The sequence below is a fragment of the Paramormyrops kingsleyae genome, chromosome 25, assembly GCF_048594095.1.
Source record: "Paramormyrops kingsleyae isolate MSU_618 chromosome 25, PKINGS_0.4, whole genome shotgun sequence".
In the NCBI taxonomy this organism is placed as follows: domain Eukaryota; kingdom Metazoa; phylum Chordata; class Actinopteri; order Osteoglossiformes; family Mormyridae; genus Paramormyrops; species Paramormyrops kingsleyae.
In genome coordinates, this window is record NC_132821.1 from 25,812,095 (window position 1) to 25,873,042 (window position 60,948).

The window sequence follows — 60,948 nt, forward strand, 5'->3', positions numbered from 1 at the left end:
AACTTACACGAGAACTTATCCCGTCCACATATCTCGCGGACTGAGTGAGGTTTGGAAACTTGCTGATGAGATGTCTGTCTTCTCGACTGAGGAGAACTCAGGGTTGAAAGGTCATGTTTTGTTTGCTGCTCCACCCTGAAAGGAATTGGGCTGTCAGGAGGGGGACACTGGACCCAGGTACATGGCTGAATAATTCTGCTGCTCTTAAACATTATTTAGATGTGCCAGATACCATGTAAGCGGAAATATATGCACATATGACTGATGCATGTCAAGAAACTCTCTGATTATACAGGGTGTATTCGCAAGGTAAGGGAAAGTAATAGAACTGACTCTCTACTGGTAAGTAACTCATTTCCTGTATGGGTAGCACTGTAGCCCTCCTGGGTTGCTGGTTCAATTCCTGCACCAGAAGGTTGTGTGTGCGTGTCCCACAGTGTCTGTGCTGACATTAAGGAAAGTCATTCACATTTTATTCATTCAGCAGACGCTTTTATCCAAAGTGATGTGTGTCTTTGTGAAGGAAGGATCAGCCAGTCTCTGGAGCAACTGGAGGTTAAGCTGCTCTGGGACCAGAGGTGGAAAGTTCAGGTTCAGAAAGTGCAAATCCAGATCTTGAAAGATTTTGCTTCAACCAACCAGTTGAGTACCCTGTGACTGTGACTCTTTATGCTCAACTGGTTGGTTGAAACAAAATCTTGGACTGGATTTGTGCTTGAACCTGAACTTCCGCCCTCTTCACCCTTACCCCGCCCCCCTCCAAGATTAATTACAATCATAATGGTTGACGACAAGAAAAAGAAATATATCTTAACCACGGAGAGGAGGCCTAGAGTGAGTTCGCTCAGAGCTCAGGGTTTTGGGAATGTAGGAATATCTGCGGCGACTCAAATCTGACATCCTCTCATAAACGGAGACTTTCTATGCGTGAATAATGATGGCCATGATCTATTGGCCAATGGGGACTTGCCTTTTTGGGGCATCCATGTGTGGTGCCTTCATTTTACAGTGGATGGCTTCTGTTACACAGCAGCTGATGAGCAGGCCTCTCGCTGGCGCTGAATGGTTTAAAAGAATCCAATAACAAGGCTCATTTCGCGGATAAATGAAACATTGGATAATTAAGGTCACATGAGTCGTCTGGAGTCTCTTTTTATTGAAAAAGTTCATCAAAATGATGAAGACTATTTGAATATGTCAAAACGTATAAAGGGAAGAAGAATGTGTATATTACTTTGTATTTTAAAAAGTATTATATTGAAAGACTAATTAGTTAGTATTCATTCATTTTAAAGGGTAAAACATTCTTAAAGAGTAAATCTTTATCTTGGCATTTTCCCATTATGTAATAATATGCACGACAGTTACAATTTAATTGTTTCAAAAGCAATTTAAAATTACAAGACAATTTTTACTTATAAAACTGTTGCCATGGAAATGCCTGTATTGCAAGATTGGTTGTTTAAATGTAACCAAAAACTCAATCATAAGTTGGCGAAGTGTGCGAACAGGCTTTTAGCTTATCTAGCATCTTTTAGGACTGGGAGATAAACGCAGGAATTAATTTTACTAAAACAATACAATAATGCTAAAATATTAATAGAAAATGAGGGCAGGTTTACCCTTTATTTTTTAAATAATAAATCAAATGAAAATAGAATGGACAAAATTATCAGGACCCCTAACCTAATATTTTGTGGCATGACATTCTGAGGCAATAACAATAATCAAGCACTTCCTGTGGCTCTGAATGGGACCTCCACACGCATGGGCGTAATTTCAAGGGGGTTAGGGGGGTCATGACCCCCCCAATAATCAGATCCAGCCAAAGTTACGCCCTTGTCCACACGTCTCCACTGGCAGTTTGCTTGACTCTTCATGAGCAACCCATTCCATTTCTCTTAGGTTTGATGGGCTCCTTCTACCAACCAAGGATGTTTAACTGGATTCAGATTCCATCCGGAAGCCACTTGTTTAAAAAGGGGAAGGGAATGTCGTTTGTTCCATCGAAATGTCTGTGAAATGATGTGAAATTCATCAGGACTATTCAGCAGCTCTTGGTCGATGTGAAACCGGCTGGGTAAATCGCTGCAAATCTTCATGCGGCTCCCGGACTTTGACGTGTGAGATATTTACAGCCCACACAGGCCATTTGACTCTCTGCTTGATGCGTGGGTGTGGGATTAATGGCTCACTTGCACAAAACAGTAGTAGATATGTCCACAGACGCTCTCAAGTTAGACAGAATCTGCGGCATTTCTTGGAATTAAGTTTGCTTCTTTGCAGTTGGCCAGATATACAGTAGTTGAATTATGTCTCTATCAGGCTTGAGTATAGAACAAGGGCATCCTGTTTTTGTGCCTCAGGGTTTACAAACAAAGGATGCTGAAAAGACCCATTTTAGTTTCACACAGGATGTTAGACAGAGGATTCAAGCTGTGCTTAGTCACAAGAGATGTATCAGTAAGGTAATCTGAAGTGTCAAGGTGAGCTGTCTCAGGTGAGCTGTCTTGGTCCTTATTTTGACCAAGCTGGTTCCTGGCTCCCTGGTCCGGCATTAAACAGCCCGTCCACCAGGGGGAGCAGCTGTCTGCTGCACCATGCATCTTAAGATTCAGCTCCTTTGCCACTTTATGGTTTTCAGGTCACTTGCACAAACACAACTGAGTCACTGTTTAAGTAGGACATGTAGAACACGTGACAAGAAATCAAAGGCTTTAGAAGTTGTTCCACTGGATTGGGATTGTAGACAGAAAGCGCCAACAGGAATCATGAGCCTGAAGGTTTGTACAGTTGCCACCTTAGACTACTAAAAATCCTACATCCAGGCCAGTAGGGGGCAGTACTGGATGGTAATGCATCACAATACAGGCAGTCCCCAGGCTATGAGCAAGATCCATTCCTTAATCCATTCTTTAAGTCGAATTAAAGCTTAAACAATAATAATACAGAACATAATAGGAGTAATGATAATGCAGTAATAATAAAATAAAATAATGCAGTAATAATAAAATTACAGTTACAAATTAAAGTTTGGACACAGCTACCCACAGAAAGGCTTATTTGTACTATTCTCTACATATGCTGTGCTGAAGGAGTTCCAACACATGCTGAGCACTCATTGGCCATCTCTGCTCAATCTCCTTCAAGACCATTTCCACTGTGCTTAGGTCAGGTGGCCAGGTCATCTGATGCAACACTTCATCTTTGCAGGTGGCTTGGTGTGTCCAAACTTTTGACTGGCGCTGTGATTTAGATACGGTACCACACTGTACCTCGAGCCCATGGCATCGCTGTGCATGTGTTCGTTACTGTGAACCATTGTAGGTCACTCAAATTGTTAATGTAATAGGCTTTATGGCAATGCGATCATAAGTACGAGTTGTCTGTAAGTCGGACGCTCTTAACCTGGGAACTGCCTGTGATGCATAGTGTTACTAAATGCACCTGAGTAAAACGCTCCAATGCATTTAACACCACCAGTGCTGCAGAACCCAGGCCCTATGAGAATGTCGTATTACATGAACCGTAGTCGCCATGCACAGGTCCCAAAGACGACTTCTTGGGGCTGACCGTGCTCTTCCTTTGTTTATAAACCCATTACCTATTCTTTACTGGGGCCAGTGCATTTAAATGCGACCTATATCGCTGCTGTTATAAGCGGTTTAAGCACTTGAAGAAGCATTCAAACAGCCTGACTCCGCTATTGAAGCCTGCAAAGTCTCCTGGCTGTCTGATGACGGAATGTCCTCCCTCCATTTGATGATGAAGACGTCCTTTGCCCAAGCAGATATCGCCATTAGCCAATCCCTGGTGATTAGGATTAAGACTGACTTTATTGATCTCAGGGGGCACTTCTGGTTTCTGATACTCTGACACATTGTAATAAATCTGATAAATTCATTACCTGCTCCTGCACCTTTTATTATGGAAGCACTAGTCTAGTGTCAATAAAAGTATATATATATGTATTGCTGCTATTTTCACCAGCTGGCAGAGGACGCACGGACGTGCGATCCCACTCGAGAAGTGGGCTGAATGCTATGCTGTTCCCTCACCCACCTGAGCCCAGACAACCTGCTCCGGCTGAGATATCTAACCGAGGTGACATCTTACTCTGACTTCACTGTCTGCTTGGATACAGGCTATTTTGGGGCGTCTGTGACTGGTACTCCAGTCTGAATATTGTCTTGTTTTTGTGTCCTGCTGCCTCCTGCTTTGTATTTCCCAGGTCAGGGTGCATTCTTACCAGGCCCCTGCAATGGGTCAGCACTAAGGTCTCATTTCTGGAGGATTTTATTAAAGATGTGTGTAACAGCTCTTGGGGAAAAAAGAGACCACAGCAAAATGTTTTGTTTCACTTATTTCTCAATTTATGGGCGTGCGTCTGTGTATAATTTTATTTTTTTTTGCAAATCCAACCTGGCTCTTCCCTGTTTCTCATTAATGAAGGGCTTCTTCCTTGCTTTATGGGACTTCAGTCCTGCTTCTAAGAGCCTGATACAAACTATCCTAACAGTGCATTTCACACTTGCACTTAATGTTTCCCATTCCTTTTGAAGGTCACTTGAGGTCATCCTCTGATTCATGAGACACTGCCGGATAAGCTGACAGTCATCTCTGGCATTAGAAAGTCACTCCTGCCCTCTGCCAGGCTGGTTTTTGGTTTTTGCCAGTGTCTCCTGCTTCACCTTGTTCTTATGTACTGCTGTCTTAGAAACTTTGAGCCTGGAAGCAGCCTGCCGCACAGTGTAGCCTCTGCCAGCAGAACCAGGATTAAACCAGGATTTAAAAATATAAACTTTTAAACATTTTTTTAACCAGGTATGATCTGCAAGAAAAGTACAATAATATTTGGTGTTAATGTTTCTACAGTAATGTAAAATAAGGTCATTGTCTACTGTAACGACACGTTTAACAAACTGCAACCAATTACACTTACATTTGCTTCTGAGAAAACAAGGTTGAAATCATAACGTGGGTAGCAGGTGGGGTCGTCCCATACAGCTGAGAGGACAGGGGATGAGGAACCTGACAGTCAAATGAGGAACGAGAGCAATAAAATTATTTAACTTTCATTTAAATGGAACAGATATACCTACAGCCAGTGCCATAAACAGCCATTCACTTGGTCAGTCATCCCAAGAGCTGCATAAGAGGTTATTATGCATTTGAAATTCAATTGTATATTTTAACAGGCAGAATTCCCCAGAGTAAATTAGGCTTTGATAGGCAGGATGATTGATAGGACCAGGTTAGTCTTTATCAAAAGGTGAAGAGTGGAAAGTGAAAATATATAATAATAAAAGTCTGACTTCAGGACAGTTATGGGAGAGAGTATTTAGTTGATGAGGAGGAATACAAAGGTGACCACAGGTCTGTTGCATCGAAAGCATTCTGCGCCCTCTAGTGTTGTGGAGTGGCATGGAACGAACCTGGCGGTCATGTCGTTTTGAGTATGCTATAGATTGTTCTAGCCGACATGTTCCATTTCATTTTGTGTGTGGTCACCTTAAATGGAAAATTTATGTAGGATAAGGTAGAAAAATGCGGAAAGTAGCCTGTTGGATGTGACAGGGTTATCACTTACTGGACAGTGGATCATGCAGTTGGGCAATGTGGGTAGTCATGGTTTCGGGCAGAAATTGTGTGAGGCTGTCTGAGTTGGTAGAGCCTCAGACTATTACTCTTTGGGTCCAGGTTTCAACTGCCCTATTCAGGCAACCACCCTACTGAGCACCTCCATCCCTTACTCATGTGGAATTATCTGGAAACCATCCAGTACAGCCTGCCCTTTCAAACTCCACCTCAGCTGAGAGAGTCTCCACACCCAGGCTGCAGGTGAAATCATGCACTTGGTGAATAATTTGAATATTTAGATACAGATTGAGCATATATCACTTATGCATTATGCACATCATAAACAAAACGAGAATTTCATTTATTCTTGGGACATTGCTTGAATGCTCGGGAATAACAGTGCCCTGATTTTGGCAGCGCTGGAAGGCAATCCAGCTGCAACATAGCCCCAGCTGTCAAGTCAGGATGTGCCGAGGGGATTTTGAAGGGCATTTGGTAAAACCATTAGACGGGTAGAGTGTGATTTTGTTAGAACACCACTGACGGCGACGATTGCGTCACGTTTCTCTAATTGGATCCGATTTTGATTTTCGAAGTTCTTTCACGGTGGTAAAAACGCTACGGTCTGACCGATAGGAAAATAACCAGGCATGGATGATAATAAAAATAATATAATAATCGGAGCAAAAATAATACGGATCCAGCAAATAATAAACCTAATAATTTGAAGTCTGACTAGAGTTACTGCACTACTCAACACAGACCGACATTTATCTTAAAGTGACTTGGCTATCTGGAGAGAGACATTTTCAAAAACAGTTTCTTTAGACAGTCATTGATTCTGTAAATTGGTTCCACCTGCGCTTTTTAGGTAACAGTCGTTTTATTTCCTTATGTGCATGTTTTTTGCGCTTCTCCATTATTTGTCCAGGTAACACTTAAGGTCGAAATATTTGTGAGACATTGGAAGAACACGGTAATACTAATACATCTCATTATAAAAGTGCAGTAATAAACGTAGGAGTTGCTCTTTGTTAAAGACCAGTATGAGCGCAAGAGCGACGTGACTTTGTGACACCCAGTTAAATTAAATAACATTACATTAATCAAGCCTGTTTCGCCCCAAATAGTGAAATCATACAGAGGAGGGGGTCATAGCAATTTACTTGCAAAATGAAAAGCTTTTGTTAATATTTATCATTTATATGCTAAATCCCCACAGCAGACAGAACAATGGAAAGCCACTGGAAGTTTTAAATTGCATCTCAAATGACGATTTAAAATCTAAAACTCTAAATAAGTATCACAGCCATTTAAACAGCAATACGACGTCATTTCACATGAATTCATTGTAGTTCATAACGGAAAGTTTACCGTGTGTGCAAGAAAGCACAGTATGGTAAGGCTTGGAGGGGAACTGTAATAACTACAATTTTAAAATTTAGCTGAAAGCTCATGAAAAAAGCAAAGGGATCATAAAGGAAACTGGAACGGCAGTGAAAATTCCCAACCGACTGAGAAGTAAACCACCCACACTGGTAATCTTTAAAACTGCATTATTCCCCGATAATGTAATTAATCTGCTCAGGGTGAGTTACGCTTCATGCCCCAGCAAACATTGATCATTTGCCTTTGCAAAGTCACCGGGACTAAGTCGGCACCCAATAAACAGTAACTTCACCAGCATTTATCGAAATGTAGCTAGTGATTTAGCCTCTCCCTCCAGTTCCACATTTATTCTTCACTGACTCAACTATATAGTACAGACGCCCCTTTACATTTTTAATGGTACAATGGAAAGAACAAGACAGGAAAATATTACCGTATGCTGCCAATTGTGCCGAATATAGTTTTGATGCCGGGTGCCATCTGGCGTTCATGAGTGATGTTGCCCACAAATACGACGAAATACCTGAAATGAACATGGACATAAATCTCATAGGTTGTAGTAATTTCAAAGTGTCTTGAAATTCGCTCACGTGTGTATGTATTCACGACTAAATTTGACCATTTTCCATAAGCACATACTGTGTAACAGGGGTGGGTAATCTTATCCGCAAAGGGCCAGTGTGTATATGCAGATTTTTGGGATAACTAGTAGGTCAGCTGCTCAAACCTAGGTGTGAGGACTCTTCAGCCAATCAGTCCTATAATTAGTAATCTAATCAGGGAGTTGCTGTATAATACTGTAGTGTATGGCGCTAGGGGATTGGCTAAGCCTGACCCATCCCCCTTCCCATCATTCCATGGTGGTACACGCCCACCTGAGAAGTGTCCAGCCATGAGCTGAAAGGTGCGAGCGGCTCAGTCTGTCAATGGTCTTCAAAGCTCCTTTATAAGAAGGCTGTTTTTTGTTCATCATGTTTATGGTTGTTCCATCTGCTTTAGCCTACTTCAGACAGCTGTGGAAAGTTCAACTGGGAAGCCGGCAAGAAATTAAGTTTTCTGGGATGGATGAGGTTGATTTTAATCCTAGTATGTTGGCTTGTGAGTCTAAAACCACTGTAGCTTCCCTTATGGTCAGGAGGCTGCTTCACGTTGTTTCTCCATCAGTGATGAGTGCTTATGTGGGCCCATTCCTTATACTGTAGCTTTCTTATGGATTCCTTTCACTTAACTGCAGGTATACTGAAGACCTATGCTTTGCATATGACAAATAAAAATACCTGAATCCTCAAATTTTAATTCTGTGCTTACAGTATGTGGGTCTTATAGGGTCTAATTCCTTCTTGAAAATATTTTTCATTTGCATCAGCAAGTAATTTGCCTTTCCCTACAAAACATGCTACATACTGACAATATAACAAAAACAATAATGTATTCATTAATTTCTTGTATTGTTTTTCTATATTGTCCTATGCAGGATTGCGGGGGGGTGGCAGAGAATAATAAGGGAGGGGGCACAGGAGATGCATAAGAGGAACTGAGTGACACTGTGAGCGACGACTGGAGCATCACAGTGAAGCCAGACTACCTTGCTAGACTATGCTGTCCTTGTCGATAAACATACGCGCTAAAGCCAACACAACAGCGAGGCAAGATTATGGCCACTTGCGGTGAGTCCTAGCAGTATGTATGATGGGAGCCTCACGCTGTGTTTTTGACAGCTGAAATCCTTCCAGGCGACAAGATTGGAAAGTGAGTCGTCCTCTGGTGGCAATTTTCTTGCAGACAAACCATGTGGTGTTGGAGAGAATTGTTTATTTTTAGGGTGAAAAAGTCACTCTTGAAAAGGAGATGGGGTCAGAATCCTCTTAATAACTTAATATCCTCTTAATATTAGATGCAGATAACAGCCTATTGACTGGAATCCCATCTGCGGTGCTCACTGGCTTGTGCAGCACCAACCTGTTTTGTCGGTTTGGTGACAGCCCTCCATTTTTATAAAAGGCATAGTTTTTCATTTAAAGCTAACGTCTAGCATCTAATTAGAAGCAAAATGGAATAGGTCGGTTTTGTTATCTCAATAAGCCGAGTGCAATAAAACTCCCTTAACACCGCTGTCCTCCCGCACTCTGATCGATCAGCGTTGCAGAAATTTCACGCAGTTGAAACTCGTTCCTGAAACTTTACGCTTCTAATATACGATTCGTAATTTAATGCATATGAAATGAAGGAATGTGAAAATTTACAGGGTACCAGTTACCAGAATAAAGCTTTAACAGGCGTAAATAGCTGCGGGCACTTAAAGGCTACTTTATCGTCACAACAGCCTGATGTTTAATGGAGATTAATTTAGCTGGCTAATTGAGTAAATGATAGTAATAATGAGTTCTTGAGTATTCAATTTCTTTAAAAAAAAGTCAGTAGTAGTATAAAAGCGCAGTACTAGAGACATGATTAGTCTACATTTTTGCATAACCAAGGAGTGGCCATTTAAGTTGACTGATAAAGGCCTAAGTTAAAGCTTGGGCAAAGCACAGACTGCCTCTGACTGAGGTCCCCGTGATTCCGCATCTCACGTGAGGGCGTAAGATTGACGCGGTACCCGGCACGAAAGGCGCTCCCATGCGGCCATGCCACTCCGCCGGGGAGTGAGACACGCCTGACGGTGGAGCCGCAGACTCATATTATGCCGGAGGCGATGTCGTTCGGTATATTGCCTGGCGGGATGTCACCGGGAACACTATTTTTTTTAACCACCTTATCGGTACTGTTATTATTTACTGGAAAAAACCATAAAAAGACAGACTTTACATTGGGATTTGCGTACATGCATGGTTTTATGTCCGTGAATATAACTTGTTAATGTAGCTGTCAGTTTTTTTAAGTACTCATCAAAGACATATAGCTATAGTATCTTAATGCCTCCCCATAACTGATTATATAATGATCGATAGGATGGTTAGCTGGTATTAATAGAGATAAACGTTAACTAGCGTACTGTATATGGACAAAATATTTGTAGAGGCCATTCTGTAATTTACCGTTTGAATTTACATTTATATGACATTTATTTCTTTCGCAGAAGCCTTTCTGTAGTTTGCTGGTCAGCGCAAATGATGCGTTAAGCCGTAGGCCGAGAGCATCAACGGAACAACCCAATCAGTCACTGCAGTATGATAAAATTTAACTTGTTATAGGAATGAAATTCATAAACATGCATATGTATAACCTAAATATATTAGCTGAGTTACGTTTTATGGAAGTTTACATGTACATTGATAGCTGCATGGCTATTTATCAGAATACGCTGCTTAATAAATGTTAATTGATGTCCAGCTTTGGGATTATTTTATTGCGCTGTATTGATGCATGACCAGTAAACCCCGGATCACGTTTCCAGTTTAACGGCAGATAAGGGGGGGGGGGGGGGGCGCAGTGTCGTCAGCAGGCGGTAGCAGGGAGGTATGGAGCGCTGCGCTTTGCGCCTCATTCCGCTGGCGGATCCGGCCGGCGGCGCTTCGCTCGTCCTTCTCCGCACCATGCCGCCGTCGCTCTTCTGGCTCCTTGCCGTCAGCAGCCATCTGTACCGCGTAACAGGTTAGTCGGATCAATATAATGTGAAATTATCTTTTATCTGTCCCAGTGGGGGCTGTATGTGGGTCATTGGTACTCTTTTCTTTGGATTTTAATGTGATTTTCTCTTACGAAAGGCTAAATCATATATTTAGCTATAGATTTACAGAATGTACATCACTATTTTGTATTATAGATTATTCAGTTTAACTGCTGTGTGCCAATATGATTTAGTCATAGACATAATTGAAACATAATATTTAAAATTTAATTATTGTAATTCATTAATCATTAATCAGGTCAGCAAAGTAACACCCAAAGTAAAAATAAAACAGGAAAAAACTTTATTGACTTTAGACCAGTCTTGTCCACATTTAATTAAAGTGGTGTCTATAAGACTAGAATAAATACTAGCTTTTAAAGTTTTTAAAGTTATGTTGATTATTTTGAATGATTGACTTGTGTCTTAAGTGTCCTGGAGTACTTAGTTAATATGTAAATTGTTGCGTATCATGCTTAGAAAAACATTTTGATTGACATGACACTCCTAAATTAAGAAACATGATTAATCGCATTAAGAAACGCGATTAATCACAACTTTGGCACGGCCTGGGTTTAACGTTTCCTGAATTTTGTTTGTTGCAGTAGATGTGTTTTTAAACAAAGGTCCCCATGAAGTAAACATTGACATTCCCCACTAGGGTGTTGCTCATTATCATCATATAGGCCTAACGGCAATTACATAATTGAATCTCTGGTGTTTGCTTCTGCTGTTCATGATAAGCTACTTTAACGTGCTGTGTGGAGTCAGTTTGACAGTGTTTTAGGCCACGACATGTATGTGCAATAATACATCAATCCCTTAAAGACTTTAAATCGCTTATCCTGGGCTGGGTCGCGGGCATGTATAATTAATGCAAATAAATCGCATGGAAATAGTGAGAGTCTATGGCTTACTGGTAAAGATGAATTATTGGGGGGGGGGGGGTTCTCCCAAGTAAATCTTTGCCTAGGGGCCTTGATAAGCTTCATAATTAATTTGAAAATATACTATAAAATAAAGATGATGGTATTTAATTTTTACAGCCCAGAGAAACGACAACCAAAGGCACAAAACTTAAAAATCAATAATAATAATAATAATAATAATAAAACTTAATGTGTTTTGCATGTTATATATTTGCCTTAATGAATGCATTTGACTTGGAGAAGCTTTTGATTGGCCCTGTTTTGATCTTACAGCTGCCCTGACCTCATTCAGCCTCCCTGATAAGTCCAGCTGCCCCTTAGGATATTTCCCTTGTGGCAATTTGACCAAATGCCTCCCGCAGCTGCTACACTGCAATGGCGTGGACGACTGTGGCAACCAAGCGGACGAGGAATATTGCGGTGAGTGTCAGCGCGATTAGGTAGCCTATCGGGAAAGACTGAACAGAAAAAAATAAACGTAAACACTGGAAAAAAACCAATTCTGTAATCTTAGGTTGTTCCGAGTTGATACAATAACAAATGGAAACTCAGTTCATCTGTTTTTTGTGACTCTATGAAAGAGAATAGATGGGAATAGGCTACAAATTGTTAAATGTGGATTTCATTTTTGAAAAATGCAGTTTTGCAATGAAATGACCAACACACTCAATATCACGCACCATCTTTATCTATATAATGCATTTTTGCTACATATTTCCATTCATACGTTTTATCCATTTGTCTAGGTCAGGTTGTCATATTATTTACGTGACATTTTTTCTTATCTATTCTAAAATTGTTTGTGGGTATTGTTAAATGGCTCCTATCGCTGTAGTTTTCCAATATGTTTTATGCATTTTCCCTTCTTTTCTTGAAGCAATTGTGGTGCAGTGTCGCACTATAGGAATCACAAAACTTGCACTTTAATCTCTGATTTAATAATATTGAAAATGGAAAAAATGAAGTGTAGCAACTCATCCACCTTCTTCATGCAAAAATCAGTTATATCATGATAGAGCATGAACCTATAACTTCAAATTCAGTGATATAATCTTTACAATGATATGCAAGGATTGCTTCATGTTATGCTATCAACTTTTATTCTGAATGACTTTAAAAGCATTGTGAATCTATACCCTAAAAACATTATACCAAGAATGATCACATAGTAAAAAGCCTTTGGATGAATCTGACAAAAAGCATTTTTTAATTTTTCTTTAACAAATCTGCCTGCATCTCTTCCAGACCGTATCATGGTCACATGATTCTGCAGCCTATCCCAGGATGCACTGGGTGCGGTGCAGGGGTCACCCTGGATGGGACGCCAGTCTAGTACATTATAATGATATGACAGATGCAGTATTATTTGTGAACTGTAACCACACAAATTCAGGTTTTAAGACATTAAAATATTGCACTGTCCTGCTTTCTGTTGCCTAGGTGATAACAACGGATGGCCGAATCTCTTTGACAATTATTTTGGGATCCTCAGTGATGATTTCGGAATCAAGTCAAACAAATGCCGTAAGTGTGGATATTCTTACATTCAACACTAAGGTTAATATAAATATAGGTATGTAGCTTGTCGTGTGGAAAATAATGTTTGGATTCATATCAACCTCACTGCAGTGAAAAGAGGGAGTTTGGTGGCGGAATACTTGTACGTTTCGATGAAAACTGTGAGCCATCAAAAAGACTCATTATGCATATATCTTTCTTGTTGTTGTTGTTGTTGTTATTATTATTATTATTACTACTACAAAATTATGTTAGCAATTAAACAGAAACAACAGTCTGACCAAAAATGTTTATGAATACAGAACAGGAGTGTAACAGTACACACATTCGTACCGAAAATTTTAGGTACGGGTCTTTTGGTTCAGTACAGATATGTACCGATCGAATGCAGAGAGTCTAAAGAGGGTGCCTGAAACTTTTATGTGCATACAGATAAATATTTATGCTTGGTTTAAGTGCACCACAAAAACCAATGGATCTCACGTGTAAAATGTGAGACTTCACACCTAAATGCTTATCTGTTCATTTTCATGAAACACTTTCATGAAAATAGTATAATATACTTAGCCAAGCATAGTCCGCATCCTCCTGTCCACTTGACCCTCCTGCTTCCTCCCTAGTGTGACCCTAACAAACCACGCCTCTTCCTCATTTCTTACCTCTCGTTCCTAACCATCATCAGTTCAATTCAATTTTATTTGTGTAGCACATTTTCACAGCATTACATTGTCTCAAAGCGCTTTACATTATCCCTGCCCAAAGCCCCCAGTGAGCAAGCCAGAGGCGACAGTGGCAAGGAAAAACTCTCTAGAAGGAGGAAACCTTGGGAGGAACCAGACTGAAAGGGGGAGCCCATCCTCAAATGAGCAAGATGGCAAAGTCCTAATTCACACTGTCCAACTTTTAAGATTTGAATCTCAATGCGGGGGGCAGGCAGGTCCTGGTGCTGCTTCTGATGGCAGAGGAACAGTGATACAGCAGCATGTTAATCACTCCCAGCTGCCTCTCATTAGCTTCCTTGTTAGTTCCGTATTTACCTGCTTCCCAGTCCCGAGTACCCCAGTCCAGTCATTGAAGTTCCTGTTGCCTATGCCCTTCCTAATTTCCAGTCCTCCCGTTTTTGATCCCTCGCAACCCTGTTAATTTCCTTACCCTGTTCGTTAAAATTCAAATAAACCCCTTCTGACTCGATACAATGCCTGCCCTCAACTCCTTCATCCCTAAGGCATAACAGTCTGCTACATATGAAGACGTGTCTAAAATAATTCAGGCTGATCAAGCACAGTATTATGCACTACACACCAAAGCCAATATTTTATAAACTCACTCTAAGGTAGTTTACTCAGGATAGCTGTTTTGGCATGAATATTTGGATAATATATAAGATCACAATAATTGTGTGTAATTATATACAGCAGATTATTTAATGCTTATCTTCATTGTTTTATCTATTTCTGTGATTTTTTTCTTAGTTACTTTCTGGTTTATGTAATTTGGCCATCTACATCAAAGTACTGGATATTTAAATGCAAAAATACTGCATAATTTGAATTCTTTTTAATTTATTTCTACTAGGGCATTCATACTTTCTTTTAAAGGGCCTCTAGTGAGCAAAAGCAATACTTCAGAAAGCACATAATTAAACCAAAGTTTGTTTCTTAACCGCATGTAGAAAGTGGGTCGTCTTTAAAGTGCTGTGTGGTAACTAAACTGTGTAAATATACCTGCACGTACATGCTAATTAGGCCACGCAGTACTTACTTGTGTTCCAGTTCATAGTTACATATAAGTAATACAATGAGATACTAACTGTAATGCTTCCTGCAGACTGTCAGTCAATGGTACATTGACAAAGAGTAACGCTGAGTAACAGCATTAGACATTAAGAAAAACAGGAACAGTGAGTAATGAGGACGGTAAACAACACTGACTAATTCACGAAAATTAACATGAAATAAACCAAACCACAAAAACATGAAAAGCGGTAATGATAAACAGGGTGTACAAATGATCAACAGATTATCCCATAGGTGCCCTAACATTTTATAATAAGCAGGTGGTGAATAGCCTCGTGGCTTGTGGGTAGCTGCTTCTGAACCTTATGGTTGAGGGGCTGATGATTTTGTACATCCTGTCCGAGGGGAAGAGGGGAGAAAGTGGCTGTGTGGGGTGACCGGGGCCCTGGATGATGTCACGGGCCCTTATTGTGCCAACAGATGCCGGCTCTAAATAATCATTTTCCAGCCAGTTTCAGAAGCATGTGCTGCTAACTATGTATATTGTGATTTTACTGTTTTGATCGTCATCATTGGTGCATCACCAGGTCTCATGGTTACTATATGCTGAATATATATAAATTAAATATAACTTTTTATAATGGCAGATATTAGCAGTGGGGTGCAGTGGTTCCTAGCACAGTTAATTCATGCCACTGAAGACCAGGGTTCGAGTCTCTATATGTGTGGAGTTTGCTTGTTCTCACTCTGGGGTTTCCTCTCAAAGCCCAAAAAGCATGCTAAGGTAAATTGGAGTTGGCAGATTCTGTTACAGTGTGTGAGTGTGCCCAGCGTGTGGTTGGCACCTCATCCTGAGTTGATCCTTGCCCGGACCCAGTAGCTTCTGGGACAGGCTCTGGACCCCCTCAACCCTACGTAGGACAAGCGAGTATAGAAGATGGATGGAAACAGTAACGGTGAAATGTCCTTGTGTTTTATAGATGCGGGTAAATTAAGTGAAATCAGTCGTGAATCCATAGTTCCCTGACTTAATTAATGCCCTGCATCCTCCTCAGTGCTTGGAACTATCCCCGACCAATGTCACTGCCGAGGGCTGGAACTGGACTGTGACGGCACTCAGCTCCGGGTCGTCCCCTCCGTGTCCCCGACTGTCACTATGATGTGAGTACCGAAGCCAGCCGTGCCGCGGTCTTTGCGTTCTTGTAGGTGAGATACACCCAAGGTCTTGCCTTCTCTGCATCGGTAACTTAATTAATCAAGTTTTCACAATACTTGAACCAGAACTCTAGTTCCAAGTTTCTGATTTCCACCAGTAGGAACACAGAGATAAAACTGTAAGTTGCTCTTGCCAAAAGCGTCGGAAAAGATCGACTGTTTTTAGTTTGCATTGGATGTATCCAGCTCACCTGTTAGAAATGACCGACGGACAGGTGCGCGTGATCGAGAATGAACAAAGGCGGGGAGAGAGACAAACCGTAGCGCAGACACGGGAGTTCCCTGCCTGTTTTGCGGCACCAATTTTAGGCGATACTAGTTAATATCAAACACTTATTAATATTTATCTGTTTTTATTTCAGGTCTCTGCAGAGGAACAGGCTGAAGAAGCTGAATGCTGATATATTCTACAATTACAACAGTCTGCAAAAGCTGTAGGTTTTCCAACATTGTCGATTGTTTAAATCCTCGCACTTGATCTGGAATGTTACTGGCATCTGATTCAAGCGGCTTGTCATGACTGAGTCAAACCCGTCCTCTCTCATTATCCTGTATGACCTTGTATGTATACCTGTATATAGGCTGCTCATCTGTTTTAATACTGACTGTATGCATTCGTTTATGCGTATGCAACTGAGATCATCAGCTAAAAGCTTTTTTTCTCCTCAGTCAGTAGGTTAGATGAGAACCAAATTCTCCCAATAAGTTTGTTCATATTCTTAAAAGCAAAATCCTGGAAAATGTTGGGTGGGACCAACGCCACTGTTTTGAATATTGGGTGGGATGTTCACCTATGGATATACGACAGTCAACATTCAGAAACTTTATTTAGGATGATGCCGAAGCTTACTGACGGCCGTGTAATTATGTTATTAACACGGCTGGTATCACCTGATGCAGCTGTCAAGGATGCATCGTTTAAGGTCCAGCCGGAAGGCCGAATTTATATTCTCCCTGCATGTGTAGCCATCGCACAAAGATTCGGGGGTTGTTATCTGCAGGGAATATTCTCCCATTTAAATATTTTAACTCGTCATGTTTGCTGAGCAGTGTTGATGTTCTTTGGGTTAAAGCCCTCACTTGGAACTGAGCGAACGGCAAAGAAATGGGTCTCATTGCTCTGTAGCTGTCACACAGCACAATTCAAAGCGTAACAGTAAAGCCTGACTTCTGTACAATAAGCGGAATCTTATGGGTTGACAGTTTGATCCCTTTCCCCCTGAAGAGATTTCATGTTTCAGTCATCGTGTGCTGAATTCTTGGAGCGATTGTGTCGCATGGATGACTCTGAAGTGCTAGATTTTATCTTTCAGATATCTGCAGCATAACAAGATTCGAGCCGTGAGTCCCAGTGCGTTCAGAGGACTGTATAATTTAACACGCCTGTGAGTTCAACATGTATCTTTTATCCCATGTACCTTTGCAAATTCACATATATATATATATTTCACAGAGTTGCTATGATTTAGCAGTGGAAATCTGCCTACAGTACATAATAACGTACATGTTACAGATACAACAGAAGTAAAAGTATGACTGAGAGCATCATACTAACGTCAAACTATGGTGTGGTAGCTTTCCTGAAGGACGTTTTTGGGGGGGGGTCTTTGAATCTTTTACACCATCCATAGTAATGCTGCCAACATGATAAATGAATAATAATAATAAAAAATAATATTTTTGGCACATTGAGATTTTCTTTTTCTTGAATATAAATTCAGTTTTTGTTGTGGTACAGTTCAATTTGTTTCATCTTTGCAAGCAGATATCTCAGTTACAATAAGATATCGACTCTGAAGCCAGGAGTGTTCCAGGATCTTCATAAGCTGGAGTGGTTGTAAGTTTATATTTTCTGTTTTCGGCCTCTATTTGCACAACCTCTTTTTCCTTTGTTCTCTGATTTTCTAGGATTGTTTTCATTTGATTATGATGTCACAGTGTCTCCGTGGAGAGCAATATGACCTCACAATTCCAGGGCTGGGGGACTGAATTCTGTTTCCACTCTCTGTGTTTGGAGTTGGACTTTTCTCCCCACATCCTGTGCTTTGTGGGATAGGGCTGCTCAGGATAAGCAGTAGGAATATCAATCATTGGTTATTATGTTGCATTTTAATTCACAATTGTAATTTCAGTTACGTGATGTGCTACAGATAATTGCAGGGGAGGAACAGCAGCAATTAACGTTCGCGATTTTCGCCTCTTTTTAATTGCAGGATATTGGAAAACAACAAAATCAGCCAGATTTCCTCGCTGACTTTTTCTGGGCTACATTCGCTGGTGCTTCTGTAAGTTTCTCATGTTTTTTTTCTTCCTGCTGAGCTGACAGTGACTTATGTGGGTCTGACGCTTTTGTGGGTAACAGAGGGCTCTTCTGTCAAAGGGTGCTGCTTAACAACTCTCTCGGCCAGCTACACGATGACGCCGTATGTCGGGGGATGCCGAAACTCAACTGGCTGTACGTCCTTTTCCTGTTACCCCATTTTCCGAACCTTAGAGGAAACCCAACAAACATTAATTGTAATAATGCAACATTTCTTTTTCTGTATCCTGCAGTGTAAAGGTAGGAGTCGTCTTTTTCATTTCAAGCACTTGTATCATTTCAGCGACATGGAGGGGAATCAGATCGAGAGCGTAGGAGAAGTAACCTTCAGCTCCTGTAATATGCTGACCGTGCTGTAAGTGCATATTACTAAACGCTTTAAAATGTATCAAACTAAGAAGAGCAAGTTCTCTCCTTTTCCGATATCATAGCAGAATATATACACCTGAGTAGGGAAGATGTAAAGTTGCTTAGCATATTCAGTCACATCCTGTCGCTGGGCGCTGAGTGCACACACACACACACACACACACACACACACGCATGTACACACATGCACACACACACGCATGTACACACACACATAGTGCAAACAAGTAACTCTCACAGCTACAGTTTGGAGTGGAATTCACAATCACAAGTCTAAAACTGAACTATCAGTTCTACCCACTGATCTTCAATGAAAGACTTTTTATTTTATCCAGCCGATTTAGGGTTTTTCACCAAACCAAAATGTAACAAACTTTCCCCAAAGTTGTTTAGCATGCAGCAGCTCACAGTTGTGACTCCGTATGTACCTGGATATTTTGTAATTCAAGTAAACTACATTCCTTGCTGAAGACCCCAGAAAATGCAATTGTGGGGAACGTCTGTTTCCCAAAATTCCCTGCGAATTTGATTGCAATTTGATTTTTGTCCCTCTGTGTCTGACCTCTCTAGAGTTCTTCAGAGGAATAGAATCAGTGACTTGCACGAAAAGGCTTTCTCATCTCTGAGAAGGCTTGGGGAACTGTAAGTTTATTTTGATTCATTTAAAGGATGACAGTTTACATGTTTAGTTTGTTCTGGTTATAGACAGTTAACCTTCGATGCTGCATAGGAGGGTGTTATAGCCAAGTGATACTAATGTTTATGATTAGTATCTAATTGTCACAAGCAAGCGCACCCTGGCAGATAAAGGGGGGCAGCACGATAGAGAGACCCCTGAATTCATAAAATAATTAATTTTAATGGGCACGGTGCCCAAGGTAACATTTTCTCAGGGGGGGCAGAATTTCTAACTACGACCCTGGTTACTAGTAATAATATATTTACTTGTTCAAAGTAAGTCACCACACATTGAGTAAGTTACATAGTTCTAGTTAAATAATAGCTAAATAACTGGGTCGCTGAGGTACATGTGACTCGCAGTACAGTTGCGATGGAAATTGAGCTTTATTTATTCATGATATCGTTGCAAATTGATTTTTTTTCTCTTTGTTCTCAGGGATTTATCCAGCAACAGAATCAAAGCGATACCTCGAAATTTATTTGTCGATCTTGGTGAGCTACTACAGCTGTAAGTCTCTGTATTTTTTTATTTGTCGGTAGAGCGCACACTTAAAATCGCAATAATTAATCGTATTTATAATTTTTAGTAATCGTTACAATAATAATTTTATAATCATTTACAATAACAGAATGGGTTGGTAATTATCTGCTTCTTTTTTATAGAAACATATCATATAACCCTATTTTGGAGTTACAGCTGGACCACTTTGATAATCTGCATAAATTAAAATCACTGTGAGTTTCTTTCCTGGTTTATTTAATTTGGCTCTTTTATGCACATGCATAGATAAATATGTCAAGCATTTTTGGTGATCAGTGTTGACACACCACAGCACACAACAACAAAATGTGTCCTCTGCATTTAGCCCATATGTGACATCGTGACATAGCAGGGGGCAGCTAATTCAGCTCCCAGGGTGCAGTACCTTGCTCAGGGAATCTCAGTGGTGCCTTGCTGGTTGGGGATTCGAACCTGCAATCTTTCAATTACAAGTGCGCTTCCCTAACCATCAAGCCACCACTGCCCACATTTTGCAACATTTTATTGCAAATGTTCCTTTACCGAGTACTTTTGCTCGACTGAAGGAAATATAGCATCACTTAAGGTCAGACATCAAAGATGTTTCAGAAGCTGTTTTCAGGACGTGGCACCATGCATGAAATCACCAGTAAAATTAATATCTTCAAGGGCTCCTATAACCACTAAAAAAACATTTCAGTATTAATAACTTCTGATAATTTCTCCCTCTTCTGGAAATTGCTCTTCCAAAGCTATTATGTAGTTTTCCAGCATTATTAAATAAACAATTTTTTGCCGTGTGGAAAATCCTCCTTTCTAATCTGTCCTGGAAATTGAAAAATTAAAGCTTCATAAATAAAGCTTTGCTCCATAAATTGGACACACGCAGAGTGCTAGCGATATTTCTGAGTACTCTGGGAAAGTTTTAAAATCTTTGTTGTTTTCATTTTGGCTAGAATGTCTTTTGTATAAATGTTTGAAATATGATCTCATTTTAAATAATCAACAAATTAAATCACAATTTGAAATATGTTAATTCTATTAAGGAGGGAAAATAATTTGCTCTCTGACTAAGTGGAGGAAATTATCAGTCGTCACTGGTTCTGTGCGCATAATGGCACAGATATATACCTTCTTAAAATAGAGGCTTTTGCTTTTTTCTTTTATGGAAGTGGTCAGTGGGAAAACGGTTGTTTGTGATTTCCAGAAGCATAGAGGGAATTGAGATCGCGAACATACAGAGGAGAATGTTTGAACCTCTGAAAAACCTCACGCACATGTAAGTCTTTCATGTACATTTTGTATTAGTGCTGTTTTTGACTTGGAGTTATTAATGGCCTTGGGTCCTTTGCTTACATCATGCAGGAATATATACAGGGGTGGAGCCACAGGGGCAGTGACCTCAGCTGAAAGCCGATTGGGTCCTACAGTGCCTCGCCCCTGTCACTCACAGATTCAAAATATGTCATTGGCTAATGATAAACCATGCGGTGTTTCTCTTAAGAGGAATGGCAATATTACCCTGACCTTGTAATATCCCTGAAGCTCTAAATACAGTTGAAACCTGCACTATCTAAACTTTACACCACTGGTTTATTAACGCCCATTAAATCTAAAAGTGCAGCAATACTTCACAATTTAACGTGAAGGGAAAACCGTGAGCATTACAGTCAGCTGGTGCTATAAAATCCCTTGCCATGTTACAGAAATGCAGTTTATTCACAGTCGGTGGGTTTACCGATTCTAACAGATATTTCAAGAAGTTCCAGTACTGTGGCTACGCGCCCCACGTGCGTAGCTGCAAGCCCAACACCGACGGCATCTCCTCCTTCGAGGACCTGCTGGCCAACATCGTGCTGCGGGTCTTCGTCTGGGTCGTCTCGGCCACCACCTGCTTCGGCAACGTCTTCGTGATCGCCATGCGGTCCTACATCAGATCCGAGAACAAGCTGCATGCATTGTGCATCATCTCCCTCTGCTGTGAGTTCCTCTATGCTCATAAAATCTCACAATCTTTGGTCAATTCTGGGTTATTTTAACCGTGTTTGTGGAAAGGGTTCATTGGGATTAAGTGAAAAATTCTAAGTAAAATCAATAAATCATTGCATCTAATTTTTTTTTTTTAGATGACTTGCAACAACTTTTCTAAAATAGTGTTTGTCAACCCAGTCCTCTGAGACCCCCAAACAGTACACATTTTTGCTCCCTCTCATGTCACACCACACCTAAAGCAATCAATCAAGTAATGAAGAACACAGAATACCTGGTACTGGTGTGTTGGCAGCTGGGAAGGAGCGAAAATGTGGACTGTCTGAGGGTCCACAAGGACTGGGTTGAGAAGCACTTATCTAGAGGGACTGAAAGACAAGAAAACACAATAATCCAGTGCAGGGAAAAAACTGGGAATTGATAACTGAGTCATTCAAGAAATGTGATGGAGTAAAAATGTCTTGATCTTGACTGATACTTGCTGGGGCTGGGAGGCAGGTGACTCTGCTGATGGAGGTGAAACTCTTGCATTGGGTTTCAAACTACCGACCATGTCTGTTGACTGGATCAGACTGAGGAATCGGATCCTTTCTGTCACAAGCCAGATGTCTGGATGCTATGTGGAGGTCTGTGAGCCTGGGACCAGGTGGCCACAAGCAGGATGCAGAAGAGCATTATTTATCAATAGTCTGGAAGATATGAAAGTGGCGAGAGCCAACTGCAATATGGAATAGCCCATGTGGAATAAACCATGATGGTGTGATTAAAAGAGAGGACGCAGGAAGGCACCGTGCAGCCGTGAGGGAGACCCGAGATGGTCCAAAGCGAGTCGCAGAAAAGCTAATGGTAGGATTAGGTGGAGATCTGGGATGAGAACATCTGCTGCTTAGTTCCAGAATCAGCTCTGTGGTCAGGATCCAACTTCCACTCAACTGCTTTATGCATAGGATGAAATAAGTATTTGAATTTTAAGTCTAGGCTTACATACTGGGTGATTCTGAATACCAGAATAGCTTGGCATGGGAAGCTGGTCCTCGAAAATTTCCATAGTCAACAGAACCGTTTCACCACCAGGCCTTGTGCAAGGTGCTTAACCCACAGTTACTCCAGGGACTGGCTGGGCCCTGCTTTCTGAAAAAAAAAACACACGTTGCTTTGGTTAAAAGTATCTTCAAAATAAGTCAAATGTAAACAGGAATTCTTGGTACAATGAGAATGGCAGTGACTTACAAATATAATCAGTAGTTGTAAGGGAGCAGACAATAAGTATTGCAAGTCATTTAAATGTGAGAGGAGCTGTGAATGACGAAGAAGAACATGACTTATATTACCTATGTGAGGTTTGTGTAGCTGCAGTCCCGTTCAGCTGGAATCACATCAGTGCACAATGTAGGCAGCTGGACGACCTGACATGAATTTCATGTCTTCTACATTTTTAGATGCAATTTTTGGTCTTGGTAAGTGAAAACAAATTTGAGCTGTTTGTCTGGCTATATGTAAACAATGCAATTTAGCCTAATATGTAACTTAATAAAAATCTATAATGCAAAAATATGGATTTTAGTAAAAAACAGAAGTGATTCTTTAAATTTCACTTTACAGATTATTGTAATTGTAAGCAGCTTGACTGAATTTGCTTATGGGAGGTTGAATGAATTTTTTAAATGCTAGAAATGCATTTCAAACCCAGATCTGCGTGTATTGCAGTGATGAACCGTTTAGCATCCAGGATCAAACCCCCATCATTGAATAATGTTGCTCGCAGGCGTCAGCCCTGCTTCTCCATCAACCTCCTGATTTGTCTTCGCTCATGGGAGTTTTGCTTACACAAATATGTTTTGGTGACAGATTGGTTCAGAGAGATAGCCAATCAGGTTGTGGAGGAGGTGGGTCCAAGCAACTAGAAGAGATGTGATTGGTTATCTCTATGAGCCAATCGTTTTTCCATTTTGCCCTCAGATTTTTTTTTGCGTAAGTAAAAATCCTATAAGTTTTGCCTTCCCACAGGTGCTGACGGCCTGATGGGCGTGTACCTCTTTGTGATTGGAGCATTCGATCTGAAGTTCCGGGGGAAGTATAACCAACACGCCCAGAGATGGATGGACAGCGCTCAGTGTCAGGTGGTTGGTTCCCTGGCCATGCTGTCCACAGAGGTGTCCGTCATGCTGCTCACGTACCTCACCCTGGAGAAGTACGTCTGCATCGTCTACCCATTCCGGTATCTTGCCCCCGGAAGACGCCGGACCGTGAGCATCCTCGTAGCCATCTGGATCCTGGGATTTATCATCGCCTTCATCCCCCTAGTGGCCAAAAACTTCTTTAAGAACTTCTATGGTACCAATGGAGTATGTTTCCCCCTGCACTCTGAACAGCCAGAGACTGTTGGGGCTCAGGTGTACTCCATCATCATTTTCCTTGGTGAGTGCCACTCCTTTACAGTCATGAATTTATTCGTTCCTTCTCCCAAATTTTTCGTTTGCGTCGGTGTGGGGATCACAGGATTGTCTATGACTGGCATGCGTTTCTGTCCAGCAGATGTCGCTGCTGAGTCGCTAAGCAACTTTGCTCACTATGACATGATTTGTAACGCATGACGTGTATAATCACCGTGTTCTTTTACAGGTCTAAACTTGATGGCATTTCTTATAATCGTCTTTTCCTATGGAAGCATGTTCTACAACATTCAGAAAACGGGGACACGAGCTACAGAATACAGCAATCACATCAAGAAGGAGGTGACCATCGCAAAGAGGTTCTTCTCCATCGTTATAACTGACTCCCTTTGCTGGATTCCCATCTTCATTCTAAAGATTTTATCTTTAATTCAGGTGGAAATACCAGGTAAGATCCTGAATCAGTTACAATACACCTGTATAATTCAGCTTTAATGTGAATGATATATTATCTTAACTGAGAAAATATCATTTTACTACATCTATAGTATTGTTCAAGGCAGTCAAAGGAAAAAAAAAACTATTTCATATGAGAATATGCGCATATTAAGAGTAACACCATAAAAACCAACAAGAATTTCCTCTGTTCTCCAAAAATTTTACTGGTATCTTGCCAGATGGCTAGACGAACACCGCTTCAGTTCCCAAACCTCTCCTCAGGGGCACCTCAACTGTTCCACATATTTGTTAAATTTTATCACAAGCTCACGCAATCAACTTAAATAGTTTTAGCCGTCAGTAAGGTATTGATTAGCCATACGAGGTGAGCTAATGGCCAGGTTTAAAAAAACACATGGGAGTTTTTATGGCTGCCTAAGATTTTTTTTTTTAAATGATACTTTAAATGCATTATTAATCTTTTATTTTTGTTTTTAATCTTTGTGATTGTGTTTGGGTTCAGACCAAAATTAACATATACTGTATATGGTTTAGGTTCCCCAATTCAGGTTCTAGAGGGCCAGAGTGCAACACAGATTGCAGTTTCCCCAGCTCAGACACACCTACTAAACCTGGAAAATAGCTGACTATTGGATTCTGGGCCCGCAGGACCGGAATTGTGGAACCCTGATTATGGTCGTTTTTAATACCTTATATTGACAATAATCATTTACAGGGTTTTGCTGTTTATCTGTCACAGGTACAATCAGTTCTTGGGTGGTAATATTCATTCTGCCGATCAACAGCGCCCTGAACCCTATCCTGTACACACTCACCACACGGCCATTCAAGGAGACCATCCTGCAGGTGTGGAATAACTACAGACAGAAGAGACCCCAGGCTGACGGGCAGCAGGCCAACGTGCCATCCTTCACCTGGCTGGAGATGTGGCCCGCGCAGGAGTCCAACACCGTGTCTTCTCCAGGGTATCTGGCCCATCCTTCGGAGATGTCACTTACTTCGGGAAAGACTGACTTATTGCCAGAGAAAACTGTAAATGGAATTTAAATGCCAACGCTTCTGCAAAGACTCCTTTCCCGGCATCGTTCCTTAATGTTTCTTTTTGTCTATATCAATGGAGCACAGAGTCAATTAACAGTCAAAGATGATACAATCAAGATTACGGCAGTTTAATTAGGATTCCGGGAGGTAAATTTCAGCTGCTTTTGTTCTTAATTCCTCATGAGCATTTTTTCGATTAAAAGGGATCGTTTGTCAGCATTTTAGACCAATTACAGGACTCTCTAGGCATTATGAAAGGAACGCAAGTAATTTCCCAATTAGCAAAAATTGTAATGAACTGATAATGTACTTTTAAGCAAAAGAACACACAAGGGGTATAACACATGAAAGCAAAACAAATGGTTTCTGTAAGAAAAAGTATAATTTAGACTGTTACAGGGTACTTTTGTAGTATAAACCAAAACAAAGGCAATGGGATAAAACTATTTGCGTTTTTCATTAAAGCAAATTGTACATAATTTTCCCTAGAATGCAAAAAATGCATGTACTTTTTAAAATAAATATATGTAAGGGAAACTGATACTTTTATATCTTTGAATCGTGAAATACAAATATGCATTTTAACCAAGTAAATCTCAGTTCAGCATAAAAGGTTTATGGATAGAAAACATCATATGAAATCAGCCATTGTATGAAATTAAATTTTAATTTAGTGTGTTTTGTGAGTCCCTCATATACGATGTTTAACACTCTCTATGGGGGGAAAACAGTTTTTTTTCTGGATATGTAAAAACTCCACTATACCATATAGCTGTGTCTCCTGAAAAGCACAAGTAAACACGTTATTTCGGAACGATTACGGGAATATTTCAAAGCGTACTTAGTTAACTGCATACATGTGAGCGAACGGCCTGCATATGTATGATCGAATAACGCGCTGCCGCATCTATCAGCTGTCCGGGGCGGCCGGCATATCGGCATGATGTCCTCCCTTCAGCAAATCTCTCCACGCCTTGAGAAACTGCACGTTCGCTGAACTTCTCTCCGCCAGCTCCTTCACTTGGATGGCCATCACGGAGGTCGCGTGTAGCATGTGAGTCAACGACACCGCAGCCTGCGACAAAAATGTCAGCTTACCATCGTGCACCGATAAACGACCAACCTGGGAAGGACCCTATCAGGATCCCAGCACGGAATTCCCAGTGATGAAAGTCGACTACTTACATCATCTACCTGCACCTCAATTTCCTCTAACAACTCCGTGTCCGTGAGGTTAAACGTGTTCTCAGAAGCAACGGACAAGTTGTCAGACATCTCTACGAGTAAACAGTGATCTTTTTCAAAACGTCAACATTAAGTTCCTTATTTCCCGCGAAATATTTCGGCGCATGCGCAGTGCAGCTCAATGACGCATTGACAATACGTATGCCGAACAATGATGGATTAAAAAAACTGGTAATGGTTAATTAAACAATGTTAAACTCCGGATGAAAGCGTTTTGTCGGTGCTGCAGGGAGGAACTTTAATTTATTGGTGGATAATTTCCGTTACATCATAGCAAAATATTCCTTGCACACGCATAATGTATTTAGCATTGTAATGATCATTGTGGTATTACATTGATCATAGGAAAAGACGAAAATGAATAAAAATTTGTTTAAAATCTGTATGTTTTAATTTATATATACATATAATTTATATTCTTGCGAGACACACACACGCGAGTATATATGTGTGTGGGGGGAACGTTGGCTCGCCGCTAATAAAAACTACAAATCCCATAATTCTTTTCGCAACGCACGCTGCTGCACAAGTCACTTCCGGTTACGGTGGCATGTATTTTATAACATTGAGGGAAGGAGAGGGGTTTCTCCATGCTTATGTTGCTGTGTGCTAAGTGTTTGCGTTTAGTTGACCAAATGTCCTGAAGGCCATCCCTCGTCACCCACCCTATTGGCACGATTTTAGACCTTGATTAGTAAATACACGATGTTTCCTATGAACAAGATTGCAAAGCAAGGTACAGTACACATCGTTGTTTTTGCTTATTTTGATACTGGTTATTTGGTTAGATTTTACCCATACGGTTTCGAGTTACTTCTTTACATCACTGGGTTTAAATTAACAGCATGTCCATTTTTTCCGTATGATGATTTGTATGTTAAGTTACAAATCTCGGGTAGGGAGTAATAGCAATAGCTTAGCACTCCTAGTGGTCTTTATAAATGTAGGGTAAAGTTCACGTAATCGAGGTCATTTACTGCTCTGTGTTGCCGTTTGCAAATTTCCTGTGGGCGTAACTGGCTATATTTACAAATGCATATATTGAATCGATCTTTCTATGTGGCACATTTCCTGCTTTGCATTTTATATTAACTTATATAATATTCATTCAGATTTTTTTTACTCGCGATAGTAACACGTTTCAGGAATGATCTATGAGATGGATTTCCTTTATGATTAAGATATGTTATGCGAGCTTTCTTTCTTTGTCTGTCTAGTCGTACGTTTCCCTGACTTATCACGGTTCATTGTAAAGCTGCGTATTGCTCTGCCAGTGCACAGGTGCGCGCGCGTGCTGAATCTGCTGCAGAAGGAGAAGCTGTCACAGAGATGGGCGTCCACCCTGTCCCCAGTGCCCCGAGTCACCACCCACTACACCGTCTTCCCCAGGGACAAAGACCCGCGATGGGAAGGTGCAATGCCCACATTATTTGCGTTATCAATTTACTTTGCCCCGTGTTTGGCTTACTGTGTTTACCAGTGGCTGGGTGGATTTGCAGAGTAAGATTTTTATTGCATTTTGTAACTGACTGTTTAGGACACAGTAAACTCACAGACTTGAAATTGAAAAACTTAAGCTTGGTTCAGAGTAAGTTTGATTGATGTAGAACTTAAATTCTTAATAGTGGAGTTAATTGATTTGTAGTTGCTAAAATTTTCAGATTATTGAGTTGTTTTTTTTTCTCATTAGTGGTTGATGGGTGACAAAGGTGTTTAGGTGTAACATCAAAGATTATCAGAAATCAGCCTGTAAAGATCCTCGCTGCGTTTATATGACGGCAGTACTAACTTTGCTGCAGGCGTGGAGATGGAGCGATTCACCGATGAGGCTGACGTCGTGATCGTGGGTGGCGGCCCGGCCGGTCTCTCTGCCGCCATCCGCCTGAAGCAGCTCGCTAACGAGCACGGCAAGGAGCTGCGTGTCTGTGTGGTGGAGAAGGCCTCTCAGATGGGCGCCCACACGCTGTCCGGTGCCTGTCTGGAGCCAAGCGCTCTCAGCGAACTCATCCCGGACTGGAAGGAGAGAGGAGTGAGTTGGAAACATCAAAAAGAAAGCAATCACTGATAGACCATAAAGGACAATATGTGGCTTAATGGTTTGTTTCACAGTGACAGACAAGCGCTTATGATTGTATCGAATTGTAGTTTACAGTATATTAATCAGAGTCTACATAATAGTGAGATTACATTCTGTGAAATTTAAATATTGACTGTCTTTTTTTTAGGCCCCTTTAAATACACCAGTGACAGAAGACAAGTTTGCGATTTTAACAGAAAAGTCTAGAATCCCTGTTCCAATCCTTCCCGGTGAGTTATAACATTAAGATCATGCTTTGGGATGCACAAGACCTTAAGGACATTGTTTTAGGAGCGACCAGGGACAATTGTGTTTTCCCCCCCCCCCCCCCCATTTTTATTAAAAGTAAAGTTGTAATGGGTTTCTAAACAGCAGTGGTACTGGAGGAGATTCCTGTCTTTTCCCCGGTCTGGCACACGTGTGGTAGATAGTATTACATGCAGCCTCTCACAGGAACCTGCAGAGGATTCATAAGACGTGCTGCGTGTTTGCACACCTGTTAGTTTTTATATCGCTCCTGTGCCTTTATATCTGTTTAACTGTTTGTTTAATCTGTTGGGCGAAATGTGTTTCTAGGACTTCCGATGAATAACCATGGCAACTACGTAGTCCGCCTCGGTCATTTCGTGCGCTGGCTTGGGGAACAGGCGGAGGAGCTTGGGGTGGAGTTATACCCCGGTTACGCCGCTTCAGAGGTACCTTTGAATCTTTTTGTGTTTAATTCATTACGTCTAATGTGTTCCAGAGTAGTTTCTTTGAGCTGACGTAGGGCTCAGATTACTACTTACGCTGAATCTCCCCTTTCGATCAAAGGTACTGTTTCACGAAGATGGGAGTGTGAAAGGAATCGCCACGAACGACGTGGGGGTAGCTAAAGACGGATCGCCCAAGGTGAGCTTCTCGACGCGTCCCCGCAGTGCTGCAAGTGTTTACGTCAATCAGATACGCTTCTAAACTGAGCCGTTCGGTGCCTAATAGTGAAAGAATCCACTTGCCGCGATGCTTCACTTTTTGCCAGGTAATCTATCCAATCTGACGGTATTGTGTAGGTGTTCGGTTTTCTCATAATGAAACGCGCGCCATTCTTTTGATTGCAGGACGTGTTTGAGAGAGGCATGGAGCTCCATGCCAAGGTGACGGTGTTTGGAGAAGGCTGTCACGGCCATTTGGCAAAGCAGTTGTATAAACGTTTCAACCTGCGCGAGAACTGCCAGCCGCAGACCTACGCCATAGGCCTTAAAGAGGTAGGCCTACCTTCCATGCGTGTGGTTTGGTGCTGTCTTATGCATTCCTGGAATCACTTACACTATTTATTATGATACAAATACAGGGCTGATTTCTGTAAGTCACCTAATTATTCCTTTCGTTGTCTTTGTCGCAAGTCATTCCCTTTTCTTTAATAATTTTCGATATTTTTAAACATTCCTGCCGTAATGAATGGTGCCTTGTATTTACTGTAGATATGGATTATTGATGAAAAGAATTGGAAACCAGGAAGAGTTGAACACACCGTGGGCTGGCCCTTGGACCGGCACACGTACGGAGGGACGTTTTTGTATCACCTGAATGAAAAGGAGCCTTTGGTAGCTTTGGGCCTTGTGGTAAGTGGTGTGTTTCGTGTACAAGACTTGTAAGATGGTTTCGGGATGGGAGGAGTTTCTAACACAGCTAGCCCCACCCACTAAGTTGTCAGTAGTCAGGGTGGAGTTCGTGATAAAGCTTGCTGTGTTTGCCTTTCTGTATTTATTTTGGACATCTTGCTTGGCGATGGTATTTCTGATCACCAAAGTGGAGTCACTTCAGTTGTGCCCTAACTTTTCCATTTTGCACGTATTTGTTATTCTTGTTTTACGTTCAACATTTGTTTTAGTTGTGCTATTGTTTGTCTGTACTGCAAACCCGGCAACTGTAGCGTAAGAATTTTACTGTGCTCCTCGGAACACATGACAATATACATTGAAATTTAATTGGCGTTCATGGCGTTCTGTCCACTTATCAGTCCTATTTTTCTGTGGGTCACCATGTCTAGACTCCTGCAGCATCTGTTGTCTTTGATTCGTCACACCAATATCCTGTGTAGTTGAAACTATATTGAGAGTTTCTAGCAAATGTAAAGACTGAGTAAAGCCATGAATTTATAACCAAGGCTGCCTGTAAATTGCTACCGTCTTAGGTGGGCTTGGACTACCAGAACCCATATCTGAGTCCCTTCAGGGAGTTCCAGCGATGGAAACATCACCCTTCAGTGGCATCAACTCTGGAGGGAGGAAACCGGATTGCTTACGGAGCCCGAGCCCTGAATGAAGGTGGATTCCAGGTAGGCTGCATCGTGGAAGCCAGGCTGACTGCGCCCCCTAGTGCCTGCAGTCCTCATAGCAGAATGACATCTGCCTTGCAGTCCATACCCAAGCTGACGTTCCCCGGAGGCCTGCTGATAGGCTGCAGCCCCGGGTTCATGAACGTGCCGAAGATCAAAGGAACCCACACGGCGATGAAGAGCGGCATGCTGGCGGCCGAGTCCATCTTCCAGAAGATCACAGACGAAAACCTGCAGTCTGAGACGGCTGGTAATCCTCAGACCCGTCTGACGGCAGCAGGCGTGGCTTTGAGTAGCTAGTGATGGTGCAGGGTCTGTACGAACCTGTAGGGGTTCATGACTTTATCCAGAACCACTTATTTTTTCTTTTTTATCTTATAATTTAGGAGTTTATTGATCCTCCCTTTGGGGGGGGAATCATTGGTCCAGCAGCAGGTGATTTTGTTTCAACCACCCAGTTGAGTACTCTGTGACTTCTTATACTCGACTGGTTGGTTGAAACAAAATCTTGGTCTGGATTTCTACTCTCTGGACCGGAAAAATGTGACTGTTTTTGGTAGAAAGTGTGCCCTTATTTTATGTTCACTATGGGCTAGATCAGTATATAGATGCAATTTCTAGTCAGACACACAAAAATAAAACCTGTGAATTATTCCTGCACGTTGTTCAAGAACTTCTGAAGGCACGTGTTGATGTTTCCTGTAAAATGCCCCCATGTTCTAGAGTAACAGCTGCCCCTGTTTGTTACAATATGTGGCACTTTAGCCGCAAGTGATATGTATGCACTGGAAAAATGTATCCCAAGGAACTTTAACACTTAATAATTTATTGAGTGTAAAAAAATCCAGCACCACGCTCAAGATCACTTTTAAGGTTTGGGATACATTTATTTGTACTAGTTATCAGTTTGGATTCTAAAATGGCATCTTAAGAACTTTCAGGTGGTAGTGTCAGTTTATTTTATTATTTTAAAACATTTTGCACACGGTGATGACTTGTCTTCCAGGAATTCATGTGCCAGGATATGAGGACAGCTTGAAGAACTCCTGGATTTGGAAAGAGCTACGTGCTGTTAGAAACATACGACCTTCATTCCACAATTACTTTGGACTGTATGGGGGAATGTTCTACACTGGCATCTTTTACTGGATCTTACGCGGGAAAGAACCGTGGACCTTAAAACATATAGGTGAGAGACACTACTGTTCTGGGGAAAGTCTTTTGAGCTTGTGTGTTGGTTCAACTAAAGCAGTGTTTCCCAACCCAGTCCTCAGGGAACTCTGGACAGTCCACATTTTTGCTTCCTCTCAGCTCCCAGTGCACCTGCACCAGGTATTCGGTGTCCCTGATTGGCTGGGAGCTGGGAGGGAGCAAAAATGTGGACTGTCCGGAGTTCCCCCGAGGACTGGGTTGGGAAACACTGACCTAAAGAATGGGCAGTTGAGCAGCGTTGAGGACTTTGAGCAAAGAGCCGTCGTTCTCCACGGTGTCTAGGTGCAGATGCTACGCAGCTCAAACCCGCGAAGGACTGCACCCCCGTCGAGTACCCCAAGCCTGACGGGAAGCTCAGCTTCGACCTCCTGTCCTCTGTAGCTCTGAGTGGCACTAACCATGAGCACGACCAGCCCCCACACCTCACCCTCATGGACGACAGCGTCCCCGTCGCCAACAACCTGGCCATCTACGATGGGCCAGAGCAGCGATTCTGTCCAGCAGGTATGGGTGGGGTTTTCAAAGGTCCACATCTGAGAACCAAAATACACAACTGGTTGGTTGAAACAAAATCTTGGTCTGGATTTCTACTCTCTGGACCGGAAAAATGTGACACTTTTTGGTAGAAAGTGTGCCCTTATTTTATGTTAACTATGGGCTAGATCAATATATTTATTCTATCATGTTCAGGCCGACAGGTTTGGTACATGGAACACACTATAAAATCCATCACTGATAAAATACACCGTCGTAACCAAATGTAATTAGGCATAAACAGCCTTTATCTACCAAGGATGAGTCAGTATCTTGACTAAAGTTGTTGTGTACAACTCCTAGCTGCATAAACTGCACGTGTTTGTTCATAGGTAAAGTGCACATTTCTGGGGGGGGGGGGGGGGTCAAAGAAATATTTAACTTGTACTTTAACATTTCAGAGTTAGTCACGTCATTGCAGTGCGGCTTTGCAGTGCACTTGGCATAAACTGCACTAGCAGCATATTTTTAATCAGCAGATGTTGAAAAAAAATGTTTGCAAAATAAAACAATCCACTAAACTGTACTGCAGTAATGTTGATGCAAAGGTTCAGAAGATGGATGGAAAAGTCGCGATAAGCTGAATCGCAATTCAACGATATCGATACAGCTCTGGTATCGTGACTTCATTTTTTTTTTCCGTTCCAGGGGTGTACGAGTTTGTGCCACTGGAGTCTGGAGAGGGCATGAGGCTACAGATCAATGCACAAAACTGCGTTCACTGCAAGACTTGCGACATCAAGGACCCGAGCCAGAACATTAACTGGGTGGTACCCGAGGGAAGCGGGGGACCAGCGTATAACGGCATGTGATTTTTCAAAAAGTACGTCGTCAGGCATTAACCTGCTGCTCTGATCCCACTGCAATAACACATTATTCATCGTGACTCCTCATAACACTGAGTTTAATGTTGCCGCATTTTGACTTTTTATTTAAAAAATAAAAAAAAAATACGATTTGTTCATTGCCAAATGGACAGTTGTATATAGAGGACTATTGTTACATGGTAAGATGATGTGTATAGCTCTGTAATTTTATTAAACTCTGATTTATTTCAATGTATGGATGTTTGACGTAACATTAGGAAGCTTAAATATGAAGATCTTCGGATATTTATCGCTTTCGCTCCAGTATTAATATACCCATCACTTATCAATGCATCTTCTTTTTGAGGAAAGGGAAGAATGAGAAAAGAACGACAAACACACAAGCACTCAACCACAACAATACTTTTATTCTATCATGTTCAGGCCGACAGGTTTGGTACATGGAACACACTATAAAATCCACCAAGTTACAGCAGACATCTTGTCATTTAAAAACAGTGTGTATACTGTGTTGTCACAGCCTTATTTACCATGGTGCATGTTTGTTAGGATTAGCACAACGAATGTTGAGTAGGATGACCGCTTCATTGAATACAGTACAGCAAAGCAGACACTGCATCAGGAAGAGCCCACCTGTTCGACCGAACGATTCACGACCGAATGCGGCGTTTCCAGAAGGCCGCTGTAGCGCCGACCGATCTTCAAGCAAACATTTTTGCATACGTCTTTTTCTCCCTTTCCTTTTCTTCCTTGACTTTCTGTTTCACCCTTAGAATCTCGTTTCCAATTGCTGTCAAACACAGACCCGTGTCTTAGACTTCTCATTCGGGAGGGAAAAACTGCGCACTGACCATTATCAGCAACTACTGGGGGGGGGGGGGAACTATTCAAAGAAAACTAAGTTTGCAACAGACACTCACCTTTGTCATCAGGTGTTATTTCATGAGCTTTCTTTAGATCAGCCTAGGATTGAAACGGTTAGATTAGAATGGAAGAGAGCAGAATACACAACAGGTACAATGAATAAACAACTCAATGATACTTCCAGTAAAAAAAATAAAGGCAAATATGTACATACAGCAATGTGAACAAATGTAGCACAACATGAATAGTGTAATGTTAGGGATAAGTTAAATATGACCAAAAAATGTGCATGTGTGTACACGCACACATACAAAAAAACACTGTTTGTGGGGGCTTTTATTATGAAACTTGGAACAGCCATCACTTACCAAGGCCTGAGTGTAGTCCTTCAGTCCTTGGCATGCCTGGGCTCTTCTATACAGTGCTTTAGTGTTGTCAGGTTTCAAGTCGAGTGCCTATAATGATGAGAAAATAGGCTTTTGAATTTTATATAGAACACAATATAATGCATCTAGATGAACTATGTGTATGTAGGCAGTGTATTCACACACACAAAATTCACTATAGGCAATATAGAAACACCAATTAGCATAACTGCGTGTCTCTAGTCTGTGGGAGGAAGCCCATGTAGCTTAGGGAGAACATGCAGAATCCCCGAATCGGTCACCTGATTGCAGTTGTCGACGGCGTCCTGCCACGACTGCAGCTTCAGCTTGCAGGCGGCGATGTTCAGGATGCAGCTCAGCGCGATGGCCTCCAGCTTCTTCTGCAGCTCTTCGTCGTCGTCGTCCACTGCCTCGCCTCCAGCCTCCAGGTACCTGTGACGGGTATGGTAGCCCGGTTACCCACAGCAGAGGTAACAATGCGGCCTCACGCCTCTGGGGTTGTCAGTGTGGTTCCTGACCGAGTGCACTGCGTGTGGAGTTTATATACCCACTGCGTGTTTGGAGACTCTCGTTTCCCCCCCCCAGTCTAAAAATGTGATCAGGTGACCTGGTGTCTCTATGGCCCCCTTTACACTTAAATTGAGTCTTGGGCGATCGAATCGCAAGTGAACACCGCTAAATACAAATGTAAAGGACCACCAAGATGCACTGCAATCCGGTCGCTCAAACCACTTGCTGAGGTGGTCTGGGACGCATTTGACCACACATCTTTTGCAGTGTAAATGCTAGTGCATCTCCGACAAGGATGATACGATAATGTTACTGCGCGAGGAATCAAAATACTAACCCAAGTGGTCAGCTGGACACCTTGGGGACGCATGGCAGACATAGGGGTAAACAGCCATGTGTCTCAGCTGTATACTTATGGTTTTAAAACCAAGTGTTAATGGCCTAAATCAGCCTACTCTGTGTGCAAGTGTGTACCCTGTGATTGGCTGACATCACAGTGGGGATGTCCCCTGTGATTGGCTGACATCACAGTGGGGATGTCCCCTGTGATTGCCTGACATCACAGTCAGGGTGTCCCCTGTGATTGGCTGACATCACAGTCAGGGTGTCCCCTGTGATTGGCTGACATCACAGTGGGGATGTCCAGATTCATTGATTACTAGATTAGATGGATGGATGGACGGATACAGCCTTCTAACATACCTTAGAGCCTTTGAGTACTTTCTATTAGCTGCTAACCAATCCTGGGATTTAAAGAAGTTATTCCCAATGGTCTTAACATCCTCTGCAACAGACAGGATTTTATTAACCTGCAGAAAAGAAGACGATTATATCAAATCGGTGAAATAAACCATCACGAAATCCTGATTCACCAAAAAATAGAAGACCAAAAAACTCTAATTTCAATTTTTCAAATTCAAAATTCAATTTAATTTTTAAATAGCGCCTTTCGCAAACAGAGTTGCCCCAAGGCATCTGATACCGACGTCTTTGAAATCAATGTCGGCATCCTCCGGAAAGTCGGGATGGAGGTCTCCGGAGCCGTCGCTGGGAGCGACGCCCCAGTCGTCCCCCTGCCGGTGTTCACCGCAGTCTGCGATGACGCAGGGCTTTAAAAACAAGACCACCCGGTTAGCGCTGGGCTCCGCACGCGTGTCTGGGCGGCGTGACGTTCTGCAGGCGGCTGCACCTTCACGGGCGTGTCCTCCTTCGTCTCCACCGCTTCCAGCATCTTGACGATGCCCATCCCCTTCAGCACCTGTCCGAACACCACGTGCTTCCCGTCCAGGTGGCTGGTGGGAACGTTAGTGATGAAGAACTGCGAGCCGTTGGTGTTCGGCCCGGCATTCGCCATGCTCAGCAAACCCTCCTTGTCGTGCTGGAAAGGAAAAATCAAAGAGTTATTAAAAACAAACATCAATGTCTGATATTTCAAGCAGTGAGTTCTTATATGTAAACTACTGGATGGAGTTTTTAATTACTTTTTTTACAGTACCTTATAGTGGAAATTTTCATCTTCAAACTTAGCCCCGTAAATGCTCTCCCCTCCAGTACCGTTCTGATTGGAGAAATCTCCTCCCTGGATCATGAACTTCTTAATAACTGTGAATGGGAGAAGAACCGAGTTTTACCTGAACCAACTCCGACACAGTACATCTAAAAACATCCCCCCTGCTCCATTAGTCACTTAAAACACAACATACTCCTGTGGAAGGGGCACCCTTTGAAGTGCAGCGGCTTCCCTGTCGTGGGCCCATCTCCCTTCTCGCCGGTGCACAGAGCTCGGAAATTCTCGGCGGTTTTCGGAACCACGTCGGCGAACAGTTCGAGCACGATGCGCCCCACTAGGAGACGGGAAGACGGGGCCGTCTGTGACCGAACAGCGCACAAGGACGCTTGGGAAAGCAGCTGTTTACTGCGGAGCTTTCTGGAAGCCGGCTCTTAGTCGCAGTTTGCAAAGCCATGCAGCAATGTATTAATAAATCAATGTTATCAAGTAATCTAAATTTTAAAATCGTTTTATTGACTAGAGGACGCATCGCTAAAATTTAATTAGTAGAAATTATAATGTAACTGTTTTGTCGATTTCAGAACTAGCACATGTTCAGGAATTGGTTAGGCAGACAACACACGCACATGGCCTAACATCACTGGTAATATCTAACTAGCATACAATTACACAGTCTCATAACTCTAACTCAAATATAGATAAATGATAATTTTTTTATAATAAATATCTATTTCTTTCAGTACCTGGACACATCGCGGTTTAATTAACGTTACAGTCTGCTAACGTACCTCTTTCACCGCCGACGTCAACGTCGAGAAACACCCGAGGGTTATCAGCCTTAGAAGGCTTATTTTGAGGTGTTGGGTTTGACATTTCTCATTCGATTGCCGAAAACAGTGATGACACTTTGCCGACTCTGCCGTGCACCGAAAGTATGGCAGCCAGCAGCGTCTGGGGATCGTAAGACCGCAGTATGAGACGAACAACGGGATGGGGAAAAAAATGCATTTCCGGTGGTCTGGAGACTGAGCATATCAAAATAAAAGTTTCATTTCGCCAAATTCATTTGCAGGCTATTTTGCGTTTGATAAAAATGTATTAAATGGATAATTTCTGTCACACATAAATATACATAAAATGCATGTACATATATAGATAAATATTACTTTGAATAGAACACTAGCTTTGACTAAAGATTTACCATAAATAACATGTCCGTTATAAACAACATCTAAAATCTGATTAGAATAAACAACCCAGGTGCAAACCGGCCCTTGGGTATACATTTTTGTGGTATAAGGCTTCCAAGTAAACAGAAAAACAAAAAACTCTTCGCCTTCAGAATAGTATGCAATGGTAACCATTTGAATACTTAACCTGTCAAAAAGTTTTAAAATAGCCAAATACTTATGTCTTGTTCTTGCATTTCTGTATTGTGTTCATAAGACACGTAGAAAAAACTAAACATTGGTAGTTGTAATGTTAACAGAGATGCATTAATTTAGAATTCTATTTACAAAGACCAACAATAATGTCATAAAAATGTTTATTTACAAATTGCACTCACTCTAAAAAATTGCAGTCGTTCTTTTAAAAAAGAAATTATCTCACATTTACTGTGGCATGTCTGATACATGTGATGCGCGAATGCGAGAAACGTGTCTTTATTAATGTTTTCTTGAGCTCACCACAAGTTGGTAGCCATGGTCGATAAAAACAAACGCACTGAGCGAGTGGGGGCAGTCACCAGAGAGTATTCATTCATATTTTTCTCAATATAAGTGACCTCAGAAATATTACCTCATTTCCAGAAATTCTTATAGGCGAGAAACCGCTTCAAAGCATATTGCTAATACTAATTAGTCCAAATCAACCGCCGCAGTGTCACAATACTATACAAATAACATTAATTCTCCAGCAAGGCGCTTCTCACAAAATCCTATTTACTCACCATGCAATCATGCAGCAATGTAAGCATGCATCCGATTACAAATACGACATGCACCATTAAAAAAAATCTAGAATGCATAACATAATAATTATAATAAATGCATGCTATCTGATATTTAATCAAATTTGCTGGAGCGAATGCATGCACCTACACATGCACTCCGATGGACGCGTGCACGGCCTCTCGCGACCAATAGAGAGCGTGCCGCCCTAATCCGCACGCGTGGCCGCGGGGCTGAGCGCGCCGTCATATGACTCCGATAAGCGATCCATGGAGTCTGCGAGCGGCGTCTCTCCGCCATGGCCACACGTCGCGACCGTGCGGGGCGACCCGGCAGCCTCTGAAACGGGACATCATGGCTCCCACTTTGCTCCAGAAGCTTTTCAGCAAAAAGGCCGGCGCGGCTGCCGCCAAGGACTACCCGGGTCCGGATTTATGGTAGGTGCGGACACGGTCCGAAGGGGGGTGCTAAGCAGACGCTGCAAACGTGCTCGCTGTTGGATTCGTGGGATTCTTTTTTTTTTTTTAATTTCAGCTATATAGATACTAAATATATTTTAAAAATCCGCGCTCGGTTGGCGCTAACTTTGCATAAGACTCTGTCCCATTTCTTGGAGCAGCAAAAAACCACGAGCAGCCCTCTCTTTGTATGTGACCAGCGAAACCAGGGGATTGCCTTTATTTTCCTTGATCAATGGGGACGGTTCCCCCCTCCCATGCACGTACCGCACATCAGGCAGATGGCGCATTACCCGCGGCCGTGTGCCCGGCCAGCCGAGTCATATGACTGCCAGGTGGAGCGCCGGACGGGCGTCGAACCGGGCGGCTGGTCCATAAACGCGATCCTCTTGGCGATCTGCTCCCTGCTCATATTGCGCATGTTTTTAATAAGTGGGGTCGACCACGTTTCTCTCCATCATTTTCCAGCAATTTCTCAACATAATTCCCTTTTTTTTGGGGGGGGGTGGGCTATGAGTCCTGGACGTCCTCGTGACACCAGTGTAAAATGACACAGCAGAGTAGATCTGTTATTTACATCAGATGCTTTGCAATTAGATGCACATATGAAGTTACCATGTAGGTATGTTTTCTAATGCAAGTTCATTCACGGTCGAGACACTGATCTGCAGGCGATCCCGAATGGGGTACGAATGCCCCCCCAAGGTCCTTTTTAGGAGTTTTGCAGGTCGGCGGAGAACTTCACGCCAGACGCATCTCAGTTTCCCCAACGCCAGACATAGGCGCAATACTGCAGGAATGTAACGTGCTGCTTTTCAGAATACAAAACTCTGCATGTTTTCGGCTCGCCTTTAACTTCATTCTGGAAGAAAAAAAAATATATGCAGGCAGGAACTTGTCAGAGGTACCATGTGGATAGGAATGCTTTGGTTGTCTCCATTTTTGGGGGGTTCTTTGAGTCTTACAGAATGGTGACCTCACAGTAACAAACAGCATTGAAGTGCTAAAATTACCCACCTTTTGGTGTGGTAAGTTAGAATACCTTGTTCTATTGACCTATGCATGCTTTAAGGTACAAAGGTAAATCAAGGAATGGATTTAACTAAATCAGATTTAGTTAAAATGGATGCGTCGATGCTGTATTTTAAGACTTTAAGGAACATGCACTGGGGTTTTGTTTTTCTTTTGATTCTTCCCATAATTTGGTCCCTGTATCAGAGTATAGGGAAAATGACAGGTAGTGAAGTCAATGCATTGCGCAACTGTGGGTCAGACTGTTTGAAAAAGGAAAGAGAACTCCATTCACTGCAGTCATGTGGATGTGAAAATGAATCAGGGCTGGAGTGGACTGCTCCTGTGATCTGAAGATGACGGGGTTCGTCCTCTTTTATACAACTTCTCCTTTGGCCGGGACATAGAGCGAGTCAGTCCTGCCCTGCAGTAGTTTGACCGGGTTAACAAGAGGAGTTTGTTGTTTAAATGACCCGGGCGGAAAGATGGGGAAATATACCAAGGCGCTGTGTGCATTGTGCTGTAAATGGCGTCCACACACCTGTAGCCCTGTGAGGCCTCTGGACAACTGGATGCAGTAAGTCGCTGGCTCCCCCCCCCCCCCCCCTCCTAATTTTTGATGCACTCTGTGGAATTTAACTTTTGGTCAGTGGGCACGTATTATTTGTGTGTAGCTCAATTGTTTTAGTATTCATTATGCTGTTTAAATGGGGGTCCGCTTTTCCGTTCATCTGTTTTTAAATTTTAAGGAGAGCTGGCTGTCTCTGTTGATTTTTGTATCTGCAGATCAGCTTACGGAATGTGATCGTTGGATAAGGGCGAGTTAATTAGTCAGCAGCAACCTTTGGCAGTTTGGTGGGATTAACGGCAGAGTAGATGCTAGCGAGTCACAGGTTCTGGTCAGCTAATTTTCCGGAGATTTTCCCTCTAAATTGGTCTTCTTCCGTAATCCGGCTGAGTTCAGTCTGGGTCGATTCTAGGTCAGTAGCTTATTCGCATTGTGGTTTTTCATTCGGAAGAGGTTGGACGTGTCGCAGGTTTAATATTTTGACATTGGGTCAGCTCGGAATGTGATGGACAGGCTGAATGTCCAGAGTGAGAGAGGAAGTGGGGACTACTAAGAGTAAGACAGCTTCCTCTTACATAGACCAGTTCCCAGAAATGTCAGATATATATAAAAAATAATGCAGCTTATTCTATGCATGAAATGTACTGATATATTGGATACGATGGTCACCACCATGCACCAGTCGTGGGTGTAAAATCCTTCTGGTTGACTGCCTGATAGGCAGAGCTCTTTGTGATTCGTTATTGATTCTATTTGACTAAGGTCTGCTAGAGATCAGTGGGGGATGACTTTTACCTGCCTGGCTTTGAACGTTTGAAGGACTGGTTGGTGGAGGGGGAATCATGATCAACAGCTTTTCAAAGACTAGCAAAGTTATAAGCATTTGGAAATGTGTGCTGTTTTTTTTTTTTGTGGAAGTGTGTTTATAGATACAGGAAGACAACAGAGCTGATTTTTAATTCTGCGGTTGTATTTTTGATTCGTCAGCGGCTTGTTCTGTGGGTCATTGTTCTAGCCTGTCACATGTTTGCGAGGAAATAAAAGTCAATAGCGGCAGGCACGTGTGTGCTGAGCACGCTGCCCCTTCGCTGTGTGACCCATGGTCAGAATCTCCCGGTTTGGACTGTCTGGGGGGGGGTAGGTCTTTTTGTGGTCTGGACCTTATGAAACTGCTACTTTGTGAGTGGAGGAATGTCATTGACTGTAATTGGAATGTTCAGAAATGTTTGAGTGCTTGAACAGTGCATTGAACTGTTGGGTTTGAAATCAGCGTTTATTTTAGCGCTTTTATCCCGTTTCGGTGTCAGGGATGGTTGGAAATAACCGCATGTCTCCATCACGGGTGTCGTCGCTTCCCTGGTCTCACAGATAAGGCAGCCTGGCTTTTCTGTGATCTTTGGGTCTGGTGGCAAACGTTGCACCCCTTTTGCGTCAGGGTGCCACCTGGCACACGTGTTCCGGGCTGATTTCTGCATAAATTCACGAGGCGAGCGTGAACGTTTGCCGGGGTGGCAATTTACAGCTCACAGTGGAATTGCTTTTGAGCTCCGTTTGGGTTGATTGCTGCAACTAAAGATCATCAGGCGCTTTAATGGTTTTCAGCACTTTCAGCTTTGACTGTAGATTTTTCTAGTCCTTTTTCCTGATTGACGTGGAGTAATATGGTGTGGTACGTCACTGACTTAGTTGTCCTTGAATTATACCTGCGCCAAATCTCAGCGGCAAGAAGACTTGTGTGGGTTGAGTTTGTACTGTTTTTGTTTCAGTACATATTGGTTTTACATCCCATAAAAGCAGCTGATGCCTGCAGCGTGCAGTTGCTAGGAGATGTCATATGACTGTCTGCTCACATGATTAAGTCTGTGCCATTGTAAGTATGGGTGGGGTGATCTTTTGTCTTCCCTCACCCTTAAGCTAGCGCGCTGATAGACTGTGAAGCAGCCTGATCGTAAGAAGCTCTGCTTCTCGGAGGGGGGGGGGGAGTTGCGTTATAGCGAGTGTCCAGAGGGAGTTCCCTCTTCCGGGCTGGTGTGTGTATTGCATGAAGAGGATTACCCAAGATTACCCAGCATTACCCAACAGCAGGGCACCGGGGCGACTGGATCTAGCGTGACTCCTCAGAGGAAAGTCTCTGCTCTCTCTCCCCCCACGCCAGTCCTGCAGGTTGGGGCTTCCCCAACGGTATGATGGCCTCCTCTGAGTGTGAAGGGCCGCTTTCCCATGAAGTGCTCAGCACCAACGAGCCTTAATTATCCTTGTAATCATTTTAGACGCTGAAGGGAGACGTTACCCATCATTTGCTGTTTTTGTATGTGGCGGCTATTAAAAAACAAAAATCCTTCAGTCGGCAACTCGAGTTTTTCTGTCCCACAGATTCCAGTCGATTTCCTAAATCAGGGTCCTGCCCGGATCCCATCTTACTGTTCACATTCCTGTGAGATGATAACTAGCCCCCTAAAAGAAGGCCGTCCGTGGTTCTCAGCTCCGTAAGGTGATCTTTCCGCAGGGTTGTTTGTGTCCCAGCGCTCCCGATTTCACACGACGTTCCTCGTCCTGAAAACTTGCAGGGTGCGGTTCCAGCACTTTCTGCCAGACGCTGTGTCACTAAAAGCACGTGCTGAGGTGAGACAAGGTGTCACGACGGGCGTCGACCCGCGCGTGACAGAGGGGTTAAGGAGGGACGAGTTTAACTCTGGAGTAGGGAGACAGGTTTACTTGTATTAGTTTAGATAAGCTGGTTAGTTGGTTGTAGGCAGCTAATAATGGTTCGCAATTGTTTTTTTCTCAAGTTATAACACCGTTGTTGGTATTTTTTTTTTTAATCCTATGTCATAATAAACATACTTGAATGATTAATTCCGGGTAGCCTTGCACAGCACTAAGTACAATATATTGGGGTATACTGTAGCTATTTGGGTATACCGTAGCTATTGGGGTATTTGGGTATACCGTAGCTATTTGGGTATACCGTAGCTATTGGGGTATTTGGGTATACCGTAGCTATTGGGGTATTTGGGTATACCGTAGCTATTGGGGTATTTGGGTATACCGTAGCGCTTTTGGCACATTTTGTAACCAAGACCTCAGGAGATGGGATTAGCATTTTGAAAATGCTGACAGAACATGGCATGGTGTAATGCTTTGAAGGTTTAATATAATGGAAAAATTAGGTACCCCCCCAGTTTTATTCCTGCTTCCTGAAGTTTTAGAGCGATACGTTGGTGGGGGGCGGTCCTTCGCTCATCCCGCAGTTGTGAGTGGCAGACCGCAGACAGCTCCGGAGGTCACTCGGTCCGGTCTGGGATCAGTGGGGGCTGCTGACCCGGCGCTGTGGTCCAGCCCCTGGTGACGCCTCCCATCGAGCCTTTATCCTATCCTGCTATGGCGTCGATTATCCCCCCCCAGCAACTACAAGCAGTCCCCATCCCCCCCCCCCCCCCCAAATGTTTTCCCTCCTTTCCTTTTTTTTTTTCCTTTTCATTTTTCGTTTTTGTTTCATGTCCAGTAACATCCTCCAATTTGGGGCGGGGGGGGGGGGGCACACGTGAGGAAAGCGAAGTGCTGGATTCGTAACTGGATTCACTGTGCCTGCCCTTTGATTCCACGGTGACACGCACTACCAGCTCACGCACCCCCAACTCGGGGGGGGCAGTGCGCTAGCCGGCAGATTCTTACCGTCAGCAGCATAAAGGGGGGGTTTGTCCGCCCTTCAGAAAGCGGGCAATGTGCTCCCGCTGGCGTGGTGCCATGCAGCTGGATGGGGGGTCGACGGGCAAGTTCAACAGGGCGCTGGCTTTGCAAACGAGGGGGGTGGCGGCGGCTGCTTTCTGCCATCCTGGCCGGGGGGGGGGGGGCTCTCTTCTGAGGCCACCGGAGGGCATCTGTCCTACTAAGAGGGGGTGTCACGGCAGGAAGGGTAGAGGCAGGGAGTTGGTGGTGGTGAGGAGTGGGGGGGCGGTGACTCCCTGGCGACGTGTCCCGGGGGGGGCGCTTTCCCGCGGGATGCGGAGCTGGCGGGCCGCCCTCAGCAGCCCTGCCCTGCTTCCCCAGGTCATCTGACAGTCTTGTGCTGCAGGACGGGCTCCAAACTGGGATAATAATAACCATTGCCCCACCGGTGCAGGAAAGCTGCTGGGACGCTTTTTATTTTTTACTTCACCCCCCCCCCCTCTGTTGGGGAGGGACGCCAGGATGGAGAGCAGGTACGGAGATCACTTTTCCTGCGAGAAGCCGGTGTCCGAAGGCGTGCCGTGTGTGAGTGGGGACTGGACGCTCTTCTCCTCCTGTCCCATCTCCGCCGTCTCCTCGGGTTAGAATCTCCCGAGCGCTCGTTTTATTTCTGGCAGATCTGATCTAGAAAGGAGGCAATCGTGCCGGGGTGCGCTTCGCGCTGATGTGTCATGTCGAAACCCGGCCTTTAAAAATGTCACTGAAAGGCAGTTTGTTCCGGAGGAAATCTGACTTTTCTCTCGCTCGTTGTCGCATTTACTGTGATTCCGTTCCCCTGAATCGCAGCCGCCTTGGCAGCTTTCCACATGGTTTATACACATAGCTGTTGGTGTTGGATCCATTGTTTCCAATTTATTCCCATAACAAATGTGAGCATTTGTGCTAAAAGCTTCCGCATTAATATGCACGTCGTTTGTTCAGTTTCGTGTCCTGCAGACCTATGAGTCGGGGTGCACAGTAAGGGTTACTGCGTTCAGCCCTTATTTACCATCAGCTAGGCTAATCCCTCTGGCCGCTTTTGTGTTCCCTGGATCATTGTCCTCCCGCATGTGCTGGGCGGGCATTAAATTTGCACCCAGGACCAACTCCGGGCTCTTTCTTTCTCCCCAGCTGGGCATCGTCGGAGTTGGACCTTAATCAGATCCGCCTGATCGTTTACCAGGACTGCGAGCGTAGGGGACGGCAGGTCCTGTTCGACTCCAAGGCCATCCGGAAGCTAGACGCAGCGGACCAGGTACGAGGCGTGGCGTGTGTGTGTGTGCATGACGTGTCAGTGTGACATATGTGGTAAACATTTCTTGGCCACGTATGTTTCGCTTGACATCTTTAGCAATACTTTTTAATTCTCCCTTCTGATGCGGGTTTTTTGAGGTGACTGTAGTTAAACAAGCCTGCAGGGGTAGCAGTGTTAGACCCTCTGTCCTGTCATGCCCCCTCCTCACCCTCCCATCAGCATCGTAATCAGAAAAGTCTGACCAACAGAAGTTGACGTAGAGGGGGGTAGAAGTGTCTCCATGTGTTGTGATGGGGGGGTGAGGTGAAGCCTCCAGTTCAAAGCCCCCCCCCATCCCTCCCCAGGGAGGAAAGTCACATGCCCGGTAATCCAAGTTTGTAAGCATCTCATGACAGGTCTCAGTGATCAGCTGCTGTGCGTGGCCCAAATAGGTCAGGGAGTTTACCGCCCACACGTCTGGGCAGCGCCGTGGAGGGGGGGGGGGCGGGGAGCGGGGGCCACATATGCTGGGTCAGTGTCAGAGAGCAGGTGACTCTCGGATGACTGGCCGAATCACTGACCGCTTTTCTTCGCCGGTGGGGTGGGGGGGTTGGGACTCCATAGGCTCCGGCCGGAGAGGGAAAAACAGGAGCGAGTTTGGCTGCGCATGCAATGTGGGGAATGCCCTGCGGGCAGCCAGGGGGGGGCCTGCATTTCTGTGTGGGCCGTCCCTTCCCAGCCTCGCACCCCGGATCCCGGATTCTTTCCCCTCGCCTCCCAAAGGCTGAAGAAGGCTTGTGAGACAGAGCTTCTGTCAGCGCAGGAACAAACGGATACTGATTACAAACAAACGCGTGCAAAAACGCTTTACGAGCGAGACGACACCCCCGTCTCGGCCTGTGCTCCGCGAGGAACATGCCTCGGCTTTTCCGTGCGTATTGTGGGTCATATAGCTGTTATTTTTGGCAGCCCGTCTGCAGAAGCACGTGGGCCTCAAGCTGGGTAAAACTCTCACACCCTGTTTCGTTATCTTAATCGAACCCCATGCCGGCCTGAAGCTCTCTCACTGACCCCTTCCACCTCTGGGCTTCTTAAACCCTGGCAGGTTTCCGCGGCAAATATCAGCCTTTATACGCTGAGGTACCGCTTTGTTTTTAATCTAGAGAAGTAAATGTTATGCGTAGATATCACCCCCTTTCTCTGCATTGGACTGCTCCAGTCCTGCTTTTCCTTGCAGGCATCGTCAGGCCGACCCACTGGAACAGGGGACCGGGTTTTCCGGCCAATATGTTAACGGGAGCGCGTGACCATGATTGTTTTTTATGTGCTGCTGGGGAGTCACGCTGGGTTAGATAACAGAGTAGCAGATCTGTGTGTGTGCGGGGTGGGGGGGCGGGATAGATACAATGGAGTGGACGCTTTCTGGGGTTGTGTGTGTCCGCCTCTGTTTCCTGTCGCATTTTAAACAGCAAGACTCAGTCTATTCATTTTCTTGGTGTGGAAAACGTGGAGAACCGATAGATTTATTTAGAAGATGCTTTTAATCTAGAGCTACATGCATTATTGGAAAAGCAACATCCCTGGGGTTAAGGGTTGTGCTCAAGGGCCCGACAGTTACATCACTCAGCCGGTCGCGGGATTTGAACCACCGACTTTCTGATCACTGGCATGGCATCTTAACCCTCTGAGCCACACTCTGCTGGTATATCACGCCCAATGTCGTGTCTGTAATCACAAGGTCGCCCGTTTAAACCCAGCCTCAGCACGTCTGCGGGTCCTTGAGCAAGGCCCTTAACCCCCAGCTCCCTGGGCGCTGCTACGGGTGGCTGCCCTTCGCAGAAGCTTACTCTGCAAAGAGGAAGTTGAGGGAGGTGTAAAGACAATTTTCCCACGGCGATTAATAAAGTATCGATTTATTGCACCATTAGGGTCTCTCGCATCTGAAGATCTGTCTTATTCTCAAATTGGGTGCAGGCAGCCTGTCAAACTCCATCTTTTTTAAAATTTGTTTTTATTTTTTAATCCATTCCTTCTGACAGCTGTCCCCTGTCTGGTCTGTTTCGTTACCTGGGTGGCGGTCCTGATACGTGCTAGCCTGTACAGGCAGAGTAGATAGGTCGGCGCATGACGCAGGTCGGGTGCGTAGTGAGGGCGGAAGCCTCATCCGTGTACGTTTTCGTTGTCCTCCAGAAGAACAGCGATGACGCCCAGACGAAAACGCAAACCAGGTGCTATAAGGCTCATCGGAGTGGGGCTTACACCATCAACGCCCCCGGCGCGCCAGCAGCCTGCCAGCCGTGCGACGGGGAAGCCCTGCCTAGCTACCAGGTGAGAGCGCTGCCTCCGTTAACGCGTTTATAAAACCGCTCCTCGTTAAACGACCGAAACGTCGTTAAGCTAAACGGTTGCTGAGTGAAAAATAACGGTAATCAAGGCCTGACCGCGACTATGCTTTTGTACGCATTTCTTGTATACTTCATGAAGTGGACACTTAAGAACATCTTGTACACTCTCCTTCAAAGATCTCTCTCAATCTGGCGTGCGTTGTGGTCAAGTGTACGAAATTTGATTGTAAATGCTGGCTTTGATCAGAAATTAGTTTTTTATTACCGTTCGCAAATGATGGCTACCCAGGGTAGTCTCTAAATGAGGAGTGGTTGTCTTTTTCATATAAATTTTAACATCGGTCAGTTGATCCTCTGCGCGGTCCTTCGTTTTTATTCCTCTTCATCCTCCCCTCCCTTCCTCTTCCTGAACAACATGTCTCCTCCCCCCCAGTACACAAGGCCCGCCTCTGATGTCAACATGCTTGGCGAGATGATGTTCGGCTCCGTCGCCATGAGCTACAGAGGCTCCACGCTAAAGATCCACTACATCCGGTGAGGGAGTCCCCCCCCGCCACCGCACCATGGGGTTTGGGGAGGGAGTGTCGGCACTTATCCTAAAGTCACTCCCGTCTCCTCTTTCCCGGAAAGGTCTCCGCCTCAGCTGATGGTCAGCAAGGTCTTCTCCACCCGAGTTGGCAGCACCACCGGGAGCACGAGCACGTAATGGAGTCCCTCCCCCGAATAAATGTCGGATAAAGCTGATGGGGGAAACGGCCGAACCGGACCAGCACCCAAAATAAGCTCCATGTGACAATGGAAAAAGCTGAATTAATATCACGATTTACCCAAAGAGTGGAATCATTTCAGTAATATGACAATGATAATAATAATAATATGTTTAATTTATGGGGCCGATGTCTGGCTCAGTAAGATAGGACACTGTGCCTGTGATCGGAAATCCCAAATCCCAGTAATGTCACCACTGGGCCCCTGAGCGAGGCCCTTAACCCCCAGTCACTCCAGGGACTGGCTGACTCTGCCTTCTCAAAAACGTCCATCACGTTGGATAAGAGCATCTGCTAAAACTGATGCGCAATAAAAAAAAAACAATAAATAAATCTTTAGGAAAGATGAATCCAAGCAACATAAGTAACGGGTCTGGGTTCGGACGGCTCGTTAGCGTGCTGGCCTGCTCGTTAGCGCCTCCTGCTGGAAGTGGGGAGTGTTGGTCACAGAGTGGTGTGTCTGCGTCCCTGCACAGGTTACAGGACAGCTTCGAGTACATCCACCAGGAGCCGGCGGCGGGGAAGTCCTGTCCTAGCCAGAGCGGACTAGCGAGCCAGAACAGCAGCAGCATAGGTAAAGCTCACCCCCCTCGGTCCATCCGCCCCCCGCCTACATTTCTGCCGCTATTTCCTGACCCCCCCCCCGTGCTTCTTTCAGGGGTCTCGCAGCCCCGCGGCGACAGGCCGCAGCTGGGGCCCCTCCGCCTCGCCCGGAGCGCCTCTTTCTTTGCAGGTTTGTGTGGAATGCCGGTGTGAGCCACACAGAGCGTACGGCCCCGCCCCCACTAACCGGCCCCCCCCCCCCCCTCCCCCTCCCAGCCATCACCACGGCAACAGGGGCACATGGCACCGGCAGAATCAGAGGGCCGTCCACGTGGGAGAATCGTCTCGTTTCGTTTCGTTTGTGCTGAAGAGAAATTCCACCCGAAGTTTGACGTCTGCCATCCAACCTTGTGTTGTGGGTGGGAATTGCAGCTAGGTGCTACAATTCCCATTGAGAAACTTGATATTCCCCAACATGCCTTTTACCTTTTGTGTAGCAGGAACGCAAATACCAAGGAACGATAGTAAATTGATGAAAACCATCCCAATGCTGGAATGTCGTTATTGGGTCACATGATCAAGTCAGAAAAAACTATATGAAATGCACAAATTCTTTAACCAATAAACACGCAGTGCCAGTTTAAGATGGAATTCCTGAATTTGACCAATCAGAGGAGTGTGTTTGATCGTCAGCATTGACAATCAAAGGTAGAGAGGAATATCCGGTGGCCGCTGCCCGTCTGCCCTCTGATTCTCTCAGGTGCTGTGCCGCACTTCAGCTGGGTTCCTCCTGTGGGCGCTGTTCTCCACCGGTCACTGTGGTCAGACCCCCAACACCCTCTTTGAGTTTCTCCAACAAAATGAGCATGACGGGATGAACTGCCTGGACACTTAACTGGGCGGTTTTCCTTAAAAATTGTTTTTATACAGAATCCTTTACAGCACTGGTGTCCCAAAGAGTAACCTGGACAAAATAAAAAAATTCAGATAGATTATTATAATACTGTGGTCTAAGCTCATAAATAAGAACTATGTCGGGGTAGATAAGTGTCCAGGTGGCCTGTAATCCTCTTCCATGCTGGATCCCTCCTTTCCCTGAGCTGTGTATTCCATGGAAGAGTCCAGCGTGGTGTGTTATCCAGTGTCCGGTTGCCAGGAATTCCCGGATTCCAGCACCTTTGCTCGTCACATGCATGGTTGCCAGATCACTGGTCTCGCTGTGAGTCGTGTGCTGTTGCTCTGCATATGTGGTGACCGCGTCACCATCCTGAAACATCCAGAGAGATCTGTGTTTGCCCCCCACCCCACCCTCGCACGTTCCCCTCTCCTCGATGTGGGCCGGACTTGTGGCGTTTCGGCGTCCGAATCACTCCGATTCACCGCGATAACCACATGTGACGCACTTTCAGCTCACAGCACCCCGGTAGACATGCCGAGCAGAGGACACAACGAAGACGGAGACAGCGGCATCGCCCGATCAGGTACTGCCTGGGCTCCTCCCACTCCCTACAGAGGCTCATTGAGGACATTAAACGTGTTTTCTCACAACCAGAACGGTCGTCATTATCAATGGACCAATGTGTTGCAAGTAACATAATCATCTGTACCTAGTTCTGATATCTCTTTAACTGCCTTAATTTGTAGGGGAAAGGTGTCCTTTAGTTGATAGGCTAACCAGAATGGTTAAAAATGCCCCCCATGTGGCTGTGTGCTCATTCACGGTCTGTCTCCCCCCCCCCCCCCAACACACACAGCCTCCCTCAGCAGCCTGTTGGTCACCCCTCTACCATCCCCAAGCAGTTCCCTCACCAGCAGCTGTGCCAGCAGCTACCAGCGACGCTGGCTGAGGAGCCAGACCACCAGCCTGGAGAACGGGCCGGTGCCCCGCTGGTGAGTGCCGATCCCCAGACGCTATCGTCTCGCGAGGCTCCAGTAAGCCCTAGGTAGATGTTCTCCGCCACCTTTATCAGCACTCCCCTTCTCGAGGTTTCCAGACCGGCCGTTGGATCCTGCTCCACAGATGGCCCCATAGATGAACATCCAGGTGTCACATTGCAGGGGCAACGAGGAGATATTCAGCCTATCGGACGAAAGTTGCAGCTCCAACCCGGCCGTCATCCGGCGGAAGAAGATCGCCGTCAGCATCATCTTCTCTCTGCCCGAGAAGGAAGAGGAGAACAGGAGCTTCCAGGACTTTTTCTTCTCCCACTTCCCGCTCTTCGAATCCCACATGAACAAGCTGAAGACTGCCATCGAGAAGGTACGGCACAGCCGCTGAGGCTGTAGGTAGCTAGCGATAGCCGTCCCCGTTGGGATAGTCGCTCCCCAAAGTACAAAGCGGATGCGTAATTTTAAGAGGATTTTTAGTTGGAGGAATAATCGAATGATGTGGTTTTTCCATTGGAAGCTCCTGCTTGTAGGACTTTAATGGTGGTATCTGGGTTCCTATGGAAACTGAACCACATACAACCAAATATACAACAATGAGCTGAAACGTATGACTACCCCCGTGTGAAGCAAATGATGTTGGCTATATTGTAAAAATGGTGCAACATCCTGTCAGCAGTTCGTTTTTTTTTTTTTTGTGTGGTTTTTTTATTTTGTTTCCTTCCTCAACCGCTCTCACTCGCCGTATTTGACTGAGACGCCTTGAACAATTTGGTGCCTCATCGAAGTCACTCAGGTCTTTACTGCTGCCACTATTTTCTGCACCAACTACAGCTATTGAATACTAGCTTACCGTGTTTTATATCCCACACCTTGACACGCGCGGCTTTTGCGAGATGGTCGACGTCATTCACATCACATGAGGATGGTCATTATCTTTTGGCTCGTCGGTGTCTATGAACGTTTACATATACATCATTGGTATGGAAGTTGCGTGGCAGGATGTGTGACCTTGTAACTCGCATGTTAATCGGGCGATTGCGTTTTTATAATACGCCTTTAAATTCTTAGGGATTCATTTCACTTCTAGGAGAGGTCAGAAATCCCCAGGAGACGGTGAAAGATAAACGATCCGGTTTTTATCCGTATGGGGCCTGGTGGCGCTTGCTTGCAGCATCCAGCTTGTCACTGAGCTCCGGGAAGCTAAAAGGGGTCGTGTGCTTCAAGCAGCATCTGTCCTGCTGCGACTATTTATCCGTCCCCCCCGCCCCCGATCTGGCACTGTGTTTGCCTCAGGCCGCTGTTTTTTAGCCCGTCCCTGCTGCGAACCCCCCCCCCCCCCCCCCCATGCCCCAGGCAGGAGTACGTGGCCTCTTGCTCCTCCACACGGCACTCCTCGGCTAGAATGCTAACCTCCTTTTTTTTTTTTTTCCCTCTCCTCGTTCCGCCGGCCTGGCCGCTCATGCCGCAGGCGATGATCCTGTGCCGGAGGATCGCCGAGTCCAGCCAGAGGGTGCAGGTGTACCTGTGCCGCGTCATGGATGCCCTGGGGGAGTTCCGGTGAGTGACAGACGCGCCCCCAGAGCCTCGCGCGGCTGCCCTACTTTCACGCTGAAACTCCACATCCTGCCCCCTCCCCGGAAAATGACGACTGCGTTAAAAAGTGGGGTACGGGAGCGATCAGGGTCTATCATCTGATAGAATATTAAGGACGTGATTCGCGATTGTATTGTCGTATATATAATGTACAGACCACTAAAATACCGTGAAATCCTTACTTGCATGTCTCCTTGCAGCCTGACACTTAAATGATGGTAAATGCAAGTAGGGTGGCCAGTATTAGTATTCGCATTATTAAATAATAATAATACAAGTGGAAATATAGTAATATGTACAAAGATGTAGCAGCAAAGATGATGTAAATAAGTATCTATTGCATTTTAATAATATTTTATTAACTATATATTGTACTCGTATGTTATTCTATAACATATAAATGTATCATGCTCTATTATTATTACTATGGCTATTTTAATGATTTCATACTACTGTTTTTCTAATATCGCTAAAGTTTTACAGTGTGTATCTTATGTCTGCATACTAAGTACGCAGACATAAGTATGCTAATGACTGGCATACTGAATGAAATTTTGATGGCCGGATCACAAGACGTCCAGCCGTAGATGTACGTTCTGCCGCAAGCCTTCTGAATCACATGGCCCTGTGAAGCTGGATCATATCAGAATGTGACCCCCCCCCCGTCCCCTGACAGGACCACCATTTGGAATCTGTACATGGCCCCCCGCGTCACGGAGCCCGTGTGGCTGACCATGGTGTCCCAGGCGGCTGATAAGAGCCCGCTGTGCCAGCGCTTCCTGCAGGAGCTCACCCTGCTGACGGAGCACACGGCCAAGAGCCAGTCAGTTTGCCCCCCCCCCCCCCCCCGCCTTCCCCACGTCCAGATGTCCAGCTCTGTCCCCTCATGTCATGTGACCGCCCTCCGCTTCTGGTCCCACCTCCCCCCAGCTTTCTGGCCGCCCTGCTGACAGCCGTGCTGACGTACCACCTGGCCTGGGTGCCCACCGTCATGCCCAGTGACCACCCGCCGATCAAAGCGTTCTCCGAGAAGCAAAGGTCGCAGACTGTGGACATGCTGGCGAAATCCCACCCCTACAACCCTCTATGGGCGCAGCTGGGTGAGTGCCAGCTGCTGTCGCGGGGAACGGGCGCATTTCTGTCCTCCAACATTCTGAATAAACCCCGCAGCATCTCCAGATGAGATGTTCATGGTTCAGACAGATAGCTATGAATGGGGAGTGCTACTTTACTGCGTTGAGCGATGCTGCCTCCTTGTGGCGACGGGCTGCATTGCACCTTATCATGCAAGGCTTTAGAATAAAGTTTCGTTTATTATCAAAATATGCAGGCGTACAGTGAAACAAGACGGCGTTTGTCCGAGACTTTAACGGCTTTACGCTAAATGCGACAAGCAAGACAATAATGGGACAACACTGGCTAAATATACTGTACATAGTTCGACTTTCAACTAGGACCGCAAGGTAGGTTTGATTGTACCTTATGGTTTAGAAGCACACAGTTAAGTACTGGATTTATTGCCTGAATGTTCTATTGAGGTTCATATTGTTGGCAACATTGTTGGCATGTGGTTTTCACATTAAGGCCCACGCAGTGAGGTGACGTGGGTTGGATCTGTGCCGCAGGTGACCTGTATGGGGCCGTGGGCTCTCCGGTGAGGCTGGCGCGCACCGTGGTGGTGGGGCGGCGCCGGGAGCTGGTGCAGCGCGTGCTCCAAGTCCTCACCTACTTCATCCGCTGCTCAGACCTGCAGGAGAACGTGATGAGGCACGCCGGGCAGTGTGCTGAAGCCCCCCCCGGGGGGCCCACGCTCACCACCACGCTGGAGAGGGGCGAGGTAGAGCGCTCCGAGTACGTGGTCGTCTCCGTCCAGGATGACCCCGGAAAACCTAGAGACGCGGAGGCACCGCCCTCTCTTGGGGGCCTTGGAGCGGCACCCAGTTCGGAACCCAGGCACATGGACGGGGCGGGGGCTTTGGGGGGGCTGCCTCAACAGAGCCCTGACCTGCGGGGGCCTCGGTCAGTCTGCCTGCCCCAGCAGAGTCCGCTGCTGAACAGGGTCCAGTTCCGGATCGGCAGTGCTGACTCAACGGACTCTGACCTGGAGTCCCGGCAAAGAGAGATGGACCAGAGCTATAGGCAGTACAGGGAGAGTTTGGAGGAGTCTTCTGAAACACGTCCTGCAGGGGGCGACCTGGAGGAACCTCCCTCAGACTGTCAGGCCCAGACGGGCCCTTCGGAACACTTGGTGCAGACACCTGAGTTGGAGCCCTCTAGGAAAACCCCGCCTCCGAATCCAGAAAGTTCAGCCTCCCGCCTGCAGGGGGCGACAGCGAGGCTGGGCCCGGGCAGGCTTGCTTCCTATGGGAGTGTTGGCAGGAAGCTGCCTGTCAGACTGACGGGGGACATACGCAGGAACGAGAGCTCTGACAGCGCCCTGGGGGACAGCGACGAGGAGGAGGCTTCCTCGGAGCAGACGGGCATGCGGAGGGGAACGGAGGCACACGGAGGTCCCAGGGAGGAGCAGGAGCTGCCACTACCCAGGTACCTGCCCCATGTGAGAAGGAGTCTGTCACGACCTCCAATACAGCTAGGCTCCCCACTGGAGTCATTCAGGATAAATCACAGATCAGAGACAAAACCTAAATACCCTCCTGGTGTCTCTCATACTCAGTTAAATCCAGTTTATTTTTATATTGCACCTTTCACAAGACTGTAGCACCAAGGCACTAAAGTGTGTGTAGCAATCAGTTGCTACATAATTTACATTAAATGGTGCATATAAACATGGAATGTGGAAAGGTGGGAAGAGAGAATGATGACCCATGTGATTATTGTGCTGCATGTGACCTTTGAACTCCAGACAGATTTAAATCTGCCTCGTAAATACTGGCTAACCCTTAAAGGGTGGGGGTGTTAGTATGCTGTTAATTCAGCCCTTAAAGGGGTGGGGCTGTTAGTATGCTGTTAATTCAGCCCTTAAAGGGGTGGGGCTGTTAGTATGCTGTTAATTCAGCCCTTAAAGGGGTGGGGCTGTTAGTATGCTATTAATTCAGCCCTTAAAGGGGTGGGGCTGTTAGTATGCTGTTAATTCAGCCCTTAAAGGAGTGGGGCTGTTAGTATGCTGTTAATTTAGCCCTTAAAGGAGTGGGGCTGTTAGTATGCTGTTAATTCAGCCCTTAAAGGGGTGGGGCTGTTAGTATGCTGTTAATTCAGCCCTTAAAGGGGTGGGGCTGTTAGTATGCTGTTAATTCAGCCCTTAAAGGGGTGGGGCTGTTAGTATGCTGTTAATTCAGCCCTTAAAGGGGTGGGGCTGTTAGTATGCTGTTAATTCAGCCCTTAAAGGGGTGGGGCTGTTAGTATGCTGTTAATTCAGCCCTTAAAGGGGTGGGGCTGTTAGTATGCTGTTAATTCAGCCCTTAAAGGGGTGGGGCTGTTAGTATGCTGTTAATTCAGCCCTTAAAGGGGTGGGGCTGTTAGTATGCTGTTAATTCAGCCCTTAAAGGGGTGGGGCTGTTAGTATGCTGTTAATTCAGCCCTTAAGGAGTGGAGCTGTTAGTATGCTGTTAATTCAGCCCTTAAAGGAGTGGGGCTGTTAGTATGCTGTTAATTTAGCCCTTAAGGAGTGGGGCTGTTAGTATGCTGTTAATTCAGTCACCAAAACATGGCTTGTATGAATGACAGAGGAACAGTCTATTTCTTTCACACACTCCTAGTGAATCGCATGTTATCAGCACAAGTCTATAAATCCCCAGCAGCACATTGCAGTCTAAGACACACACACTTTTCATGACTGATTTAAGTGTGATTGATTTTGTTTGTAATCAAACAGCCTAAAATACCAAAATATCATTTGAGTCCAGACTCCTGTTTTTGTGTTCGTATGTTTGTTCACACGTCTTTTGTGTTAAATGTGTCCCCAGGTCTGAAACCTTCAGCAGGCCGGACGTTAATAATTTTGGGAGGTCGCTGTTCGGCGGGTACTGTCCGCAGTACATGCCTGATTTTGTGCTGCACGGGACCGGCTCGGATGAGAGGCTCAAGCTGTGTCTGTATAGCGACTTGGAGCACACAGTACTGGTGAGTGCCCATAATGTCGCTGGATTGTGTCCGTAAATCCACTTTATCTGGTGATGCCACCTTAATGTTGGCTTGTTTATAGAAATGTAGTCCTGACTTGGCACCCTTTTGCCCTTCCGTCTTGCTTGTATGTCACTTTGGACCAAAGCATCTGCTAACCAAATAAACGTAAGTGTAGTTTTGTGACCGTCACGCCCCCTGCTGTCAGTAATGTCAATGACAATACAGGCAGTTCTTGACATAAGTAATCTGTTGCACAAGTCAAATTTTATGTAACTTGGATTTCCCTCCCATGTCATGCAGAACACCTTATAGCAGAGAACACGTAAGCTAAAATATACTAGTAATATACATGAATGAAAAGATGATAGTGTAAATTTACGAATAGACGTGTCGCCTTTTTACGCTTCCACAAGCTCTGTGTATCTCTTTTTATTTATTTTTTTCCCTTAAGTCCATATTTACTTTAGTTGGTCCTAGACTTGGAAATAAAGCTCCTCTAGACTTTGAGAAAATTTACTTGTACGTTTATTTAACTTTTTGTCCAAAGTGACGTACAAACGAGGGTAATCGCAAATTACAAGCATACAGAGTGAACGCAACATCTTCCAAACAAAGCAAGTACATAATAAGAGTAAAATGGTTTAACAGCAGCTGTTGAGGCATTGGGGTACGTGTGTTAGAGCCTCCTTGGGTGCTCGATGCCGTTAGCGGTGGCTGCGCTGAGTTTCTGGCCCTCCTCAGCATCCCGCCTTGGACGAGCCGATCGCGGAGGCGGTGTGCATCGTCGCCGACGCTGACAAGCTGACGGTGCAGGTGGCCACGAGCCAGCGGCGGGTGACGGACTCCAGTAAGATCGGCAAAGACGTGCTGGTGTCTAGCTTGGTCAGTAACCTGCTACACTCCATACTGCACATGGCCAAGCTCAACATCTCCCCAGATTTCGTGAGTAACTTCCTCCTTCCCGGGCAGAGAGCTGCGGTGGTTCGAGGGTTTTTATGTGGAGGGGGGGTGGGGGACAAAATTCATAGAGAGGGGCCAACCTAATTAGCCAATGATATGTTTTGAATCTGTGAATGACGGGGAAGGCACACTCTGGGGCCCAATCAGCAGCCAGTGCCCCGCCCCTGTTTACAGCCTCTGGCACAGTTTTTGCTCTCTGACCGTGAATGCTGTTTTTCGCCCCCTAGTGTATCATGCACCTTGAGAATCGACTGCAAGAGGTTTACTTCAAGAGCAAGATGCTGTCCGAGTACTTAAAAGGACAGAAGCGGGTGCACGTGAAGGAGCTTAGCCTGGTACTTGGGTAGGTAACCTCCTCATTCGACCATTCACACAGTGCAAATGACAAATAGATTATGCATGACTTCCCAGTAGACTGCTCTTTACTGGGAGAGGATTTCACATGTTGTCACTGTCGCATGCTGTATCCTCTGGGTCAATTTGCAAAAAGCAGATAATAGTGTTTACTGTTTAAAAATAGAGGATTTACCTTGAGCTGCTAACCTATGGCTGTGTTTCCCCCCCCAGTATCGAATCCAGTGACCTCCCACTGCTTGCAGCCGTGGCCAGCACACACTCCCCCCACGTCGCCCAGATACTATTGTAAATTAACCCCCCCCCCCCCCCCCTTCCAAACTGAAGCATATGAACAGTTTTCCACTGAGTACGGCACTGGATTATGAGATGAGAGAGCCTGATTTGTACGTGGTTCAGTCCTTGCATCCGGTTGTGTTCCATGGGGCAGGCGGACCTGTTCAAGCAGTAAAACGTCATACTCACTTCAGGACTTGCTGCTGAATAGTATGTCTAAGTTATCTTTGCTTGTTTAAATGTTCCTCCTGTTTTCGTGTGCGTTTTTTTTTGAGTACTTTTTATACAATGGGACGAAAACACCAAGACATTTAAGGGAATGCCTTATTCATTGTAAACGTTTACATAAATATTCAGAATGAGGTTGGCACAGTAATTGTCTGGTACAGTGTTTTTAATGTTCTTAATTTTTAATGTATTAACATTTTTTTTCCTTTGGTGAAATGGTCACAATTCAGTATGCTAATCTTACTTATTCAGGTATGGCTATTTTTCTGCAGCGTTGGTTTTGTTAAATCGGGGAGTGTCGATTTAACTAAAAAATCTAAAGTATTTTTTTTTCCGTGGGGGGCAGTCTTAAGTTTTGTGACCAGTGAGAATCCATAGGGTGAATTTCTTACTGCTCATTTTAAAGCATACTGAATGGTGAGTTATTTAAAAAAAAAAATGTTTTGTTTTTTTTTTTTTTACTCTATTTCCGGTGATGTATTTTTCATGAGATGCACAGTCTTAGAAATCCGTGGATCACATTGAGAGTGCCTTCCGCACGAGGCGAGCGGGCGGGGCCTCACCCGGGTCTCCCTGCGCCTGCCTGCATTGCAATGGACGTACAGCCGTGCGCTAACAGGATTACAATCACTGTCCGCATGTCCTGTCACCTGCATGATACGGGGAAAGGGAGAGCTTGGCCGGGGTGCTGATAAACTGGATTCTGGTCCCTGCGTCCACACGACTGGGGAAGCAATCCCTCCCGCAGCGGAGACTCTGCGATCGGCTGTGGCTCCCCCCCCCCCGACCATGACCCACTGTGACTGGATGCTGCTTGTCCCTTTAGGTCTTTTAATCGGGCCTGGTGCGTGGTTCTGACTTTCTAACACTCACGTCGCAAATGCAGACCAATTTTTTCTTTTGTACCATTTCCTACTACCTGACAGGATTTCCACCCGGATGTCTTTGCAAAAAAAAAAAAGTCTTTTGAGAAAACTAGTGGCCGTGGAAGCTTCTGTAGTTATACATTTTACACGCGTATTTGGCTTTAATTCTAGCGATGATTCTAATGCAGATGAAGCATTGCGTTTCTAACGTTTTTACACTAAACACTACCTCAGTTTGTCATCGTTGGATTGTCGAGTGTTAGCTTTTCGGAAGGTTTCTTGGTTTCCTGTCGTCATGAAAAAAAGCAAACCAGAATACTCTAATACTCTGTGTATGTGAATAGATCTCACTGTATTAGCACGTACGTGGTTTAGAAATAACGTAGACTACGATAAGCATGAGATCTGCATAATGTGTGTATGGAGAAATATGTAAATGTTAAGTTCACGAGGCTTAATTCAAGCTGGTGTTGCTTGTGATTGAAATTCTTTTTATCTTCATTCAGTATTGGTTCTTGTTTATTAAAATGCTGATAATGAACTATTATACATTTGGGTTTATGCTACTATGCTTGTTTTGTTCAAATGATTTGTTCATGAACACAAAGTAATTTCTTGATTTGTTGAAAATTCAAAATGTATGCAAAGAAAGTTCGTTTCCATAGATTAAGCTCAAGTTCAAAACTTCAGTGTAGAGAAACAGGCCGTAATAGTAGACATATTAAATGGTGTAAAGTTTAGTAGTAATGGCATTAGTATGTAGCATGACTTTTAAGATGTTTGTGTGTGTGTGTGTGTAGGCACGCACACACACACACACATACACACATGCAGTTCTAGGTCACCATGAACCCGACAAGATGTGTTCATAAAATGGATGG

General features: G+C 44.6%; 4 protein-coding genes across 8 annotated transcripts; 3 read left to right on the forward strand and 1 right to left on the reverse strand.

Moving 5' to 3' along the window:
• The first annotated feature begins 10,445 nt into the window (after positions 1-10,445).
• On the forward strand, positions 10,446-26,390 carry rxfp1 (relaxin family peptide receptor 1). The gene is made up of 18 exons (XM_023799176.2): positions 10,446-10,563; positions 11,782-11,928; positions 12,949-13,032; positions 15,818-15,923; positions 16,340-16,411; positions 17,291-17,362; positions 17,743-17,814; positions 18,191-18,262; positions 18,358-18,432; positions 18,581-18,652; positions 19,237-19,308; positions 19,784-19,855; positions 20,011-20,082; positions 21,075-21,146; positions 21,618-21,847; positions 23,864-24,274; positions 24,479-24,697; positions 25,448-26,390. The coding sequence occupies exons 1-18, from the start codon at positions 10,506-10,508 to the stop codon at positions 25,753-25,755; spliced, it is 2,286 nt and encodes a 761-aa protein (XP_023654944.1). The 5' UTR covers positions 10,446-10,505; the 3' UTR covers positions 25,756-26,390.
• Positions 26,391-27,541: 1,151 nt separating this feature from the next.
• Positions 27,542-34,192, forward strand: etfdh (electron transfer flavoprotein dehydrogenase). Its single transcript, XM_023799241.2, has 13 exons — positions 27,542-27,730; positions 28,269-28,406; positions 28,794-29,023; positions 29,220-29,301; positions 29,648-29,766; positions 29,885-29,962; positions 30,169-30,315; positions 30,532-30,672; positions 31,245-31,388; positions 31,470-31,638; positions 32,395-32,577; positions 32,883-33,104; positions 33,783-34,192. Exons 1-13 carry the CDS (start codon positions 27,700-27,702, stop codon positions 33,944-33,946), a joined length of 1,848 nt encoding a protein of 615 aa, XP_023655009.2. The 5' UTR covers positions 27,542-27,699; the 3' UTR covers positions 33,947-34,192.
• A 156-nt stretch (positions 34,193-34,348) lies between these two features.
• ppid (peptidylprolyl isomerase D) lies at positions 34,349-38,228 on the reverse strand. Its single transcript, XM_023799242.2, has 10 exons — positions 38,020-38,228; positions 37,425-37,565; positions 37,217-37,323; positions 36,911-37,099; positions 36,708-36,830; positions 36,424-36,530; positions 35,493-35,643; positions 35,194-35,280; positions 34,882-34,924; positions 34,349-34,751 (listed from the first exon to the last, which is right to left on the reverse strand). The coding sequence occupies exons 1-10, from the start codon at positions 38,102-38,104 to the stop codon at positions 34,663-34,665; spliced, it is 1,122 nt and encodes a 373-aa protein (XP_023655010.2). The 5' UTR covers positions 38,105-38,228; the 3' UTR covers positions 34,349-34,662.
• A 1,144-nt stretch (positions 38,229-39,372) lies between these two features.
• Positions 39,373-60,616, forward strand: fnip2 (folliculin interacting protein 2). 5 transcript variants are annotated; one of them, XM_023799235.2, is made up of 18 exons: positions 39,373-39,620; positions 46,060-46,183; positions 48,353-48,490; positions 48,941-49,041; positions 49,138-49,209; positions 49,751-49,848; positions 49,933-50,007; positions 51,227-51,298; positions 51,572-51,707; positions 51,876-52,077; positions 53,176-53,264; positions 53,977-54,123; positions 54,231-54,400; positions 54,926-55,844; positions 57,224-57,380; positions 58,125-58,325; positions 58,571-58,686; positions 58,911-60,616. In XM_023799235.2, the coding sequence occupies exons 1-18, from the start codon at positions 39,433-39,435 to the stop codon at positions 58,987-58,989; spliced, it is 3,084 nt and encodes a 1,027-aa protein (XP_023655003.2). In that variant the 5' UTR covers positions 39,373-39,432; the 3' UTR covers positions 58,990-60,616. The 5 variants fall into 5 exon arrangements, with proteins under 5 accessions (XP_023655003.2, XP_023655004.2, XP_023655008.2 ...); XM_023799240.2 differs by lacking the exon at positions 39,373-39,620 and adding an exon at positions 40,977-41,016; XM_023799237.2 differs by lacking the exon at positions 39,373-39,620 and adding an exon at positions 41,035-41,229.
• The last annotated feature ends 332 nt before the right edge of the window (positions 60,617-60,948 follow it).

Bases quoted from the DNA above. Each gene is read 5' to 3' on its own strand.
- fnip2 (XM_023799235.2), top strand. From the start codon at position 39,433: ATGACTCCGATAAGCGATCCATGGAGTCTGCGAGCGGCGTCTCTCCGC. The intron at 51,708-51,875 runs GTGAGTGCCGAT...GTCACATTGCAG, and splicing joins AACGGGCCGGTGCCCCGCTG to GGGCAACGAGGAGATATTCA. The intron at 58,687-58,910 runs GTAGGTAACCTC...TTCCCCCCCCAG, and splicing joins GAGCTTAGCCTGGTACTTGG to TATCGAATCCAGTGACCTCC.
- etfdh (XM_023799241.2), top strand. From the start codon at position 27,700: ATGTTTCCTATGAACAAGATTGCAAAGCAAG. The intron at 29,024-29,219 runs GTGAGTTGGAAA...TCTTTTTTTTAG, and splicing joins CGGACTGGAAGGAGAGAGGA to GCCCCTTTAAATACACCAGT. The intron at 30,673-31,244 runs GTAAGTGGTGTG...CTACCGTCTTAG, and splicing joins TGGTAGCTTTGGGCCTTGTG to GTGGGCTTGGACTACCAGAA.
- ppid (XM_023799242.2), bottom strand. From the start codon at position 38,104: ATGTCAAACCCAACACCTCAAAATAAGCCTTCTAAGGCTGATAACCCT. The intron at 37,100-37,216 runs GTACTGTAAAAA...TTTCCTTTCCAG, and splicing joins ATGAAAATTTCCACTATAAG to CACGACAAGGAGGGTTTGCT. The intron at 36,531-36,707 runs GTCGGTATCAGA...TCTTTTCTGCAG, and splicing joins CCGACATTGATTTCAAAGAC to GTTAATAAAATCCTGTCTGT.
- rxfp1 (XM_023799176.2), top strand. From the start codon at position 10,506: ATGCCGCCGTCGCTCTTCTGGCTCCTTGCCGTCAGCAGCCATCTGTAC. The intron at 11,929-12,948 runs GTGAGTGTCAGC...TCTGTTGCCTAG, and splicing joins AGCGGACGAGGAATATTGCG to GTGATAACAACGGATGGCCG. The intron at 17,815-18,190 runs GTAAGTTTATAT...TTTTAATTGCAG, and splicing joins CTTCATAAGCTGGAGTGGTT to GATATTGGAAAACAACAAAA.